At 39.1% G+C, this 72,089-nt stretch overlaps 2 protein-coding genes across 5 annotated transcripts; both read left to right on the top strand.

Moving 5' to 3' along the window:
• Positions 1-21,182: 21,182 nt before the first annotated feature.
• Positions 21,183-54,661, top strand: LOC117400270 (desmoplakin-like). Of its 4 annotated transcripts, none has more exons than XM_059022549.1 (25): positions 21,183-21,492; positions 25,155-25,253; positions 27,809-27,902; positions 29,825-29,976; positions 32,879-33,029; positions 33,654-33,779; positions 33,884-33,937; positions 34,985-35,146; positions 35,566-35,670; positions 36,092-36,187; positions 36,588-36,713; positions 37,649-37,801; positions 38,147-38,301; positions 38,701-38,827; positions 39,022-39,214; positions 39,604-39,818; positions 40,131-40,309; positions 40,755-40,893; positions 41,081-41,274; positions 41,657-41,819; positions 42,024-42,107; positions 42,290-42,397; positions 42,638-42,736; positions 43,907-45,892; positions 50,852-54,661. In XM_059022549.1, exons 1-25 carry the CDS (start codon positions 21,299-21,301, stop codon positions 54,026-54,028), a joined length of 8,331 nt encoding a protein of 2,776 aa, XP_058878532.1. In that variant the 5' UTR covers positions 21,183-21,298; the 3' UTR covers positions 54,029-54,661. The 4 variants fall into 4 exon arrangements, with proteins under 4 accessions (XP_058878532.1, XP_058878533.1, XP_058878534.1 ...); XM_059022551.1 differs by having other exon boundaries at positions 21,184-21,492; positions 43,907-44,404; XM_059022550.1 differs by lacking the exon at positions 25,155-25,253.
• Positions 54,662-67,559: 12,898 nt separating this feature from the next.
• Positions 67,560-70,651, top strand: LOC131736898 (uncharacterized). The gene is made up of 2 exons (XM_059022548.1): positions 67,560-69,107; positions 69,877-70,651. The coding sequence occupies exon 1, from the start codon at positions 67,776-67,778 to the stop codon at positions 68,508-68,510; it is 735 nt and encodes a 244-aa protein (XP_058878531.1). The 5' UTR covers positions 67,560-67,775; the 3' UTR covers positions 68,511-69,107; positions 69,877-70,651.
• Positions 70,652-72,089: the final 1,438 nt, after the last annotated feature.

Genomic DNA, 72,089 nt, shown 5'->3' with positions numbered 1-72,089 from the left:
TACAATAACTCAACTGGAATAAAACGTAACTAAAACCCAGGGGACTAACTATCAATATTCCACATCCCTCCACCTCAGATTAAAACTGGTCTTGTTTTTATCTTACATTCACTTTCAACACTTACGTAGCTAGGAACAACTAAACTAACAGTCCAGTTTCTGTGGAGCTCTACGCACTCTTTGTGAACGGCGCAACTCTGGTGCCGGGGCTAATGTTGGTTCTGGCCCTGGATCTACTGCTGGCTCTGGGTCTACTGGAACCCCCTCTGTTGAAAACTCTAACTGCACTGGGTTAGGGCTGTAGTCATCTCCCAAAGGAACTTGGACATCCTCTGGTCTTTCAGATTGTGGAACGGTCGCTGCCTGATATTTCCTTAGGTGGTCTTGATGACGGCGAATCACTCTCCCATCCGTCAGTTCCACTTGGAATGACACTGGACCCACTTTCTCCAGTATGGTTCCTTGTGTCCACTTATCCTCCACTCCAAACATTCGAACATAAACAGTATCTCCTACATTCAATAAGCGAACTTTGGCGTGTTGATCATGTTGAAACTTCTGCTTAGCTTGCGGAGCTCTCACTCTCCCTCCCACTGCTGGTCTCAGCACATCAAAACACGATCGTGGTCTACGTCCCATCAGTAATTCTGCCGGCGATGACCCAGTTGTGGTTTGAGGTGTGATTCTGTAATGGAACAAAAACCTGGCCAACTTGGTTGGTGATGTTCTGACATGCTTAATGCTATTTTTCTTACAAAACTGCTGGAACTCTTCGCTAGTAAATGCTGTTCCATTATCTGTCACTAGCATCTCGGGCAGCCCATGCGTTGCAAATGTAACCCGCAGTTGACTTATGGTAGCTTGAGAAGTAGCAGAAGACATAACATGAACATCTATCCACTTGGAGTGGGCATCAATAAGGATCAAGAACATCTTCCCCATAAATGGACCTGCATAATCCACATGCAGGCGGGCCCACGGTCTGTCAGGCCACTCCCACGGGTGTAGCGGTGCCGGTGGCGGTGCATGGCGTGTGCTCTGGCAAATGGTGCATTCTCTAACCTTTTTCTCCAAGGCTTGGTCCATGCAAGGCCACCACACCATACTTCTTGCTAGGCTCTTCATGCGAGATATGCCCGGGTGTGCTTCATGAAGTTCAGCAATAACTTTCTCCTGGCTTTGCGGAGGTACAATGACTCTGTTTCCCCAAAGTAAACAATTGTCTTGGATACTTCTCCTCCTTCCTCCTAAAATACGGCCTCAGATCTTCCATCTCGGCTTCTGCTTGCCATCCACTTCTCACGTATGTCAGGACTCGCGACAATATAGGGTCTCTTCTGGTTCCTGACTGTATTTGCCCTAGGTTGACAGGGAAAGTGGAGAAGTTTTCCAGTAACAAAACCACATCCCCTGGTGTTTGCACATGTGAGGGTGTATCCTTCAGTGGCAAACGACTCAGTCCATCAGCATTACTGTGTGTCTCTCCACTCTTGTAGCGTATCTCATACTCATAACCAGCAAGCAATAACGCCCACCGTTGAATTCTCCCTGAAGCCATCGGTGGAATCAACTTGCTCTCGCTGAAAAGGCTCATCAAGGGCTTGTGGTCCGAGCAAATAGTGAAATGGTGTCCATACAGGTACTGATGGAACTTTTTTACCCCAAACACAATGGCGAGGGCTTCTTTATCCAGCTGAGAATAGTTTTTTTCAGCTGGAGCCAAAGTGCGGGATGCAAAACTTATTGGTCTTTCACTTCCATCAGGCAGGGTGTGCGATAACACTGTTCCCACCCCATAGGGTGATGCATCGCATGCCAGGAGCAATGGTTTCATGGAGTCGAAATGTACTAACAATTGTGATGTTAGCAAAAGCTTCTTTGCTGACTGGAAAGCTTTCTCCTGCTGTGGTTTCCAACACCATGGCACCTTCTTCTGTAGTAGATGATGCAATGGTGCCAACAGCGTTGATAAATTTGGCAGAAAACGATGGTAATAGTTTACCATCCCTAAAAATGACTTCAACTCTGTGGTATTCTTGGGCGTCGGAGCTTCCGCTATTGCCCGGACCTTCTCCTCTGCTGGGTGTATGCCCTCTGCGTCAATCTTATGACCTAAATACTGCACCTCTGGCGCTAGGAAAATGCACTTTTGTTTTTTTAGTCTCAATCCTGCATCAGCAAGCCGCTTCAAAACTTCTTCCAAAACTTGCATGTGTTTTGACGGGTCAGGACCTGTTATGAGGATGTCATCCAGATACACGAGAACGTGGGGCAAACCTGCTAGCAGGCTTTCCAGGATGCGTTGGAAAATACCTGGAGCTGATGACACCCCAAAAGGCAACCTGGTGTAGCGGAACAACCCCTTGTGCGTGTTGATGGTCAAAACTTCCTTAGAGCTGTCCTCCAGGAGCAGCTGCTGGTAGGCATGGCTCAGGTCCAGCTTTGTAAAGGCTTGCCCCCCTGTAATGTTGGAGAATAAATCTTCCACTCGTGGAATTGGATAAGCATCCAGTCTGGAGGCCTGGTTCACTGTCAGTTTATAATCGCCACAAATACGTATTGACCCATCTGGCTTCATAATTGGCACAATAGGAGCAGCCCACTTCGAAAACTGAACAGGTTCAATGATGCCTGCCTTTTGCAATCTCTGCAGTTCAGCACTGACTTTTTCTTTTAATGCATACGGTACTGTACAGGCTTTGAAGAATCTGGGCTTAATGTTTCCGTCCACTTCAATGACAGCCTTAGTTCCTCTCAAAGTTCCCAGTTCATCCCGAAACACAACTGCATATCTGTTTAAAATGTCTTGCACACTAGTAGTTCCCATATGATACAAGTTAGACCAATCCAGCTTGATGGCAGACTTACTGAGTGTGGGTAACTGTTTGCCATGCCACGTGCTTCTGTACGTGCTCTCACTGATAACTGTGAATGACGCCCCTGTATCAACTTCCATTTGCAATTCTTCCCCTTGCGCCTTCACAGTCACATAAATAGGCTCTACTTTCTCTGTTTTTGCTTGATGCATACTGTAAACAACTTCAGGTTTCGTCTTCATCTACCTCCCCTTCTAAGCTATGCGTAGCTTTAGGCATCTTGGGTTGCCAGCCCCCTCTGTTATTATTATTATTATTATTATTATTATTATTAATTATTTCTTAGCAGACGCCCTTATCCAGGGCGACTTACAATCGTAAGCAAAAACATTTCAAGCGTTACAATACAAGTAAATCATTTTCTGCCTGTGGTCTTCAGATAGCTCTTTACTTTTTCCCATATTTACTTATTGGTAATGACAGCAATCATTCTATGCCTAACCCTTATATACATTCTAAGAATATTCACCTACAATGCAGCATTTAGAACTACAATTAGGTTCTGCATTATCATATTGAAATTTCTAGCACCTTGTAGATAATTATTATTATTATTATTATTATTATTTATTTCTTAGCAGACGCCTTTATCCAGGGCGACTTACAATCGTAAGCAAATACATTTCAAGTGTTACAATACAAGTAATACAATAAGAGCAAGAAATACAATAACTTTTGTTCAGGCAAAATACAAGTGTGACAAACCACAATTCAATAATATAGCAGATAATAGTGATAGTTACATCAGGATATGATTAAATAGTGATAGTTACATCAGGATATGATTAAATACAAAATACTACAGGTTAAACATTACAGTATTCTGAAGTACAGGATTAAATGCAGTAAAATAGGGGGCAGATAAGAGCAAAATAAAGCACATTTACATGAAGGGTGATAGTGTCCCAGGATACAAACAGAGGAGTTCTACAGGTGCTGTTTGAAGAGGTGAGTCTTAAGGAGGCGCTGGAATGTGGTCAGGGACTGGGCAGTCCTGACATCTGTAGGAAGGTCATTCCACCACTGAGGAGCAAGGGTGGAGAAGGAGCGGGCTCTGGAGGCAGGGGAGCGTAGCGGAGGTAGAGCTAGTCTTCTAGTGCAGGCGGAGCGGACCGGTTGAGTTGGGGTGTAGGGAGAGATGAGGGTCTGGAGGTAGCTGGGTGCAGTCTGGTCAAGGCATCTGTAGGCTAGTACAAGATAATACTATCATAACATCAAAGAGTTTGAATACTTTTTTTTCCTCATCCACAAAGGCTAAACTTTTACTACAAAAGATTTTTCCTAAAATTCTTTGCTTTCGAGAATTTTCAAGAAATTATACAGTACATTCCATTGGGGTATGTAAACATTTGACTACGACTGTGTGTATATGTGTGTGTGTGTGTGTGTGTGTGTGTGTACTGTATAAATATAGTTTGAGAAAAAGGAAAACTGCTGTGTACCAAAATGATCAATAAGTGAAAAGAAAAAAAAAGAGAAAAGAATATTTCAGGTACTTAAAAATGTAGAATAATTGATTACAAATTAATTATCAGGATGTTTCGGACTACAAGTCCTTCATCGGCTGAATACAAAAAACAGTGCTTTAAGAAGTTGACAAAAAACAAACAAGTATATATATATATATTAGGGATGCACCAAATCCAAGTTTTTGAGATTTGGCCGAATACTGAATCCATCTCAAAAGATTTGGCCGAATACTGAATACACAAAAACTGTTGAATAAAAAACTGGCAGCTACTAACAAGGGATGTTTTGAGGCTTTTAGTTCACAGTATTTTTATTACCGAATGGAAATATATCCCTGAATAAGATTTCAGTTTGAAACTTACACAATTTACCGCTAGCCCCCTCCCCCCACAACAGAAACATCAAAATACCGTTTACCTTTACAAGAAAGGAGAGCTGCATCTTTGCCATAACCCACTATTTTCTTTAATAACGTTTCAACCTGTTTACCTGATCTGAGAGTAGGGTTGCCAACAGGCTCCAGAATCTCGGGACACTTTAAGGCAGGTCAGGTTTTGTAACTCACCTCTCTAAACTGCAATGTATTCAGTAAAGTGAGTGTGAATTGTGCAAACTGTCGTTAAATTAATTGAATTGCTTTACTTAATTGTTACCAAAAGCACACACATGCCCACTCCCCACTCACCTCTTTCAAGCTGCTACTCCTGCTCTACTTTCCTTCATCTCCTCCCTTCTCAACATCTCTCTCCTTTCTGGTCTCTTTCCCTCTGCCTTCAAACAAGTCTCTATCACCCCCCTCCTCAAAAAACCTACCCTCGACCCCACCTCCCTCCAGAGCTACCGTCCTGTCTCCCTCCTACTCATACTCACATATCCCCCCCCTTGTGCCAAGCACAACATGGCCTAAATGGCCACCTCCCCCCTCAGTCTCAGTCCCGGAAGAGGGGGAAGCACAGTGTCCATGGGGGTGGCCATGGTGGGACGTCCGGCACCACCCAATTCTTCGTTGCCGGCAGCTCCCTCTTCCGGGGCTCCGGCCACACTCTATCTTGCCGCGAAAGTGCCGCTGGGGGAGCTGGTCTCCTGACCTCCCTCCCCCTCTTCATGGCCAGCAACTCCCCTCCGTGGGGCTCCGGCCATAGTGTAGCGACCCCAGGCGAAGCAGGATCCCTGGCAACCCCAGGCGAAGCAGGATTCCCGAAGACCCCAAGCGACGGCAGCAGCAGCGGACCCTCGGGAGGCGACGGCAGCAGCAGCGGACCCTCGGGAGGCGACGGCAGCAGCAGCAGCGGACCCTCGGGAGGCGATGGCAGCAGCAGCAGCGGACCCTCGGGAGGCGACGGCAGCAGCAGCGGACCCTCGGGAGTCGGAGACGGGAACGGCGGCCTGGCTCCCTCTGGTGGCGGAGGCGGGAACGGCGGCCCGGCTCCCTCTGGTGGCGGAGGCGGGAACGGCGGCCCGGCTCCCTCTGGTGGCGGAGGCGGGAACGGCGGCCCGGCTCCCTCTGGTGGCGGAGGCGGGAACGGCGGCCCGGCTCCCTCTGGTGGCGGAGGCGGGAACAACGGCTCGTCTCCCTCTGGTGGCGGAGGCGGGAACAACGGCTCGTCTCCCTCTGCTGGCGGAGGCGGGAACAACGGCTCGTCTCCCTCTAGTGGCGGAGGCGGGAACGGCAACTCGTCTCCCTCTAGTGGCGGAGGCGGGAACGGCAACTCGTCTCCCTCTGCTGGCGGAGGCGGGAACGGCAACTCGTCTCCCTCTGCTGGCGGAGGCGGGAACGGCAACTCGTCTCCCTCTGCTGGCAGAGACGGAAACAACAGCTCGTCTCCCTCTGCTGGCGGAGGCGGGAACGGCAACTCGTCTCCCTCTGCTGGCGGAGGCGGGAACGGCAACTAGTCTCCCGCTGCTGGCGGAGGCGGGAACAGCAACTCGTCTCCCTCTGCTGGCGGAGGCGGGAACGGCAACTCGTCTCCCTCTGCTGGCGGAGGCGGGAACGGCAACTCGTCTCCCTCTGCTGGCGGAGACGGAAACGGCAACTCGTCTCCCTCTGCTGGCGGAGGCGGAAACAGCAGCTCATCTCCCTCTGCTGGCGGAGGCGGAAACGGCAGCTCGTCTCCCTCTGCTGGCGGAGGCGGGAACGGCAACTCGTCTCCCTCTGCTGGCGGAGGCGGGAACGGCAACTAGTCTCCCTCTGCTGGCAGAGGCGGGAACAGCAGCTCGTCTCCCTCTGCTGGCGGAGGCGGGAACAGCAGCTCGTCCCCTTCTGGCTCTCGGGACGGCAGCTCGTCCCCTTCTGGCTCTCGGGACGGCAGCTCCTCCCCTTCTGGCTCTCGGGACGGCAGCTCCTCCCCTTCTGGCTCTCGGGACGGCAGCTCCTCCCCTTCTGGCTCTCGGGACAGCGGCTCATCCCTCTCTGACTCTCGGGACGGCGGCTCCTCCCCTTCTGGCTCTCGGGACGGCAGCTCGTCCCCTTCTGGCTCTCGGGACGGCAGCTCCTCCCCTTCTGGCTCTCGGGACGGCAGCTCCTCCCCTTCTGGCTCTCGGGACGGCAGCTCCTCCCCTTCTGGCTCTCGGGACGGCGGCAGCAGGGGAACCAGCAGGCATGCTCCTTCTGCTGGTGATGGTGATGGAGGCAAAACCAGCAGGAACTCTCCCTCTGCTGGTGGACACCTGGACCGTGGACGTTGGGCCTTCCCCCTCTTGGGCTCTGGACGCACCGACTTCCCCCTCTTGGGCTCTGGACGCACCGACTCCCCCCTCTTGGGCTCTGGACGCACTGACTCCCCCCTCTTGGGCTCTGGACGCACCGACTCCCCCCTCTTGGGCGCAGGACGTTCGGGCTCCTCCCACTCAGGCGCAGGACGTTCGGGCTCCTCCCACTCAGGCGCAGGACGTTCGGGCTCCTCCCACTCAGGCGCAGGACGTTCGGGCTCCTCCCACTCCAGGTCTGTGTCCAGTAACACCTCCAGGCAGTGGTGCTCCTCATGCCCGTACTGCATGCACTGGGTGCACCACTCCTATTCCTCCCATGTCTTCCTTCCTCTCTGACTCCTTCTTCTCCCCTCTGTTTGCGTGGGGCAGATGGCCACTGTGTGCCCATATGCCCCACAGCCAGTGCACAACTCTGCCGCAAGACTTTTTAAAAACAACTCCCCGTCGTCATCTGCCTCCTCCTGGGCCAGGGCGTAGGGGCGCTCTAATCACAGTACAGAAACTGCCCTGGTAAGAGTAACCAATGGTTTATTGATGAGTGCAGATTCAAATGCTATATCCACTCTGGTTCTCACTGCTGCTTTTGATACAGTGGATCACTCCATTTTAATTGACTGTCTTAAGGGATGGGTGGGCTTGACGGGTAATGTACTAAACTGGTTTAGATCTTACTTTTCAAACAGACAATTTTTTGTTTTGCTGGGGCAGTCAGTGTCAGGTTTAGCAAGTATTACCTGTGGTGTTCCTCGTGATTTTATTCTTGGTCTAATATTATTCTGTTTATACATGCTACCTCTAGGCCAGATTATTCGTAAACATGCTATAAATTTCCACTGCTACGCTGATGATACACAGTCATATATCTCTGTGAAACCTGGTGACATTATCACTACATCAGTCTTACTGGAGTGTATTATTGACATCAAAATTTGGAAAGATTACAAAGGTGTCTTTTTATCATCTAAGACATATTGTCAAAATGTGATCATTTCTGTCATTCTCCCATGCTGAGAAAGTAATCCATGCCTTTATTTCTTCTAGACTGGATACTGTAACACCCTGCTTGCTGGGCTTACTGGCCAAGCCTCATCAAGGCTGCAGCTTGTGCAGAATTCAGCTGCAAGGGTTCTCACCGGATCAAAAAAGAGAGCACATGTAACTCCTGTGCTGGCATCTCTGCACTGGCTTCTCTGCACTCCAAGGGTAAGGCTTAGGAAGAAAGGAGAGGTTGCTTTTTGTGTTCGGGCTCCGTAACTGTGGAACTCTCTGCCCGATCATGTCAGAAGTTCGCCCACAGTGACTACTTTTAAATCAAGGCTTAAGACTCATCTTTATTATTTAGCCTTCTAATTTTATTTTGACATGGTTATTTGAACTGTTTATGTAATTCTTTTTTTTTTTTAATGTATTTTTTATTTTTATGAGTTTTTTGTCTTTTATAATATCGGTCTTTGTAATTGTGCACTGCCTTAAACCCTGCGATATGAAAGATGCTCTATAAATAAAGTATTATTATTATTATTATTATTATTATTATTATTATTATTATTAATAATAATAATAATAATAATAATAATAATAATAATAATAATAATAAACGGTTACATGGAATTCAGGGATAAATGACAAATTAGACATTTGGCTCATACCCACATTGTCATAACTAAGACCATTTCTTCTTGAGGCTGGGACTGAAACTGTTTGGATTCAAATTCTCACAGTCAGGTCTGACTTGGCGTGAAAGCAGTCACACCTCTGGGAGGGGCACCCCATGGTTTGGCAGCTGTAGTATGGGTGTGGTGACTTAATTATAGCTCTCGCCCTTAAAAGTGTCACTCTGGCTCTTGCTGGTGCCGATTTGAACAAGCCCCTTCAGAACAACCTGCCAGGTTTTGAATTGATCATGCCAAGACTAGCTTTTCAACAGAAAACTGTGCATGATTGTTCTTTAAAGCTGTTTGAATTCTTACGTGCCACAGCTTGCAATGACACTTAAGTGTTAACATTACTAATAGGTTACAAAGATATATGAAATCTGTATTTTGTTTAAACTGAAAACTTTAGAAAGTGCGGGTACTGTACTTCAAGCAGTCAGACATGAGGATTTATAATATGTTATATTATACTAACTCTGACTTTCAGTATTATCTTTAATAATTCAGGCTATGTTATGCATTCCATAGAGCTATATGGGTACAAGAAGATCCTCACGCTAGTTGATAGTGGGTACATAATGTCAGCTTATTCTTAAACAAACCATGTTAAAAGATAAGATGTGAGTGTGGTGGAAAGAATTTGTGTCTATTAAGATGTTGAAAAGTCTTCTTGTACTTAGGGTATCGTGTTGTTCATCTGATTGGTCCAAATTCCTTTTTCTTTTTAATTTCTAATTATTTTTTTTAAATAAGTAACCAGATAATAATGATTATATGTAATATATGTAATATAAAGAAAAGGTGGGGAAAGCAGTAAGAAATTGTAGAAAAACAAAGGGGTGTATTAGGTAATGGTGATAACACTGATGAAGTCTTAGTTTTATTAGTATTACTAGAAGAAAAGAAAATTAGTAAAATTTGACAAATACTTTGACTAATGTTTTCGAGTCTTTATTAATATCCTCAATGAAAAATAATTTTATAAGGTGTCTTTTAGTGTTATTTCTGTACGTATTCTACAATTTATGGATATGCTTTTACCCCAGAATTTATGATTGAGTGTGAAAGGTACGGAAGCATTACAGTATGTACAAAAATGCAAGCTTCTATATTTCAAACCTGAAGAGAATAACTTAAGCATTTTTGGAAAATGTAAAATCTGCCATGGTGTGGAGAAGTTTAGTGTGTAGTAGCGGTTAGGGCTCTGGACTCTTGACCGGAGGGTCGTGGGTTCAATCCCAGGTGGGAGACACTGCTGTTGTACCCTTGAGCAAGATACTTTACCTAGATTGCTCCAGTAAAAACCCAACTGTATAAATGGCTAATTGTATGTAACAATAATGTGATATCTTGTAACAATTGTAAGTTGCCCTGGATAAGGGTGTCTGCTAAGAAATAAATAAATAAATAATAGTTTTTTCAGTATGTCTTTTAAAAAAATATATCCAGTTTAAGTTCAAACTGTACAGAAATAAATACATATGTTAAGGATGCTGTTAGCACCACACAGAACACTTTTGTTGCACAATTATCATTTCTTGTGTTCAGACTGCAAATGATCTCAGACCAGTTTACCAGAGTACGGTTCTGACAAGAACGTTCTCACATCTTGTGGTGGGGTGCCCCACCCCTGTGCGTATTATATATGTATATGTATGTGTACTTTAACCACTGGACCACACTGCCTCCTATTAGTCTAGCATCCTTGCTAAATGAACACCAGAGATATACTGTTTTATAATGCACTTGATATTAGCAGTAAGTAAAAGTGCTTAGGTTAGCAATAGATTATACATATCTAATTTACTACCGATGTTAACCTCGTTATACCAGTGTAGTATTCAGTAAAGTTGCTTTCAGCCGCTTAACAACAACTACTGTTTTTGATACAGGTAAAGAGATGGCTTTAGGAAAGAAAAGGGCATGTGTTTTCTACAGCTACTATAAACATTTGTTTATGGAAATAGTATACTTCACACTGAAACTCAGTGCCTACTTATCTCCCATCAACTCTGTTTTGCCATTTATGGCCTGTTGTTTTAGACTATTTAAACATTTCACTGACAAATAGTTTTAATTTATGACTATCTATCCATACAATTACATTACATATCTGTTATATACAATTACCCATTTATACAGTTGGGTTTTTACTGGAGCAAGCTAGGTAAAGTACCTTGCTCAAGGGTACAGCAGCAGTGTCCCCCACCTGGGATTGAACCCACGACCCTCCGGTCAAGAGTCCAGAGCCCTAACCACTACTCCACTATGCCTGTTGCCACATTATGTTACACGTCTGAATTGCACAGTTTATTCTTATTGTTATCTAGCTTTTTGTTAACAATGGAGGCCCTTATCAGCCCCCTTTTTATGATTCAGCCCTATTGTTTTGTTTCCCCTATCTATTCATTGAATTACACTTAATTATACGGCCTGTTCTGTACATCAGCCAGTTTTTAGTTCCTGCAGCATGATCTGACCATGTTTATGTCACAGGCTATCACTAAGTTTTGCAGCCCTGGTCCTTATTTACCACAAACTGTCCTGGTTTTGTTTCAACAATTTCTTTAGACTAAAGCAAACAGAATGGATGACAATAAATTACAGAAATACTGTGGTAAATGACTGCATCTATCAATACGCACAAAAACATCCCTTCTTAATAAAATTACAGCACCCTGAGTTACAATTAAATTAGTATTAAATTAAAACTGTACTCAAGATACATTTCCTTCAAATTGACCCTGCATTTTATTCTTCTAGATCCTAGATAATTTCTTCATATTAATAAACATTGGCACTATCAGTGAAACTGTGCCTCAACAGATTCCCTTGTGCGTAAGTATTGCTGGTCAGGTAATCCCTGTATACGGCATGGCTTGCTTCATCCCTGTCAAGACTCTACTCCCTTTTTAGTGTTTAGTTTTTTTGTGGTATAGTCAAATCTGTGTGATTAATAAATGTTAATAAGTTTAATAAGATCTGATTTTCAAGAAAACTATTATTATTATTATTATGATTATTATTATTATTATTATTATTATTATTATTATTATTATTATTATTATTATATTTTTTCAAATAAGACTTTAAATAACAAATACATATTCCTGGAAAACAAACAACAAACAAAAAGAGATATACGGAGATGCAGCGGAGGCGGTCGTACGTATATACATACATATGTCACACTTTATATTTTTACATATATCTGGAAAACGTATCTATTTGTGATGAAACTTGGTATGAACATTAGTTAGCATAAGTTATTGATAGTATTATAGTCAGAGGATATACAGTTGTAGTCAAAAGTTTACATATCCCAAGGGAAATGTATAATTTCTAGAAATTTGTCGAAAACAAAGAATTTTAGGAAAAATCTTTTGTAGCAAAAGTTTTGCTTTTGTGGATGAGGAAAAAAAGTTACAAGAAATAGATGTCTACAATTATTTAAGCATTTTTTTTTTGCAAAACTCCAAAAATGGCAATTCAGAAGTATTCATACCCTTTGATGCTATGATAGTATTGTCTACAAGGTGCTAGAAATTTCAATATGATAATGAAGAACCTGATTCTAGAAAAGTCTAGAAAATGCTGGATTGTAGGTGAACAGTCTTAGAGAGTATAAAAGAGTTAGGCATAGGATGACTGCTGTCATTACCAATAAGTCAATTTGGGAAAAAGTAAAGAGAAGGATACAAGAAGATTTCCAGGCATTTGTGTATCCCAATTTCAACTATTGTTTCTATTATCAAGAAGTACAAGATAGTACTCTCACAACTTTCCCTCAGTCTGGAAGACAGAAGTTTCCTTCTCCAAGAACAAGTAGAAGAATTGTGAGGAAGGTTAATAACAATCCGAGTTTGATTGCCATAGTGAAGCCAGTGAATTGGCTTTAAGTGGGACTGGAGTTTCCATTTCAACCATAGTTCGAGTATTGCATGGTGAAGGTCTCAATGGTCGCAGGCCACAGAAACAATGGCTTAAAGTTTGCACATCTGCATTTAAATGATGGATATGAGTTCTGGTCAAAGGTTTTGTGGAGTGATGAAAAAAAAAATCAAGCTATTTGGTCATGCTGATAGTTATTACGTAATGGAGAAAGTCGGTGAGGCGTACAAAGAAAAGAACACCATACATGTTAACTTTAGTGGAGTTCAGGGAGCGTGAGCCAGGGCTTTGCCCCTTCTTAATTTCACCTGCCTATCATTATTGACTAATTTCACCTGTCTATCATCATTGACTCCCTATTTAAACCCAGTCACAGCTCAGCTCTTTCTCTTGTGTTTTGCTTTTTTACATATGCTGTGACCCGTTCTCCCTCCCTGCTGGATCTCCTCAAAATATCGCATTAATTTCTCTATCTGATCATTTCTTAGATGGAAGCTCAGTACCGTCTACTTCTAACGCAGACCTCTACCCAGCAACCAGACCTGCTGCCCCAGCACTACGGAGATGAAAATGCCCTCGCCAGCAGGCTCAGCCTCTGGAGCAGCTATTTATAAGGATTGGCCACTCGCCAAACTCTGCACGACAACAACCCTGCACGACAACAATATCAACATCCCGGCTAGAAGTGAGCGCATGGCGATGTTCAATAATAATTGTTCTTTTGTATCTGCTACACCCACGTTGCCTCCTTGCAAGCGCACTTCGCCTTGTCAGCAATAGACACTTGTTTAGAAGGCATAGACAATCGCTCCAGCACCATTGCAGTTCCTCCTTCAACCTCTCGTGCCAATCTCCGCCCCCTCCTTCATTTACATCTTCTGTTTCAGCGACTCCATTGCTCACCCCAGCCCAGGCAGTTCCAGCCCCGCCCCCATCTATCGGCATTCCAGAGTACAACCTGGTTACAGCATCTGCTTCAGGCTTCCAATCAGCAGCCGCCATCCGATGTCATGCCCTCTACCCGTTGATCCGGAGGCAAGTAATAGAAGATAGCCAAGTTCCACACACGCTCCGCGGTCACAGTCACACATACACTCTGCACCGCCCCGCAGTCACAGACACACATACGCTCTGCACCGCCCCGCGGTCACAGACACACATACGCTCTGCACCGCCCCACGGTCACAGACACACATACGCTCTGCACCGCCCCGCGGTCACAGACACACATACGCTCTGCACCGCCCTGCAGTCACAGACACACATACCCTCTGCACCGCCCCGCGGTCACAGACACACATACGCTCTGCACCGCCCTGCAGTCACAGACACACATACCCTCTGCACCGCCCCGCGGTCACAGACACACATACACTCTGCACCGCCCCGCGGTCACAGACACACATACACTCTGCACCGCCTCGCGGTCACAGACACACATACGCTCTGCACCGCCCCGCGGTCACAGACACACATACTCTCTGCACCGCCCCGCAGTCACAGACACACATACGCTCTGCACCGCCCTGCAGTCACAGACACACATACGCTCTGCACTGCCCCGCGGTCACAGACACACATACGCTCTGCACCGCCCCACGGTCACAGACACACATACGCGCTGCACCGCCCCGCGGTCACAGACACACATACGCTCTGCACCGCCCCGCGGTCACAGACACACATACGCTCTGCACCGCCCCGCGGTCACAGACACACATACGCTCTGCACCGCCCCGCGGTCACAGACACACATACGCTCTGCACTGCCCCGCGGTCACAGACACACATACGCTCTGCACTGCCTTGTGGTCACAGACACACATACCCTCTGCACCGCCCCGCGGTCACAGACACACATACGCTCTGCACCGCCCCGCGGTCACAGACACACATACTCTCTGCACCGCCCCGCGGTCACAGATACATATACGCTCTGCACTGCCCCAGACTCACCCCACTTTAAAAGCTTTGGTTGGCCCCTTTGTAATCTCCCTCTGTCCCATTCGTATACAAAAATCTTCATTCTGCTTCCTCCAAACCCAGAGGTCGAGATGGACAAAGAGATGGACAAAGAATTCATGGATGACCCCTTCCCAGCTCCATTCCCCATCTTCAGGATTAGCCACATCGGAAAATATTGACCTGCAAAATATCGGGAAAAACACCTAATCATCGATCTTTCCACCACGAGAGGTAGATCCACTCCAGTGGCAGCAGCAGGCCACAGCGCCTAGCTCGCAAAAGCGGATATTTTAGACACTTTTAAATCATGCCCATTCATCCCTCCCACCACCACCTGTACGGATTGTTCAAGCAATCTTCAATCTACGATCAATGTTTTCTTCAGTAGGCGTCTCACTCTCAAGATAAACCATCGGCCCAACTAGAATTCCTCAGAATCACCCGGGACACTGTCAAATCCGAAGCCAGCCTCATCCTACAATCCTGGAACACATTCGTCAGCTCATTAACAACTTCCAAGTATCAAAACCAATCTCTAAACGCAACCTGTTATCTCCCCTCTATTCGCAATTCACATTATTCCCAAGGCAGAACATTTATATCGTGCCTTCTCGCTCTCGCCTCAACTGCAAAAATCTGGATTCTCACGTAAAAATATCTTTCAGAAGCAAGAACCCTCCTCCACAGCTTCCAATGCTACAGCTTTCCTCCAATGTGTGTGAGAATGTGAGTTCACCTTTTCCATTCTAAGCAGACATGATAGTAGCAAACCGCTGATCGATCCTGTATTAAGTAACACATCTTCCCACCTGGTTCTCTTCCCACCTCTCTGCGCTCATAACCAGAGCAGGTCTTTCTCCTCTATTCTACACCACACACTCCTTTAGGATTGGCGCAGCCTCTTCAGCAGCCAGAGCCTGTATCAGCCATCACCTCATCAAGACCATGGGGTGGTGGTCCTCTTCAGCAGTCAACTCCTACATCCGATCGCTGCCATCCAATATCACTGCAGCTCACCAGTCTATAGCTAGTATGCCCGGAGTGGGGGCACCCTCTCTGCCAGAACCACCAGAGGTTTTCCCCTAATAGAAGGGTTTTTTTCCTCTCCGCCGAGTGGATGGTCGACACATAGCTTGTTCCACTAACCATCTATTTTTAGTTATTTTGTTTGTCATTGTTTGTCTCTTCTTGCTTTTATGTCATACATTGGCACACGGTCTTTGTTTGTCTTCACAGGTGCAGGTTCAGCGGGGAGCCGGTGGTCCATCTCTTGGGGGGGATAGTGAGTCTCACTTCCCCGACCTGGAGTTCCAGTAACTCAGCAGGTTCTTCATGTGGTCAGAGGGGACCACCAGCCACACTCTTTTTGCAGCTCATGAGCTATATCTTGCCTCACGAAAGAAGGCTCTGTCTTACTTCCTCCTTTACCCTCTTGGGACGTGGCCCTCTTACTCTTAGTGCTCGAGTCCCATAACTAACAATTATTTGTGTTCTTTCAGATTATCTTTTCTTCCTTACGTCAAGGCTTCGTATGAGCCGTTCCAGCCTCTGAGGGTCGAACTCGGTCGCTAACTGGGACCCAATCAAAATCTAATTCAGCATGGTTAAAGAAGAATAAAATCAAGGTTCTGGAATGGCCTAGTCAAAGTCCCGATCTAAATCTGATTGAGAATCTTTGGTATGAGATGAAGAAGGCTGTGCACAAGAGAAGTCCTCGGAATTTGAATGAACTGGAACAATTTTGCATTGAAGAATGATCAAAAATCACTAAAGAATCATGCCAAAAGCTCATTGACAAATATCCTAATCATTTAAAAGAGGTTATTATTGCTAAAGGCGCCTCAACTAGCTATTAATTTCATTTTCTTTGAGTCCAGAGCCCTAACTACTACTCCACACTGCTGCCCAAATTAAGCTCAATACTACACTAAGTGTTTTACTTTTTAAGCAGTTCAACTGTATTTTACTTAAGAAAATAAATTATACTTGGTATTGACAAATAACAAGTGCTTACAGACAGTTTTGCTGTTCACAAATAGGGGAAAAAAAGCATTAAAAAAGCATTCAAAATCCTAAAAGGTATAGACAATGTCGACCCAGGGGACTTTTTTGACCTGAAAAAAGAAACAAGGACCAGGGGTCACAAATGGAGATTAGATAAAGGGGCATTCAGAATAGAAAATAAGAGGCACTTTTTTGCACAGAGAATTGTGAGGGTATGGAACCAACTCCCCAGTAATTTTGTTGAAGCTGACACCCTGGGATCCTTCAAGAAGCTGCTTGATGAGATTCTGGGATCAATAAGCTACTAACAACCAAACGAGCAAGATGGGCTGAATGGCCTCCTCTCGTTTGTAAACTTTCTTATGTTCTTATGTTCTTAAAAGACTAATAAGGACTGCAAGCAATACAGCAATCAGCCTGTCTGGTATGATTCCAGGCCAGGGAGTTGTTTTATCAGCCCCACGCCCAAAGCTTAATCACTACCTCTACTTTGTGTTTAACTGCATTGTTGCGTGAAACTGAATGATTATCGTCTACAATATACCATTCTGGGAAAACAAAGGAAAAGTCCAGCATGCACATTTTCTAGGAATAATTTCATTTGATATACAGTGAATCATGTGACTCCTCCCTGAAAGCCCCTCCCTGACCAACTTAATAACTTAATTTCAAATCAGATTTAAAATGAAGCAGCCACCCATGATAAGTGGAGGTTCAAATGGCCTTCAGTCAAAATTCTTTAACTGAAAACAAAAATCCTGAATTTAAGACGTTGTGTTTATCAGCAAGATAATTCCCTCTTTGCTGTCTAATGCACTTTTTTCTATAAGTATAAAATAAGTATATTTTAATTATTTTAGAGTCCATTCCCTCTCAAATGAAAAGGAGAATGAATCAAACAGCATATGGAACCGTATTAAAAAGTGTGATAGAGCAAAACAATTATTTTCTATACACTTTCATATCAACATACACATACGTATATATGAATACATTGATATATTGTAACTACATGTATAATCACTTTGTTTGTCTTTTTTGAAAGATCCTGAGAGTGTGCATGCTATAGTCCAGGGTACAAATGTAATTTACATGGTATTTTTGTAATTAATTATGTGTATCGGTGCCATGCTACAAGTTGATCCAGATGTAATTTTATACTTTTTTTTTTTTTTTGGCAATGTTTGAAATCACTTTGAGAAGTTTTGAGTTCTGTTGATCCAATATTTAGTAATTTGTGTGTTTCTCTATATCAGTTTTGGCTGCAAAATTGTAGCTTCCTCATTGCCTTCAAATCATGCAACATAATTGCCTTTCAACATGGCTGATCCCACCTAGTCAATGTCAGGGTGTGTTCAGGTCATGTTTGAATACATCGTTCACACCCAACTTACTTAACCAAAATCAAGTAAATATATAGGCCTACAATACAGTAATGGTTTACTTTCGATCACTATACATTATTTATGCAGTTTAGATAAATTAAGTTAATGTTAAGTTATTAACTAACAATACTGCAGTTGCAGTGACCATGAACTTACCTGTTATCATGTTATCTGTCAGTTACTGAGAAGGATGACAACTGAAAAGTCAAAATGCCTCCCACACTCTTTGTACATGACATTCAAGGAATAGAAATGGTCTCTGACTGATAAATAACATTGTAAACCTGAACATTGTTCCCTTGGCTAAAAACAGGTAATTGTCCCCCTGGCTGAATATATGAATTCAATGTCAGGATCATGACTGAATGCATGGGTATAGTGAGTGGTGATTATGGACTATTTGGCTGCTGGTCCCGTCTGTTTAAAAGGAGAAGAAGAAGCCACCGCCCTCTGACAGAGGAACTGATCTGGCGATGCTAGGTCAGCAGGGTGGACCATGAGAAAGCCACACCCTTCCCCCCCCCCCAACAAGGGGACTGTCTGCATTAAGGTGGAAGTTGGGGAGGTGGAGGGTAGGATTACAAATGGATTGCAACGGCTTTGCCCAGGTGAGTTTACCTGAGATTTATATAACATATGAGGAAGTGACCTAATGAGACAGCAATTATTCAATGATCCTAATGAGAGGGCAATCATTGAATAATCCCTACCCCGAATTTCAGCCTAAGCTCCTAATACACTTTTTGTTCCTGTTGAAATTTCTCATACTTTAAAAGATTTCATTTAAATATGTAATATACAATTGTCATATTTGTTAGTGGATCACTTATGCTGACCTTTTCCCTGATCTCTGTAATTTACATTCTGTATAAAAACGTTGTTTTAGTTCAAATTATTTCTGCAGTGTAAAAATAACAAGAGCCGTGAAATGATAAAAAGGATCCAACATTTCAAAAAAGAAATTAACAGGAATAGAAAGGTATTTAGATTAGTCTACTTTTTTTTGCAACTTTGGTACCATTCAGTGGAGCAAACATTGGAAATGGGGGCTGAAACCTCCAGACAGAAGGCTACCATTTTAAACTGTGACATTCTAGCACATTCAACAAATGCCACAATAGTCATACTGTAAAGCATTCCCAAGAATGAGAATGAGGGACAGGTTTTTCTAACTAGCTGCATTTTTAAATCTCTACTGCCAGTATGAGAAGGTAAATTTTGCACGAACTTAGATAAAATTAGATTTTTTTAAAATTGGTGTTGCATGGTAGAGTGGTATGGTACACCTGATGAGGTGTGACTAAAGCTTAAAGCTGTTTCATATGACATGTTTATTGTCAGGGCAAGCCATGAATTGTAATTATAGGGCGAGAAAAAGGTTTCCAGATCTCCAGGCCAAAAGCAATGCATCTGTCAAAACATGCACAGCTTTTCTTAACATCTCCTTTGCGGCAATGGTGATCCAATATATATATTTTAACTGTATATGAAATTAAAGTGTCAGGAAGTACTGTTATATCTGTTTTTTTTATTTTTATTTTATTTATTTCTGCTTAGGAATTTAAAGGGTATAGCAGCAAGACTATTTAAAATCAACATTTCTTCAGTATTACATGTACCATGTAAGGTTCAATAAAATACATACAGTACATGAAAACAAAAAATAAAACCTGTTTCATAAAGTTATAAATAACTAGTGAAATGGTCTGAATTGTCTAAGTTTCAAATTGTATGTTTTTTTTAAAAAAAAATTGTACCCCTTCTGTCTGGAGGTTTCAGCTCAAGTACCCATTTCCAATTTTTACTCCACTGAATGGTACCAAAGTTGCAAAAAAAGGGTGAACAATCTGATTAACAAATTCAATTATGGTATTTAATATGTAATTTATGTTGGTTTAGGAGAGAATACCAACAGTAATTCTTAAAACTTTTAACCTATTAGATAGTTTCTAATTAATCGTAAAATATTATCTTGTCTTTTTAAATGGATACTGAAGTATCTTCATTCTTGTGAAACATTAGGTCTTAATGCTTTATAGCTGAACACGCATAAAATAAAAGCTTCACTTTTCTGTCAATAGGCTTTTTCTAATGAAGATACTGTACATTGTGTTTCTAATGAAGATACTGTACATTGTGTTTCTAATGAAGATACTGTACATTGTGTTTCTAATGAAGATACTGTACATTGTGTTTCTAATGAAGATACTGTACATTGTGTTTCTAATGAAGATACTGTACATTGTGTTTTCTGATAACTCATTGCATTTGATAAAGTTTTACTAAAGGTGTTGTCAAGTGTTTATATGATATCAGGAGGTGGTGGAAATCATTAACTTAAATGACAGAATTGAAGTCACATTCATATGATACAATTCACTCCTCATATTTCTAACACACCAGTAATAAATAACATGTGTTTCTTTTACCAACACATGGCTTGTTTGAGATTTCACCATTCTTTACTGGATGAGAGAACCTAGCAGGCAATAAATAGACTATTGGATATTTTGATCGTATATCTAACCACACTCTGGAATACATCAACAGAGTTGGTAACACTTAAAAATAAGTGATTATTTCATGGGTATTAAGGGAAACGTTATGAAGTCATGAAAAGTAGGCCTATGTCATGAACTCATGCTCGTGACTTGAATTCAATAGGAGTAGGAAATCATGTGTAGTTACATTGGAATTACAGAGACTTATTTTAAACTGTTACCCAGAATGTTGTATCAGGAACTATGCATTTCAATTTTTATATCTCGTTACCACATTTTTTTAGTCTGGCGTTTCAACAGTCATTAGTACTTATAGTAGTAACATGTTAGTGCTTTTCATGTTTTTTTTTTTTTGTTTTTTTTTACTTTTTAAACGTATTTGTACTCTGATGTGCAGCACTCTGGGTTGATTTTTTATGCATTTGTCCGCATCATTTATTGTACAGGATACATTTGTATCCACCCCTATCGAACGAAAAAAAAAATCGTTTGCATAAATTAACCGAATTTCACCTGTTTCCATCACAATGGTCGTGCTTTTTCCATAAGCATTAGTTTTAGCGCGTAAAAAAAACATAGTAGTATTGTTCTGAGCTCATACAATTAGAACAGAAACTGCGTTTACTCACGGCAAACAAGATGACAGATAGGAGGAAACTCAACCCCCAAATTAGTTGTGCAAAACCGACTGGGCGTTTAAAAATACAAGGTGTGGCTTATTTATACTGCCAAAGGTTGTTTCTAAAGTTGCCAGTCGCTGTGAGCATTAAGACAGTGAAGGTGCCATTTGCTGTGTTGGTTCATTTTCGTAGAGTTTTTTTCTGTTGTATGGGGAGGTCAAAATGAATGCATATGGCTCTGAGACCAAGCTCAATTTAATGGGAAGAAGAACTAATTCAAGGCCTGACATAAACACGTACACTTTCTCCCAAAGGAGCGAGGGACCCATCAGAGGCAATGGACATCAGCAGGAGTATTCAATGGACTATTCAACGGGAAGGGAGTTTTACAAGGGTGGTCCACAAGTCGCCGTAAGGTCTGTATTTTTTAACATACCTTTTAAAAGAAGACGTATTTTTTTTAATGTATTTATTTCTATATGTTTTACAATAGCTAGGACTAAACTGCAGTACCGGTCTTGTGTAATACTCTGTATCCCATACAATTCTGCAATCCCTGCTTATTGTACTACATGCAATCAGGTGGTCTGGCGATTCGTCTTCCGCACTTTTGCCACGGTTTGTTTTGTTGGAATCGCGAAGTTAACACTTTTTTCTAATGTTAAGGTTAGGTTAATGGTGAGGGTTAGTCTATATTTGTTATGTTAAAGGTGAAGGTTAGTCTATATTTGTAATGTTAAGGGTTAGGGTTAATCTATATTTGCATTATTACGGTACAGTGTTTTTTACTAATAAAAAAAACGCTCGATTGCATATAGTACAATGAGCAGGGGATGCAGAATTTTACACAACACCGGTAATAAAACTGTAGATAAAAAAACTGTTTATCAGACAGGCATAATTATTTAGGTCAACTTTCTACTGCATCACTTGTTGCGCACGTACTTTTGAGCACCAGAGTGGCTAGAGCCTGCTAACTTATTAGGCTTTCTTAGTACAAATTCTAGTACTGTCAGTAGTTTGATATGATGATCCAAGAACTATAAATGGCTATGTTTTATTGGCCTTAAGTTTGGAGAAAGGAAAATGGGTAGTTAAATATTTATTTTTTACACGTAAATATGTAGCCGTAACCTTGTGTGTGCAGATTGAATCGATGAGTGGATTACAAGTCTTTCACAATGCGATTATTACATACAGTATTTGGTTGTATTTCAAAACAGTATAATAAAAGTAATAGCTGTTGCATTTATTTAAATAATAATAATAATAATAATAATAATAATAATAATAATAATAATTGCATTTATTTCAATATGTTTTATGTTCTAATCAGGAAGTGCAATCTGAAGTCAGTTTCTCTGTTAGTTGATCTGCTGTACAAAATGTGTGTTTGGATTCTTTTGTCATGACCTGTTTTTATTAAACTACATTAAACACGAACAAAGAAAGCAGGCAACTTGTTACATGCTCTCCGTTTAATTACATTTTGTTTAGAGGTATAATGTCAGTTATAATTACAGAAATGCACAAAGAAATCACAAAGTAGAACAATTGTAGGTTGCAGGAACGGATTTAATGAATGTAGAAGTTGGTCTAGTGTTTTTGTAAAAGCGTTTTTTTATTGCTTTTGATGGTTCAGGTTCAGAATTTGTTAAAATAAAAGGCAATTAGCTATTTAGTTTCATTACTCTATAAAAACCGAGCCAGTGACCCCAGGCTTGTTTGCACGTTGATATGCAAAAACTAATTTGAGAGAATTAGTTGTCATGTTCAAAGTTTATTTTCATGCATTTTAATTAATTAGTTTACTAATATATATAATATATATAATCTTCAGAATATGACCATTTATCGTACAGGATACATTTGTATCAACCTCTATGAAACGGAAAAAAATCAATCGCATAAATGAACCGTATTTCACCTGTTTAGTCACAATTGTCGTGCTTTTTTTTCATATGCATGAGTTTTAGCCCATTAAAAAAAGTTTAATGGTAACATAGCGTCATTGTTCTAAGCTCAAACCGTTAGCAGACAGACAGACTGTGGGTTTATTCACGGCAAACAAGATGAGAGATAGCAGGAAACCCAACCCCCAACTGTATTTAAATACATTTAAAAATACAAGGTGTGGCCAGGGCCATAACCAGAGCTGACATTCTACCGAGATCAAACTTGGGTTTCAAGCAGTAACTGGCAGTATTTATATGACTACTTGGTATTTGCTATTCAACCTCCAAATCTTTGTTACACGACAAACCAACAAAGAACATTAAGGAGTCTTTACTACTTTACCAGAATCTTTACATGAGCATCAGCATTTATGATGCAAAAAAACAACCTAAGACACCACCTAGGTGTCCTCATAGCTAGTTACGGACATGGGTTCGCTTATTTATACGGCAAAAGACAGTTTCTAAAGTCGCCAGTCACTGTACTCATTCAACCTGCCATTTGCTGTGTTGGTTCATTTTCATTGACTTTTCGCCTATATAACTTGTATGAGGAAGTCAAAATTAATGCATATGGCTCCAAGACCAGGCTCAATTCAATGGGAAGAAGAATTAATTCCAGGCCTGATATAATAGGAGGCTGTGCGGTCCTGTGGATAAATAAAAGGGCTTGTAACCAGGAGGTCCCCTTTTCAAATCCAACCTCAGCCACTGACTCATTGTGTGACCCTGAGCAAGTCACTTAACCTCCTTGTGCTCCGTCTTTCGGGTGAGACGTAGTTGTAAGTGACTCTGCAGCTGATGCATAGTTCACACACCCTAGTCTCTGTAAGTCGCCTTGGATAAAGGCGTCTGCTAAATAAACAAATAATAATAATAATAATAATAATAACTTGGGTACCTATTTAGCAAATATGTGCGCAACCGTTTCTGCTCATGCAAAAATGACAGTATTAGCAAACCGCCGCAGCAGTGCACGACAAAGTGATTTAGAAGTCGGGTCTCATGCGTGGGCTAACACACGTTAAATAGTGAATCATGTGCCCAGCCAATCAAAGCACAGTGGGGGAAGTAAGGTTACAACCAATAAGGATTCAACATTCTCTTTAAGAGCACCTGTTCATCTGCGATAGCAAACAAAGGACATTTTTAAACCAAAAAAAAAGGAAGGAGACAAAAGCGCAAAGAAATTAAAAATGTCCAGCAGCCCAAGTGAGGAGGATGACCAAGCCCCTCAGGCAAGGCTACAAAATAAAATAAAAATTAATCTGTAAGGCTTTGTCTGACCTACCTGGCACTTGCAGCATTTTCAACCTCCACCACTGGGGCTTCAAGTTCAGCATCTGCTTCCCTCAAACCCTGTAATCTGTCCTCTGTAAGTTAAACATCTCATCCATTATGAAGAGCTATGTTATGTAAAACACAACAAGAACACCAGGAAACCCATACCTCCCAAGAAAATCCTGCTTTGTATTTTGTTGCAGCTCATGAGAGACAGGAATGGATGAATTTTCTTGCAAACAGTGTGCTCTCTGCATGTCTCCTTCCAGGTCAGCCTGAAGCAGTTGGCAGATGTCAATGATTGTTTGTCTGTTGAGGCAAAATTGGTGCATACATTGTGTGTCAGACAGGCTCAGAAAAGACAGATGACTTCTAAATATTTGGCAATGTCTCCTCCTCCTCCTCTCTTTGTCTGGCCACGCAGAAATCCACTGCACACTCCATATTTCTTTTATTTCTCTTTTTCTTTCTGTCTTTTCGTTGCCTGCTTCCCTGGTAGTATCAGCAGTATTTATAGTCAACCATGTCATTTGTACACAGTTTAGACCTGGTTTTCACATGTCAATTGGATTGCAAACGCTATCACTGTTGATGGTTTGCTAAACCGCTACATTTGTATGTAAATGAGGACCATTCCCCTAAAGTTCAGCACATGTCCAGCGCTAACGTTGACTTACCGGGTTGGCACTAAAACACGGTTGCTAAATCACATAGGTGGGCAAAGTCTGTTTGCCCACACGTGCGCCTGATTCTGGTGCGCTAACTGTCCGCAAAAGTGTTTTGCGATTGCCTTAGGGGTTTGCGAACATTGCTAAATAGGTTCCTTACTCTTTCTCCCAAAGGAGCGAGGGACCCAGCAGAGGCAATGACTATCAGCACGAATATTCAGTGGAATCAACGGGAAGGGAGTTGTACAAGGGTGGTCAACAATTCACTGCAAGGTCTGTATTTAAAAAAAAAAAAAATGTAGGTAATATATCAGCAGTGAAAAAAAACTATCAGACATGCAAATGGTTAGTTAAATATTTATTTTTACACGTAAATATGTAGCCTTGTGTGTGCAGATTAAATCAATGAGTGGATTACAAGTTTTTCACAATGCGATTATTACATACAGTATTTGGTTGTATTTCAAAACAGTATAATAATAATAATAATAATAGTTATTGCATTTATTTAAATATGTTTTATGTTCTAATCAGGAAGTGCAATCTGAAGTCAGTTTCTCTGCTAGTTGATCTGCTGTACAAAATGTGCGTTTGGATTCTTTTGTCATGACCTGTATTTATTAAACTACGTTAAACACGAATAAAGAAAGCACGCAACTTGTTACATGCTCTCCGTTTAATTACATTTTGTTTAGAGGTATAAATGACTAAAAACATGTAAAAAAAAAAAAAAGACCAAAGAAAATGTAAAATTTAAAATGTAAAATTAAAAAGGTCCTTTTTAGGAATAGAATGCACATCATTTATAATTTTCCAGGATAATATGTTGCATATCAATTGATCATAACCTGGCAACATATTTTTCCGGTATGTAAACAGCTTACCAATGGGTAAAGCTGTATACAATATTTGCAGCTAATTTAGTATGTCCTACTTATTTATTTTTGGTTATTTATTTGAACCTTATAAAGTGTCCTGAGAATTATTGTTGAGCTGAGATTCTGTGCCAAAAACAATAGGTAGTCAGCATTTCTCCCATAGCATTCAAATATCATGACAAATATTTTTGTAAAAACTGAATCTCACACTGTGATACAGTCACCACTGCTTAGAACGGGCATGTTTGTGTTAACGTGATTCACTGGCATTAAGGTATAAACACCCACATAATAACCTGACGTTCAAAATGTCCCCCAATCACCAGTACAGTAATCAAAACACACAAGCGTGTATGCAGTTAAACATCTTTAAGACACTCATTACACTAATAAAAAAAGATGTATTAAAACCTATGAATGTAATAAAGTACACCAATCCGTCACGTATCCAAATGCGGTGGGACCAGAGTAAGGGTGGATATGTAAAAAGGCAGTTAAATGAATCCTGTTTTAAATACCATTATACAAAGCTGTAACAATTACTGTACTTTATTATTATTATTATTATTATTATTATTATTATTATTATTATTATTATTATTATTATCATTATTATTGTTTTGAGATTCAGCTTTTATTAGGGAGCTCCCCTAAATCCCTTGTTTAGAAAGATACAGGGTATTAACGCTTGTGTCAGAGTAGCTGTCTGCCGTGTGGATGACAGGCAGGAGACCGAAACCCAGGTTGAAGTTGATACTCCCCGCAGGTGAACAGGATTTATGTACATATTGTAGTGCTGAGCTGCGGGGTTTCCAGGATATAATGAGACAGACAACAGTTGCGGTTCAAAGCCGTAGGAAACAGCTGTCTTTATTATGTTTTTAGCTTTTAGTGAACAATGGCTTTCATTCCTCTCCTCTCACTCACACAAGCACCAAAACACACAGACAACGCTAACAGATCTGAACAAGAATAACACAGTTTACAAACACACATTATTTGCAGAGTACTCCAGTCCCTTTCCCCAGTCCATAATCAGGTCCATTCCCAAGCTTTTTGAAGCAACGTTGCATTGTTTGCTGACTGACAGAGTTCCAAGCATGCTTTAGCAAGCGCACAGCATCTAACAGAGACATTTTATTTACACTGAATTTTCGTGCTGATGCACATCGCTTTTCTCTTTCCAGCCATGTTTGCTTGCTGTTGCACTCAGTACTATTTTTTCAAACTGTAAATAAACATGACACTGCATACAGAGATTAAATAGCTAAGGTACAGTACAGAGGTAATCACTCAGTAACAAGGTGCAAACAGCTGATTGATTGATCTGTCAAGCTTTTTTACTACAGTAACGTGCCTTTTTTATTGAAATCTATGTGAATGGCAAGATAATGAGGTGCAAACAGGTGATTGGTGGATTAGTAAGAGCGAGTACTACAGTAATAAGCAGTGTGTTTGTTATTTAAGTCTATGTGAATGACACATAACGAGATCCAAACAGCTGAGTTTGCCGAAAATATATATGGCGGGCAAAACCCGGTATATTATTATTATTATTATTATTTATTTCTTAGCAGAAGCCCTTATCCAGGGCGACTTACAATTGTTACAAGATATCACATTATTTTTACATACAATTACATTATTTTTTTACACATTATTTCTACATACAATTACCCATTTATACAGTTGGGTTATTACTGGAACAATCTAGGTAAAGTACCTTGCTCAAGGGTACAGCAGCAATGTCCCCAACCTGGGATTGAACCCACGACCCTCCGCTCAAGAGTCCAGAGCCCTAACCACTACTCCACACTGCTGCCCCAGTTATTAAACATTGAAATCAATGGGAACAGAAAACGATTTGTCCGATATAAACAGCTGCCTGAAATAACCCTGTACGGTGTAAGTGGTGGACACTGTACTGAATGTCTTGTTTTGTTTCTCCAGCCAAGGAGATTTCCTACAACGCCAGTCCAAAATACAGGACCTGATGAGGCTATGCAGTGAAAACCTAAATAGAGCAGAGATTTGTATACAGTCGGTAAGTGCAGTGCTCCCTCTAAAAATAAATGATCAACAGCTTGTTCTGTATGTGCCCTTTTTCTGAAATGTCATGTTTTACTTAGACATTTATAAATCATGTTATCATCATTAGCCAATCTGAGTATACTGTGCACAAGACGACTTAGTGTTCCGTGTGCATGTTCATTGTCAAAACACTATTAACTAAAAAGTAGTTAATTAAAGACTGGAGTAAATATGCTTATATCAGGATAGAGTCTGTGTGCGAATGAGAACACACCCCTTTTCAACCACTGAATTTAAATATTACGAAAAGCTATAGGGTTAAGGGTTATCCATACAAACATAAAACATGTTGCACATTTTTAACATCAAACATAATTGTACAATTTTTTACGAAGATATGCTTTTAATATCAAAACATAAATCAGCCATCAGATGTTTCTTATTTTTTGGATAATTGCAGCTATAAAATTCTTGCACTCAACCAACTATATTGTCAGCTATCAATATTGACATAAGTTTTGCAGAAAAAAAACTACCCTGTAAATAAGTTGATATTTGTATTGCAATATGCTGTTCTCCCTTTCTTAGTTATGTTGTTGATGTTATAGAATTTTGAGTTTAAACCCCGGGCTTTAAAAACAGAGAACCAGTTTGCTTTGTACTGTGTCAAACTGTACACAGAAATATAATTCATGTAGTGAATGCAATGTCTTATTAATGAAGACTATATGATTCCTGATTACTAAATACAAACACAGATGAGCCGTTTCTTCAGGAGGCAAAATGTATGCTTTATGACATGGCAAACAATGGCAATATGCTATCACATGTGACACATAAGCAATAAGATGCGACACGGAGGGCTATTACATCTAAACAGTCCATAATGTCTTGTAATGCCCGATGTTGAGGGTCTTATTGCTTTTATACTTCAATGTTACAGCACAATTATATTTATTTTAACTGTTTTTTGTTTTCGTATCCTTCCACATAAGCATTCTAAAATGAACATTCTACAAAATACAGTCCTCCATTATAATGACGTTGCCTATGAACATCTCTACAAAGTTAATGTACAAAACAGCGTCTTTTTGTCATTGTTACTGCTTTTTACATTTTTGTCCTACTGGCCTGCAAGTATACCAGATATTTGTATCACTCACCTTGGTTGGATCTAGTCCGGTTTGTGGATAAAGATAGAAAGCTGGTGGATTCTTCTGACATTTCAGTATATATTTCTCCAGTGACTTGATGGGGCAGTTTGGATCATTGGGGCCCTCATACATTTAATGATCATATTTTGATATGTGGTAAATCAACAGGCGTTTTACAGTGGGGGTGTTTTTAGAGCCTCATATTGTTAAGTCCACACATTGCTATTTTAACAAAACAATGCAGCACGTTTGAATTATTATATTATCTTATTATAATCAGTTTATGTTTTTAACTATTGAAACTCAAAGTTAGTTCACTGTGTACAGTAAATCCAACTTTAAGTTGGGATAAAACGGATTCATAAAATCCTTTTAGATTATTTTTCTGTTTTTAAATCTACAAATACATTTGACCACCCTGCTAGTAGAAATAGGTTTTTCAGTTTGTCCGACATCTCCATGGTGCTTCTATTATTTTCTGGGAAGTTTTGACTTACCCATTCTTCAATTAACATGTTGTTAAAAAGTTTGACATTTACTTTAAACAACATTGTGTTACAAATAAAACTGGTGGAGTGAAATGGTTTGATTTGTTTTTGTGATGCAGTTACAAACATTCTATTATATCCCTCTAGCTCAGCCAATCGGAGTGCAGGAAATATTTCCATTAAAGCATACATTTTGAAAACATGAGTTATCACATAACATAACATGTATATGAATATACAGTACATACAAATATTAATTTATCATTTCTAACTTCTAAATGTTTTCATTTTAGGATAAGAGGTATATTGATGCTGGACAGCCCCCAAAGTACAGTAAGGAAGCCGACAACTGCATTGAAGAGGCAAATGATCTGATAGGACGAATTGACATGAGTATAATAGAGATGATGCAGATGGGTCAGCCTACAGAAGCACTGCAGAACGGGTAAACAATAGTCTTCTTTTTAGAAATCCTGAAATACTTCATTGCTCTTTACACTTTCAACCCGTGTTACTTATTTGACTAATTGTCTCAGCTACAGTACCATACTAAACATTATTGTACAAAAGGACTACAGAGAACATGCACGCTTAGAAAAACATATTCTATATTGAAGTCCAAAGGATTTCTTGAATAAATGAGTTTTCCGTGTTTGTTGTAAAATTTAAACTTATAGAAATGTTGAAGTCAGATGTTACCTTCAATGAACATATCATATTTTCATCCATCCACCCATTATCATTAACCGCTTACTCCTTTATAGGGTCGCGGTGAGCCGGAGCCTAACCCGGCATACATACCATATTTTTGGCGGTTTATTACATTTTGATTTCTAAAGATTTTATTTAAATATGTGATGTGAAAAAATAATTTCACAAAACGGTGGTGGCTTTCTCATCACAACATTTTTTATTTTTTTTTACTTTTGCTCAGCTCTTTTGTTCTATGCTATGAAAAATGATCTAGCTGTGCATCTCCACCTTAAAGAGAGCAAGGAGATATTTCATCATATTTGATTTTCTACATAAAAATAAACAAAATACTATTTTGATATTTTGAAATTGTGAGAATTCTCCAAAGCAATAGAAAAATGATATACAAAATAGCGGTATCTTTTCCTGTAATATTCACATTTTAATAATTAATAAACAAAAAGCCAACAATTTATAATCCACTACATTTTTACTATGCCGTACCATTGTTTGTCTTTGTTTAATTTGAGTTATTAATTGGCCAGTTTTTTTTTTTTAAACCGAGTACTGTTTGTCGAAAGCATGTACAAATGCACCAAACAAACTTAAAGTCTCTTTTAATCAGACATACAAACTAAATTTGTAATTAGCAAAATCTTAAGTAGGTGTTTTAACTACATAATAATAGAAAAAAAGAACGCGGTGGATCTACAGGGTGGTGAAAGTCACATGACCACTTCGCCCCGTTGCTGTGGGGAACAACATTCACCGCGCAACAATAAAGCTGGAGGAACCAAAGAACGAACAAGATTTATAAGACTACTGCTGTACAATAGGGCATAGAGAGAACAGTAAAGGCCTGTTGCTTTAACAGCCTAAAATGACCACTGTTTGTCACAAGGAAGGCTTTGACAAAACTTTAAAAAAAAAAAAAACCCTGCAGAATGCAGCATTTTCTCAGGCATAAATCTTCATGGATGACATTTTAATTTCAGTAAGAAATAGTTTCAGAGCAGAAGTTTAAAGAGACCAAATCTGAAATAGACTAACCTGTAGATTGGACAGCATCTTACGATCACATTGTGTCTAATTAGCAACAACAACTATGATATTATTATTATTATTATTATTATTATTATTATTATTATTATTATTATTATACATTTTCCTATAAACATTATTGCAGTCTCATTATACACGGTGATGGCGCATGATAAGACTGCCCGTGTATAATAAGGTTGATAATAAAACTGCTAATCAAATTTTTTTTAAATAAACTATACCACATGAATACAGCAAACCAACATCAATACCAAAACAAACAACAATGACCAGCAGATTTGTCCACAGAAGACAGGCAGAGATTTGTGGAAGAGCAGAATAACACAAGGACATTTAGTAAGAAATGACCTGAGCCACATGCCCTCTGTGGGATGTTAGACAGTGTAGACTGACAGCCCTCAGAAAGAAGAGGCTCTTGAATGATGAGGAAGTCATACAACTCCAAGTGAATTTTCTGCTCCGATTCTTAGTAATAATACGTGTAGTTTTCAAAAAAGTTATTCTTCAATTGTTTAAAATAAACACTGCTAGTTCTACAGTTTGTCTTTTTTGTTGCCATGTAGTATAGCAAATAATATATACCAAAACCAACGCTCTTGTGATTTTTGTCACCATAAACCCTTACTATGCACAGCTAGGTGTACATTATTCCTTATTATAATAATAATAATAATAATAATAATAATAATAATACACAAACATCCAAAATCACAAAATAAACTGTTTATTATTATTTGTTTATTTAGCAGACGCCTTTATCCAAGGCAACTTACAGAGACTAGGGTGTGTGAACTATGCATCTGCTGCAGAGTCACTTACAATTACGTCTCACCCGAAAGACGGAGCACAAGGAGATTAAGTGACTTGCTCAGGGTCACACAGTGAGTCAGTGGCTGAGGTGGAATTTGAACCAGGGACCTGGTTACAAGCCCGTTTCTTTAACCACTGGACCACACAGCCTCCTATAAAAAGAAATTACTGTAACACTAACATTCCTAACAGCTTCAAAGCTATGTTGAACTGTGCACACGCTGCAGTCCATACCCACATTCAACGTGTGTATTTGTATTTCATTATATCCTCATGTAACTATCACTGACACTGTTACTGAATCGTATTTTGTCATACTTGTACTTGCTAGAACCAAAGTCATTGTATTTATCTTGCTCTTAATTGTATTCATACTTGTACTGTGATTCTTGAAATGTATTTTTGTTTACGACTGTAAGTCGCCCTGGACAAGGGCGTCTGCTAAGAAATAAATAAATAAATAAATAATAATATACTGTACTATTCATAACATTTTGATACTATAATGCTGTAAACCATTATTTTATTTACAGATCAAGAATAACAGTACAACAGAGTATGGGTCACAGAAATGCACTTTTAAATTCCTGTACTTTTTGAATACTTGCAGAATATGCATTCTGTGTCAGTTTTCAGTCGTTATGAAGGCTTATGCACAGGATGACATCTGTACACAGATGTATTTTGACACTATTTGATCGATTTTTAAAAATATATATTTATAACTGCCCACCAAGGCCTCCTAAAAGTATGAGGTGAAATGTGTCTTTTCTGCTTTTTAGGTCTATTCAGTTGAAAGAACAATTACGTGCCACACATTATGCCTTCAATAGTATCCGAAAAACTTATACCATTCCAAGAAAGAGTACTGGATCATGGGCAGACAGTTCGGCAAGCTTCCAAGATGCTATGGCCTGGATAGCACAACAGAAGGTAATTATATATATATATATATATATATATATATATATATATATATATATATATATATATATATATATATATTATTTTATTCTTTCAATCAAAAGCATACACATATTTGGGCTGGGTGGGTTACAGCAAACAAAATTATTTAACCTCTGATGGTGATCTGCTTTTGCACAATACTGATAGCTGTATTATGAAAAAAAAATATTGATGCTAGGAAACATTTTATATTTATGATAAACTCGGTTGGTTTCAATTTGTATGTGACCCAAGGTATGATAAAACTGCATATTGATCTCTGTTAAGGAAACACTACTCTTGCATAAGACTCTGGTAAAACCGAGGGAAGCTTGCCAAGCTGTAATTATAGGTGTGTTCCTACCTTTTGTACACCTTTTAAGCTGCAGGGTATAAAATGCATAAAATAGCAATTTAGTGGAAAATGAGTAATGCGTGACATTTACTGTTAAAACTGGATACAATTATTTTGGTGTGTTGTAAAACATAGTATTTTTTTCAAAAGGTCATGCTGTAATAGGTTAATAGGTCAATAAAAACAATAGGTCGATCTTGAATATTTTTTATGCTGTTGAAACAAATAATTAACTACTTTTTTTTTTTTTCTCACAGCGCCTAATAGAAACTTCACCATTTGGGGAAGACTCCTCAGCTATCGAACAACAGATTTACACCCAGAAGAAATTTCATAGTACACTTGAACGGGCTCCTGAAATACAAAGGGCCAGAGCAGATGCGGTGCGTTTCAATAAATAAAGTATCAATCGCATCAAAAAGTTCACACTTCAACTGTATTTCTTTATAATAATAATCTGGTCTTCACCTCCCTATTTTTTCTCCAGATGGGTAACAAAGCTGCTTTGAATGCTCTGGATCTAGAATTTGACTCCATGATGGTAAGAGAAGGATTTTTTTGGTTTGTTTTACTGTTTTTGACTTATTTACATTTTCTATATAAGTTAATTGACCATTTTTCTGTTTTTGACATGTCAATTAATAACTCATAGGGATCATGTGTCTTTATGTGCACACTACCATAAGAGAAGTGCGCTTTTTTATAGATACATTGCCATTGTTACCCAGAATCATTTGTTTCACATTATGGAGCTGCACATGAATGTATTAAGTGTATCTTGAAGTGATCTGTCCTGTCCACTTGTCAAGCATATTTATAAAGATATAATATTTAACATTAATACCTCAATATCCTAGGCAACACCCCCACTATGTTGGTAATATACAAACATTAGTTAATATTAGTTTCTTAATATACAGGATGACACATTCATTTTGTGATTAATATTCAAATATAAATATAGGGTTTTAGTCCTTACGAAATTTAATATTTCTTATGAAATTATTTTCACCATTCCATTATTCTATGTTTTCAAATATATCAAAAGAATTATGAACATAATACAAAATAAATATGAGGCTAAGTTATAAAAATATGCTTTTCAGTTTCAATATCAAGAGATGTTAACCAGTCAAATAACTAAGTCAATAAACCAACATTCAAAGTTCAAATATATATGTTTAAGGATCTCAAATCAATCATAAATGATTACCATAGTATTCATAACAGGCAAAAAGAAACTCAACATATAAAAATGATTACGTTTATTAAGGCTCTCAAAAGTAATAAGAATATAAAAGAAATCATGGTACCAGAATTATAAGTGTAGACACAAGCAAAAATAAAACATAAAAAAAAAATCTTGTGGTCTCTTGTGGAAACTTGGTAACTGTATAGATTACTAGAATGTGAGGCTATATGGAGGAATTGGTCCTCTGTCCAATACATTTCTACCCTCCAGAGGGAGGTTCTAGGGTGTAGTTGTAGAGGTGCACAGACCTTCATTCTCAGTGTTATTCATCTAGGTTGAAATCACAGCTACCTGAAGCTTTTGTACTCATGGTGTGTGTTTCTTCCTTCCTCTCAGAAAATGTCCAATGATAGAACTGATCAGCTTAGGCAACTGCAGAACATCATTGAGGAAATATCTAAAGAGATCATGTGGGTGAATGAGCGAGAAGAAGAGGAGCTGGTTTATGACTGGAGCAACAAGAACACTGCTATTGCCAAGAAGCAGGAGGATTACTCAGTAAGCAAACCCTTGGAATATTGTATGCAGTTCCAGGGGTGGCATGCTTATAGGTTGCAGGGCCCAAAAGAAAAAAAAAGGATGATTTCTGTAAAGTGTGGATATAGGCCTATACCTACCCAAGAATCAATTAGATACATTTCAGTTTATGTTGCTCAGTATCTGTGTGTAAAAATGTTATTCTTCATTAAATTGGTGATTTTGTGACAACATTTTGTTATTAAGGCCTTTAACACAACAACCGACAGTATTGCCATTGCACTTTTTGCACCCCATCTCCGCACCAAAACATTTGATAGAGACCACATGGTTTGGGCTGCAAATTTTGTACACCAAGCATCTGTCATGAGACCAGCCCCTGTAAAGTAATACATTTTCCTATATTCCCATTGTAATTACATTTGATTCTGTTTTTCCAGAAACTGATGAGCTTGTTAGAGGAGAAGGAAAAACAGCTGAACAAACTTAAACAAAAAGTCGATGTCATGCTCAAAAATAACCACCCTGCTTCTGACAAGATTGAGGTGAGTCGAGGGAACAACCAACATATATTGTATCTGTAGCTATAAGGTATTAAAGCCACACTTTTAGCTGACATGTTCTACCTAAAAGTATTTATTGTACTTTAATGGAAAGGTACCTTTACTTTTCAAATTAGGTGCAAAATCTCTGTTTTATAAATACTGTGCATTTTCATTTACTCGTAACCACTGGAACACAATTTCTTCCAATAATTACTACTTGCTATTGCTCTATTTTTACTTCAGGTTTCCTCCAAGCCATTAACTGTCAATATCTGCACAAGTGCTGTTTTCTGAATTTGAATTTGTTTGACTGGACTAGAGACACCTGTATTGGCAGAGTGATTACATTAAAGATTCTTAAACCTGACAAATTTTAATCAGGGACAGTGAGATTAATTCAGATGCATTGTTGTTTCTTAAGGCATACATGGACACCCTGCAGACACAGTGGAGTTGGATTCTTCAGATCACAAAGTGCATTGATGTTCACCTAAAGGAAAATGCTGCCTACTTCCAGGTAAATCTGTCTGTTTCTTTGCATTACATACAAACACATTGGGGTCTACTGTAATGATCTAAATGCTGCTGCCCTAATCCTCGGAAACCTCTATCGCAAACATCTTTCACCATATTTTTATTCTATTAAGTATTGCTATTAATGGCTCCCATAAATCAACTCTGTGGGAAAACACCAAAGAGATTAATGGAAACTTAAGGGCAGCAGTATTAAGATCTGTTTAGATCATAGAAATACCCCATTCACTGATTTTTGAGCTAATGACTGAATCACTCAGGAGTCACTAAAAGTTGATTTGAAAAGTACATTGAATGATATAATTACATTTGAATCATGAAACTTACTTGTAACTCCATTTCATACGTTAACTCTTTTTCCTTTGTTTCATTGCATTCTTTAGTTCTTTGACGAAGCTCAGGCGATTGAAAGTCACCTCAAGAAACAGCAGGAAACTATTAGGAAGACCTTCCAGTGTGACAAGAACATGTCACTGCCTCGCATACAGGATTTAATTAAGGAGTTGGAGGTATTCCTTTTATTGCACAAAAAACAAACACTGTTGTTTTGTTTTGAGGGAGAAGATTACAAAAAAAGATTAATAAAACATTACTATTACTGATTATAATTTTTTGTTGGGGGGTTGGGGGGAGTTAAGGCTGGTCGAGCTTTACCCTGCGGTTCACCTGTGTCGTAAGATGCTAGTTTAGAGGGGAACATTTGATACAAGGGACACATTATTCTCTTTCAACAGACCAAATATGAAAGAGCAGAATAAGCTTAGACATGTATTGATGTTTAGGTGTTTAACAGCCCCCTTGTGGTTAAAACTGAAAGTAATAACAAATAAATAATCAGGATTTGTCATCTCTTGAGAGTTGCAACCTCATTTTGTACTTCTCTTTGTTTCTTGTATTAAAAGAATGCAGCAGTGTTCCATATGGCTTAAATTTAAGAGTGTAATAAACCTACCTTGAACAAAACAGGTTTACAAGCTTATACAATCTTATCAGTATCCTACCCTTGTAGGTGAGATAAGGTTAAAAGCTCTAAGCCCTCAAGCAAATCCTGGTTCTCTTGTGCAGCTGCTCAGAATGTTCACTTGTGGTAGTAGCTGATTCCCTACCAGTGTCTTTTACAGTATTTGTAGAACACAGTGTTAAGCATGTTTGAGGTGGGAAGGAAGGTTCTTCCTTTAACAGCTAAACAAACAATTCAGCAACGTTTGCTATCTGATAAAGGCACAGAAGCTGAAATGCAAAAGAATGTTGCAAACATACACCAAAGATGTATAGTTTAGTGCAAAATTAACATAATGGCGAGTCACTGTAGATTGAATTTCATGATATTATGTTTGTGTTCACAAATGCTTTTAGAATGAACTGGAATATATAAACCAGGGAGAAATAAATACGTGGCCAAAGGCGTTTGTTAGTGGTCCCTTTCCTATGTCTTACCCTGCAGAAAGAGAAAGAAAAAGTGTTGGAATACAGAAGGCAGGTCCGCAATCTGGTGAGCAAGTCCCAAAACATTGTGCAGCTGAGACCTCGTAACCCAGACTACAAAAGCAGCAGCCCTGTCATTCTGAAGGCCCTTTGTGACTTCAAACAGGACCAGGTTAGTAAAAGACATGAAGGACAAATGTCACAGTTTATATACCATAGTTTAAGGGTTGTATGTATGGTCCAGGACAGCTTTTTGGTATTATGTAGAAATTGAGACCTCTTGTGATAGATGCATGTTTTTCTTTTTACTCTTGTTTCCCAGGGAAACATTTAGATTCTCTCAACCATAGAACAGAATTGGGGATGTATCTCCAGTTTGGATAAGAGGGTCATTTGTATAAGAGGTTCTGCTCTAGATGGTAGAATGTATTGTTCATCTTTGACTTATGGCATTTAACTGTAACGAACACCTTGTATACAATATATCCATTTAGTAACCCTCGTTTTTTACTTCCAGAAAACCATCCGCAAAGGTGATGAAGGAATCTTGGTAGATAATTCACAGCGCAGCAAGTGGCAGGTGACTGGTCCTGGGGGACTGGATATGATGGTTCCTTCAGTTTGTCTCATTGTCCCTCCCCCCAATCCACTGTCTACTAGCATCGCTACCAAGTAAGTTAACTGCTGGACTTGGTATACTTCCCATTAATCTGCATCTCTGTACCACACAATAAGCCATTCTATTACTGATTGAATAATGGAAACATTTTAAGATACATTTATTAAAAAAAGACTAAATTCCCTTACCCTGATGTTATTGTTTTACCTTTGGTTTTTACTTGGTTTATAAATACTACTGTATTACCATTAGCATAATAATGTGTTTCATTTGCAAACATGATTTTTTTATATACCTTGGTATGCAGATTTAAGATTGCTCAGCAGACATCTATCAGCTACTGCCTAAAGGACTTATCATTAGAAAGTTAGATACATTTTGTAACACTTGAAATTACTCAGTGAGACCAGTCAGACTGAGAGCTTTTTTTTTTAATCCCTCCCCCTCCACAGGATTGATCAATACCACGAAGCCATTATGTCAATCTGTAACCAATTGTATATCAACATGAAGAGTCTGTTATCCTGGAAATACTGTATGATGGACATTGAGAAAATCCGCTCCTTGACAATCTCCACGGTAACAGTTCATCAACATATTTATTATGAAAAAAAACAAATCTGCTTCTCTACTATTAATTGTAGACGGCACTGTTGTCATTATTACAATACATATTCTTAAATTCGTTCATAATTAGGACTATGAATATCATAAAATGTTAAGTTAAAATATATTTTTTTGTCTAATTGATCACCCTGTGTTCTTGAATTCAGATCCAGACAATGCGTTCTGAAGATTATCAGCTGATTATCAAGAACCTGGATAATCACTACCAAGAGTTCCTGAGGGACAGCCGGGGCTCAGAGATGTTTGGTGATAATGATAAAAAGCAGATGCAGGATAGTTACAGTGGTGCAACAGACTACTACAGAAACTTGATTGTACGACTTCCTACTACGACTTCCGGTAAGCAAAGATTTTAGTTTCTGATTTATAGTGCAGCCATGAAAGATGTCTGTGGGTGGCTAGTTTGTTAAACAATGTAAATATGTGGTGGTTTTGTTTATTACTTATTACTTTTACTCTTGTAGGGAAGTACACCTCACTTTTTATTTAAAGGGTAAAAAAAGATAAACCAGGAAAGAAAAAATGTAGGACCAGAGATTACTTTAGCTTTTTGTTTGTTTAGAGAAAAAAAATAAACAAAACAAAACCACCAAGTCTCACACTTTGCGAAAACCTTCTGCAGATATTTTTTTTAATATTTTACATTAAAGCCGCCTTGTTTCTTGGGTCAAAAATTGGGTCAGATTCAAGGCATGCCATAAAATCTGATAAATGTTTTTTGGTTGCAGTAACAAGAACTGTTGTAGCTCCAAACAACTCTAATCCTGTGACATCCACGAATGTCTCGACCAGTCATAGTCCGGTCAGTCAGAGCCTTCTGTTGGACCTGCAGGAGCTTCGTGTGCGTCTGGAAAATAGCGAGTCTCGAATGACCCAGCACATTCACATCCCACTGGACGAAGACACAGTGAAGGACTGTTACAACAGGATAACCACTCTGGAGGTATGGCATTTCATGTCACACTGTTACAACTACACAACCTTTATCTCGTAATAGAGTAAAGCAGGGCTTTGTTAAGAAATAAATAAATATATTGTTTTAATTATTTCTCAAATGTAAAATATATGTTGAAGAAACATGAATAAACAGTATTTATGTGGTACGTTTACAATGTTTGGCTCTGTAACATTTTTTAATAGGAACTAACGTTGTTTTTGTTGTTTTTATGATTACGATTTTTATGGTAAGGTGTCTTCAGGAGTAAAACTGCCTTTTCCCCCATTCATTTAAACACTATCATGTCTTTTAAAACAGGGCATGCAAGGAGAATTTCACAAAATCCGAGATGATTTCATGAGAATAAGGGAGAGCAATTTAAAGCATCTTTCTGAGATTAAGGATCCTGACACCATAAACTTTCTGAATGGAGAGGTTGCTTTCATAAACAGAAAACTGACTAATCTAGATTCCTTTTCTGGATCCTATTTGGAAAGGTAAAGATGCAATGTTTTCTAATAAGCCGACACGAAGACATGCAAGACCATTAATCAAAGCATAAAGCAAGAGCTGTGCAAGAATGACATCAGGATGGAATTAATGTGCACCAATATAATGCATAGATGATGCAAGATTTCAATTTAGTAAGAAAATGATTGCCAGGATTATACACATTTTTTACAAAGTATTTTAGTGGCTACAGTATTTTGCATGGATATTGTACTTTAAAACCAAACAGGTACTTTAACACCAAATTAATATAATGAGTTTGTTGAAGCTGTTACACATTTATTGTATGGAATTATCTTCCTAAATGAAATGTTTTCTGGGTTGTTTTTTTAAACGTAAATGCAATAAAAGAATAAATGCAATGCTGAATGGATGTTTAGTAGATAACGAATTACTTGCACCTTAGTTACAATTTTATTCTGTTTATTACAGACTAAAGGCACTTAAGGCTCTATTTCAAAGTATGGCACAAGCTGAAGATACTATCAAAAAGTACGAGGCCAGGCTCACAGAAGAGGAAACCATTTCTCTGGATTTCTATAAAGTAGATGCCTACAGGGAATCATTAAAGGTAACCCAAACGCTGTATCTTGAGAAATCCCTATCAAAAGCATTAACCATATGAATAGGTGTAGTGTAACAGTTTGTACAATCATTGTAAAAAGGTATCATTTTGTATAAATCGACTCATGCATCATTAAAAAACAAAAAGAAGCTGAATAGTGTTCTAAACTTTATAAATATTTGAATTTTACCAGCAAATGAGAGCAGATGTGGATCAGAAAAGAGACCTCATCAAGAATATGGAAGATGAGCTACAGAAGGCTATGTCCCACAATGGACAGATTGATGAGTCTTTTCACAAGTGTGATACCGACCTTTCTAAGTACAAAGAGAAAGTGGGCCAGATGTCAGATCGTTGGCGTAGGATCCAGACACAGATTGACAACAGGTGGGTTTTAAAACATCTATAATTGCTCAATCAGTCATTTCAAATGTCATTATTGAGCTCACAATGAAATGTTGACAATAATGTCTACTGTGCATTTTCATTGTTTAAAATATTTGGTATTAATAATGATATTCTCTTCAAAATTAGCTGTCTTTAACTGATTTCAGTATTATATTAGTATAATCCTAACAACACAAGGCCTTTGATTTCCTTATTCCAAAAAAAACCAACAACCATATTTTACTTGTGTTTATTTTAGGCTATTGGCGCCCCAGTGGACAAAACCAGCTCCACAGCATTCAATGCAGTTGACTATAAAAAACAATTTGATTACCTATTTTGTTTTACCCGAAGCAGGTTGTTGAATAAATCTGTTTTTCAGATATGTGGACTTGGAGAGCCAGTTGAGACAACTTAAACACCACAGAGGAATAAGCGGGATGCTCAGTAAGTGGACTGATGATACCCGTCGTCGCCAGGATACCCTGGAGGCCACTAGATTTGATGAGCCGAAAGTCATCGTAGAACAGATGAATGAACAGAAGGTATGTTTGGTTTTACTGCAGTATAAGAAGATGGGGAAGTGAGACTTTATTTTTATAACTTGGTCCTGTGCACTGCTAATATCCTAAGGTAATTGTTACAGGTTCATTAATAACAACCCCCAAAATTCTTTTTTTTTCAGTCAATCTTGTATACTTTTCTTGTAAACGTTTACAGTATTCATGCTATTTGTTTATAACTGACAGGCTCTGCTCACCGAAATTAAAAGCAAGAGAGGCACAGTTGAAGAGGTTCAGAAGAATGCAGATTTAATTGCAAGCTCAATAAAGGTAAGAAATGTGTTTTTTTCAGCCATGCTAGAATGTTAAGTTTGCTTTTATGAACCCTTCAAAATGTACCTTTTACGTATTTGTCTGATTTTATTTTGCAGCATAATTTAATTTATTTCTCACTTGTGAATTATGATATCTGTTCCTGGCTTCAAAGTAAAATGTTCCATTTACTTACACAGGATTATGAGCTCCAATTAGCATCATACAGTGCAGGCTTGGACACACTTCTGAATATACCTATTAAGAAGACAATGGTGCGGTCACCCTCGTCTGTCATATTACAAGAGGTATTCAGTTGCATGTTATATTGAAATATTTACACATTGTGACAGCTTGACAAACTGTTTTGAAACAGAACGGTGGACTCATGGAAACATTTTATTCTGTATAATTTCTGAGGTAGTATTATATATATATTATATATATATAATATATATATATATTTTTTTTTTTTTTTTTCACAGCATTCAACCACTGTTTTCAACTTTCTATAGAAACTATTAAATTAGCTTGTTTGTTTTTTTTAGTCTGCAGATCAGCAAGCACGTTACATTGAACTCCTCACAAGGTCCAGTGACTACTATAAGTTCCTGGGTGAAATGCTTAAAAGCATGGAAGAGCTCAAGGTAAGTACAATAATAAAATAAAACGACATATATATTTCTAAATATAAAATAAAAATGTAACTCATGTCATAGCAAATTAATGATGCATTGCACATAGTTTTAATTTGTATTACTATAACCTTAGGACACCATGGTGAGACTATGATTATCATTATAGCAAACACATTAGTTTACTTTATTCTGCTTCCTGAACTTCAGAAACAATAAGCATTCATAAACGTTTTTTACCACCACTGTAGGTAGTACCTTTTTAGTTTACAATGAGGCAAGAATACTTCGTGGGGGGGGGGGGGGAAGCATTACTCAAGTTTTAGTATAAAACTGAGAATTGTGGGACCATGTCAGCTTTGAATAGGGTTTATGCCGCTTTTATTTTCACTAGCTTGTTGGCTATGCAATCCTCTACAAATAACTGCTATTGGGGGAGGCACTGCAGTTCTGTCTTCCCATGCAATAAACGGTTAAGATGGTTACAAAATAGTAATATTCAACAATCATGTAGTGTTATGTGCTATGCAATAATTACAATATAATATGTTAATAATGGTTAGAACTCCATTATATGTAGGTTTACATAAAACACCTATTAACCCTGCACTGCTACAGTCATTTTAATGATCTTATTTCCATATGTTTGTATAGAATAACACATGAAAAACTCTGCTAAAGGAACAAGATTGATTTATTTCACCCTCCAAACATTGAATCACTGTCCGATGAAATGTGCAAAATAGAAATGTCCTACCCCAATCCATAGTCTTGTGGAATACAAACCTGTTCCCTTCTAGGTGTGTCTCACCTCACCTTAGCATTGCAGGGTTAAAGGGGAAGTGCTTTTACCCATAAATTTGAGCACATCCATAACAGCCATCTTGACTAGAAATAATTTGATTTAAATCCCCTTTTGGTTTAACCCTTAACTGTTGTGGCTGCCATACAAAGGTATACATACATGTGTTTCATTTTGCTTTTATCGCAGTCTCATAATGCTCTGCACCTTAATTCTTTTATGTAATGCCTGTGCAATGCCTTGGCTTGAAAGGCCCACTAAAATAATTGTGTTGCTTTTGTACCTCATTTCACCCCAGCAGTTATGGGTTAATATTTGTATTTTGTATGTGAAATTGCAGAAGTAGATTTTACAGGAAACTTCCATTTTTAATTGTTCAGATGAAGAACACCAAAATTGACCTTTTGGAGGAGGAGCTGAGGCTTGCCAAAGATGCGAATCTTGACAACTCCAACAAGAATATGTTTCTGGATCAAAACCTTTCTAAATACCAGTCAGAGTGCAATGAGTACAGGGAAAAGCTGCTGTCCCTGGAGATTATCAAAAGGAAATATGAACTGGAGTGTGGCTCTGCCAAGCAGAACCTGGACAGCACTTACAACCAGATCAAGGGGCTGAATGAAAAGATAACAAGGCTCACTTTAGAGATTGATGAGGAAAGGAGAATGAGAAAACTCTCTGAAGAGAGGTATTCACATCACCATGAAGACTATGATCTCACCATAAAGAAAATGAAAAAGGAGCTGGATGATCTGAATTGGCAAAAGATAGACATTGAGACGACCATGAAGGACAGAGAGCGCGAGATCGAAAGGCTGAAAATCCAGCTTCAGGACGAGGCAGCACGGAAGCGTGAATTTGAAATTGAGATGTCAAAGGTAAGAAACCAACATAATCAAGAAATTATTAATCTTAAGAAATCCTATGATTCAGAGGTCCATGTTACAAAGACAACCATTCAACAAGTAACCATGCAAAAAAAAGAGGAATTGGAAGATTTTAAGCTGCAGCTTGAAAGAGCTCTAGCAGAAAAGAGGGACCTTGCAGAAGAAGTACAGAGATTAAAAAACTCAATCACAGAAACAGAGCTGCGCTGGAGGAAAACTGAAGAGGCTGTTAATCAGCAAAAAGCAAGTTCTTCAGAGGAATCTAGGAAGAGAAATGAGATAGAGCGAGAGATACATACAATTACCAAACTTCGGTCTGAAGAAAGCTTGAGGTATAAAGAATCCTTGCAGGATGCCTCAAAGGCTGTTCAAGATAAAGCCAAGGACATCGAAAGGCTCGAACAGTTGTTGAAAGAGGAATCAAGAAAAAGTAAAGAGTTAATTATAGAGATGCAGACAATTACCAAAAAGCAATCTGATGAAAGCTTGAGGTATAAGCAGTCCATGCAAGATACCTCAAAAGCAATTCAAGACAAGGTTAGAGAAATTGAGAGACTCAAACAGTTGTTAGAAGAGGAATCAAGAAAGAGGAAAGCCGTAGAGTGGGAAAATGATGAACTGAAACAATCTCAAATTGATCTGCAGAAAAAGAACACATATTCCACTGAAACAGTGCAAAAACTAAAGATATCAGAGCAAGAGCTGAATGTTATTAGGGTTAATCTGGACAAGGTATCCAGAGAGAAAAGCAGAGCAGAGCAAGATGCTGCTCAGTTTCAAAACAGCTTAAAAGAAATCCAATTTATAAAAGAAAAACTAGAGGATGAGCTTGCTGTGCATAGAAAAGCTGCATTGGAAGAGAGCTCCAAGCGAAAAAGGGTAGAAGAAGATCTAGAGCGTATGAGATGTGCATGCAGAGAACATACCAATACAATCAATCAGCTCAGACTGAAGATTGAAGAAGTCTCCATTGTAAAGCAAAGGAGTGAACAAAACCTAAAGGGTCAACAGGAGTCCTTGGATAAGACCCTGAAGGAAAAGCAACGCGCCATTGATGAACTTAACCTCCTGACAGCTGAACTGAAAGCCTTGCAGCGCAAGCTTCTCCTGGAGCAGGAGAATGTAAAAGAAGCCAATCAGAGAAATGAGCAATTGTACAGAACAATAGAAGAAAAGAGTAAGATTGTGAACGACAGCAAATCTGAAATAGACAGGCTGCAGTCCCTCACTCAGAACCTCACCAAAAAGCGTTTGAGGTTAGAAGAGGAGCTAAGAAACCTGCGACAAGAATTGGATGACATGAAAATGAATAAAGATAACTGTGATAGTGATAAAACTGCTCTGATTTCTGAGCTACAGCTTCAACTGCAGACGAGCAGCAAAAGAACACTTGAGCTCCAGGGGCTCGTTAATGAATTATCAAAGGAAAGGGAAAAGTTCAGACTGGAAATGGAAAAATATCAGAAACAAACTATGGAGGTATACTATTTTATATATATATATATATATATATATATATATGTATATATGTATATATATATATATTATTTATATATGTTATGTATGTGTTTTATCAATGAAAACACATACAATTTAAAGAACTGGCATCAGCTTGTCATCTTTTTTCAATAACACACTTTTAATTTTGCATGCATGTTCTTTGCTATAGCTTTCCTGTTTTTTGCATGCATGTTCCTTGAATACATCCACAATAATTGTGGGCTCCTTTCTGGGATGCACAGCATATATTGAGTTCTAAACAATACAAAAGTATGTGGATAATAAGCTATGAATCATTGGCAAACAAAGAAATTATTAATTTGGGTCATTCCGTGTGAAATCAATACTGGGTAATACCATAACTTATTTCACAAAGTCTTTTAATGTGTTACTGGTGTTTAGAAATGGATCCGTACTCCTTCATTGCCTCTGTGACCTTTAGTTCCTACGCCATAGATGTCACATTGTTTTAGCCAAAATGCAACATTCAATAGCTTTATATTAACAACTTAAAGGGCAAATGATTGGATAGAAAATAAGTTATCTTGATTAATATGTTCTTGTTCAGCATTCTACATTAACCATGGTCCAGCGCTGGTAGAGATCAAAGTTTGGCCTGTAGTTATGAAGCACCACAGGCTAATAAATATAGTATAGTGCACATGGCTTCCATTTCATGAATCCAGGAAAATGGGCCAGTGTGCCAAAAAGCTGAAAAAAAGTAATTTGCAAACCATTTTTAAAAACATAACTACGCCTCCTCCTCCCATAACAGCGTAATTGAACTAATCCTAACTTTCCCACCGCACATCATATTTGTTGTACATTCAGAATCTGAGACTACATACCAAAGTGCTGTGTTGGTAAGACTCGACATGGCAAATCATACTGAATTAAAATACAGAACTCAATGAGCAGCAACAGCACGTATCTCTTCCAATTAAAGCAACAGTAGCATAATGTTGTGCAAATAACCAAATAATAGTTTTTACTGTATTCAGAATAAAACACCTATCATATAGCAACCTAAATATTCTACATCTGTTTAATTGTAACACATAATAACATTTATAAAATAATCTGAATAGTGCAAATATTGTAACCTGTCCAAAGCAATGAAAATACACTCCAACATTACAATAGTTTAAGATTACTACCAATTACAACTTGCCATCAAGTACTGACCTCAGATGAATCTAAGTCAAGTTACTTTGGTTATTCAATAACCTGTAAATAATTCAAAACAAGGAACATACCTGGTTGTACTTTTAATGGTCAGTAGGAATGTTGATGTTACTCTATCCATTCATAGAAAGTCAATAGTAGATGTTTAAAAAAGAACTCCTTTCCAACTCCAAGTGTATTGCCTTTTCTTATTAGTCACTGCGTTATTCTGCTTAGCATTTAGTATGTCATTTATATTGATCATAATGTGAATTACCTTTCTAATTTCAATGTTATCCAAGTTTGGCTTGCTACTTTTAGCATTTGATATATACATTTATTTTATTTCATTTTACACATTTAAAGTTCACCGGCGCCATCCTCCCAGAAGCTGTTTCACGACTGGCTAGCAACAGCTGCAGAAGCTGCTGAGTGCAGTCATTACAGGGGAACTCAAGCCGGGATCTGTTAACATTAGCTGAAAACAAGGCAATACAATTGGCAACAATTTCAAACAGAATATGATTACTGTAGAATGCTGCTGTTACAAGCATTGCATAATTAATTAGGGTCCTTACATTTAATATGCAAATAACAACGGGTTTAAGACTGACAATACTTGTCAAGTGCCAGCATTAAAGTAGATAATATATAAGACTTTTTTTTTGTGTAGTCGAATATGTAATATACTATTGAATATTTATTTATTTATTTATTTATTTATTTTTTTCTTGTAGTTGTGTATTTGACTACACTGACCCATGCCTAATCAGGATTATTTTACAGTACACCTTCGCTATAACGGCCTTCATTATAACGAAGTGTCGGCTATAATGAACTTGGCCTCTGGAAAATAAAAAAATAATAATAATATTGTAACGTCTGTGAAGTGCAGGAATGCTTGGAGTAGGAGGGGTTGTGTTTCACATCAGTCGAACAGCCTATGGGCGACAGGCATGGACCACAAGCACTGATGATGATTGGCCGTGGAGTGGGACGAGGCAGGACTAACTGGGGCTAAAGACCAGTGACAGGGGGAGTGTTTATTGCTGTTGTGAAGCAGAGAGAGAAGCGAATAAACAGACAGAGTAGTTCCACTGTGAGATTCTTTTTAAAAATGAATTTGTTATAGCTACGCAGGTCGTGGCCCACAGCGACCTGTTAATTCTTAGTTAACAATGGGCAGATTGTCTTTGGTCATTTATTAGTGTAATAAATATCGAGTTTGGCCCTGAATCAACTGAAGGCTCATTCTTATAGCGTTAAGGATTTTTGTTACAATATACACACACTGTCGGCATTCCGGTCTGTATGTACGCGATGCCATGCAGTGAAGTTAGCTCTTGTCTTAATAAGAAGCGCACGCTGTGTAACTGCCTCCAAAACAAAAATCATCTTATGTTGCAACAAAGCTGGAAACTATGTTGATTGTTTGAAAAAAGGAGTAACGAAGGCATATCTCTCGTGAATATGGGTTGTCAAAAAGCACTCTTTTTTTGGCGTGTTCGGCAACAAAAAAACAAAAAAACTTGGAACTTTTCATGTCAAACTTTTCTGTAGGGTTGATTTGGAATATGTGACCGTATGGGAACAGCTCAGTTGCATGTTTGCTTGTGAAAAATGAGTATCATTTGTACACATACATTTTCAAATCTTAATAGTATTGTCATTCTCTGACGAGCACACAAATGGTGCGCATGTTAAATGGCTCAAGTAACGTATATTGAAATGCTTTGCTTCGCCACTTTTTCTTATTCTTTGGAGTTATTCTCTTTGGTTACCATACACCAGTTAGAAACGTACTGAAAATAAAAACCTCAGCACACTGACTCATTGTGTGACCCTGAGCAAGTCACTTAACCTCCTTGTGCTCCGTCTTTTGGGTGAGATGTAGTTGTAATTGACTGTGCAGCTGATGCATAGTTCACACACCCTAGTCTCTGTAAGTCGCCTTGGATAAAGGCGTCTGCTAAATAAACAAATAATAATAATAATAGTTTCAATGCATGCTCTGGTCAGCTGTGTGTATGAGAGTCCTCCAAATTAGACAAAGGTAATTGATTCTCAAATGGAATGGATCTGTCAGTGTTTTTCTATCGATGGAATGAAACTGTCAATTAACTAACTTAATTAGTTAAAATAACTGAGATATTTTATACCCCATACTAATTTGCTCCTTAACTGTTATAATTGGACTACAGAGTTCATTCTGGGCTAGGGTGACCAAACATCCCGGTTTTGCATCAATGGTCCCAGTGTCCCGTCATTTTTGTCAAAATCTTAAAGTCCCTGTTTTCAGCCACTTCCCGTTACATGGCACACTCTAAATATCTTTTGTCAAAATAACGTAAACATTTGCTTCCTATAGTTTATGGCACCTGCAGTGAAAACCAAATAAAATTTAAAAGGTACTGCGTTTTCATTTAGTTTCTAAGTTGCCGACAGTGGAAAAATCTTTTAACAGTGGGTTGATGGTAGGGAGTTCAAGGAGAAACTCTTATGTAAATCTACAAGTATGTGTAATACGGTAGCTGTTCAGTTCAGGTGGGATTTAGCCCAGACACTAGGCAGAGCAGCGAGAGGTTTCAAGCATCCGAATCCACCAGATTAAAACACATCAACAAAGTCGATAAATAGAGCCATCCTGACGCAGTAAGTTTAAACAAAAAAGAAAAATGCCCAATTGTAAACTTCTGTATTATTATTATTTATAATAATAATAAACTCAATATAATAGTAACACTACATATAACACAATATGGCAAGTTAAACTAATTAGCCACAAATTATACACCCGGGTGTATACTGAAATGAGCTAGCTCCTTAAAAAAAAAAAAAAAATAGATAAAACTAAGCGCGAGAAGATAGCTATTTAAATAACCATTAAATAGCCTATATTTAAATGGTTTAATTAGTCTTATCAGTTATTTAACAATGTGTCCTGGTTTTGAGCTTTGAAAATCTGGTCACCTTATTGTGGGCTCACCTTTCCAATTGCCAAAAAAAACCACCCATATCTCATTTCTAGAAAATTGTGGGTGAAAGAGACCTACAATACAGGGTGCTTTGTTTTCTCTAGGGACCTACTTGACAAACCAGTTTTATTCAAATGCAATTGCACCCTGGTGTAATGATTTCACACTTAATGACTCTTTTTAAACATAGCTACAACTTGGGTACATATATCTCATTCTTGTCTCTCTTTTCTTAGCAACTTTTAGATTAGTTTTCTAATCCTTTTATTCTCTCATGTCGTTCTAAATTTATTCAACGGTGGTTGTTCCTTCTGTTTGTTCTGTATTACATCTATAACTGATACAGTGGAAAGACATAGTTTGAGTTTCTCTTTTATTACCATCATTTAATTTGACCTTTTTTTTTTTTTTTTTTTACCTAATACCAATGTGAGTTCATACTGTCATCGTTGTATCAGTCATCTGTCTTCAAAGACAATCTTGCCACAATAACTTGAGTAAATTGTCACAAAAAATTTAATAAATAATAATAATAATAATTTGGTATAAAGTCACATATAACCAACATCCAGAACCTTGTATAAAAGCAATTTAATTGCTAGTTTCTACCAAAGCCTCTAACACTCGAGTGGCCATCTTTTTTTCATCTGGATTAATGCAAGTGCATAACTTCATCATGCATTTACAATAATCTAGCTTTGTTAACAAACAAAACATTATAAATCAACTACACACATTTTGGCCCAAAACCTATAAAGCTCATTTTGACTTAACTCTATTATTTTCTTTTTTCCCCTAGTCATCCAACATGATTCATGAAAAACAAACACACTACAATGAACTTTTACAAGAAAAAGAAATTCTTTTGGCAAAGATAAAAATGCTGGATCAGGATAAAACAAGACTGCAGAAATATGAAGATGAACTCAGTCGAGTCAAAGCAACACTCGATTCTGAATCCCGCCAGAAGCTGCGTCTGCAAGATGAACACAAGCAGCTTCAGAATGACTTCAGTTACTGGAAGAATCAATGTGAAATGAAAGAGGAACTTGTTAGAAAATATAATCTAGAGAAAGATAAGAATGAGAGGGATAGGTACTCCATGAAAAGTGAAATTGATAGGCTCCTAGCAGAGCTAAAAGTTATTGACGAAAGATACAAACATAGGCTTGAAGATGCAGAGAGAGAAAAGTCAGATTTGCAATCCCTGCGCTTAAAAATGCAAAAGGAAATCAGTACTCTTAGCCAAAAACCAGTTACTTGTAACTGCCAAACAGATTCTTCAAAACTTGTGTTCGATGGCATTCGCAGGAAGATTACAGCTAATCAGTTGTATGATTGTAAGATTATTAATAAGGCTACATTGGACATGTTACTTAAAGGCCAAAAAACAGTAGAAGAAGTCGCATTAGACATTCAACCAAGTCTAAAAGGTACAGGTGTGATAGCTGGCATTTTTGTTACACCTATAGAAAAGTTGTCATTCACTGATGCCAAGAACAAGAACCTTGTTCAACCAGAAAGTGCAGTGATGCTTCTGGAAGCACAGGCTGCCACAGGCCATATAATTGACCCAAAAGTAAATGAGAAACTTACCGTTGAGGCTGCATATGCAAGAGGTCTTGTAGATCGGGAAGATAAAGATAAACTTCTTACAGCCGAGTCAGCCGCTACTGGCTTTCATGATCCACACACAGGCAAGCTGATTTCAGTTGGACAAGCAAAGAAAAAAGAGATGATAAGCAGAAACACTGCGATTCGTTTGTTGGAAGCACAGGTTGCAGCGGGAGGTGTTATTGACCCAGTCAGTAGTGTCTTCCTACCAAAAGATGTTGCACTTGATCGTGGATTAATAGATAGTGATCTCTACAGAGCCCTCACTGATCCACACGCTGATACAAAGAGTTATATCGATCCAGCTACCAAGAAAAATATCAGTTACCCTGATTTGAAAGAAAAGTGTAGAGTTGAGCTTCATACAGGTTTACTTTTGTTGCCAGCACCGAAGAAATGCATTTCATTTAATGGGCTAAGAGAGCCTGTTACTTTAGATGAACTAGTAGATTCAGAAATTGTAAAACAAAATGTTGCTTCTGCTCTGGAACAAGGTAGAATTTCACAAGGGGAAGTTAACGAACAGGCAAGACCATACCTGCAAGGCACAAGTTCCATTGCAGGCATTTATGATGAACTAAATGACAGAACACTTGGCATCTACAATGCAATGCAAGAAGGCCTTCTTAAATACGGAACAAGCCTTGAACTTTTGGAAGCCCAAGCAGCAACAGGTTTTATGGTTGACCCAGTTAATAATAAGTTGCTGACAGTGGAAAGAGCTTATAACAGTGGATTGATTGGTAGGGAGTTCAAGGATAAACTCTTGTCTGCTGAGAAGGCTGTCACAGGGTACCAAGATCCATTAACAGGGGATATCATTTCCTTGTTTCAAGCCATGAAGAAGGGATTAATTGAAAAGGACCAAGGCATTCGTCTGTTAGAAGCTCAGATTGCAACCGGTGGAATCATTGATCCAAAAGCTAGTCATCGCTTAAAAGTCAATATTGCATACAAACGTGGTTATTTTGATGAAGAGATGAATAAAATTGTGTCAGACGCCAAAGTTTTCTGTGATCCAGACACTCAGGAGAATCTGACCTACTTGCAGCTAAAGGAAAGATGCATAATGGACAAGAAAACAGGGCTCTGCCTCCTGCCAATGAACAAGAAGAAGCAGATAACAACAACCCAGAAGAATACACTTCGGAAGCGCAGGGTGGTTATCGTTGATCCTGATACACAAAAGGAAATGACCGTTCGTGAAGCGTATCACAAGAATCTGATTGATTATGACACTTTCTTGGAGCTCTCTGGTCAAGAATGCGAGTGGGAAGAAATAACAATCACAGCATCTGATGGTACATCCAGAGTAGTTCTTGTTGACAGAAAAACAGGCATTCAGTATGACATTCAGGATTCATTAGATAAGGGTTTCATTGACAAAAAATCAATGGAGAAGTATCGATCTGGGAGTCTTACTCTCACTCAGTTTGCAGGTATGATCAGCAGCAAGTACGAGGGGGAGACCACTGCAAGTTCCAGTAGCACTGAACATGTAAGCCACAGCTCATCAGTGACATCAGCAACTTCACCAAGTGTCTCACGGGAACGTATCTCTAGTGCCTCGTTTACCCTTTCCAGACCTTCAGAACAGCTAGAGGAGATCAGCCCTATTGCAGCTATATTTGATACGGAAACATTAGAAAAAATAACTATCTCTGAAGCTATTCGACGAGCAATTGTTGATTCCATCACTGGGCAGCGTCTGTTGGAAGCTCAGGCCTGTACTGGAGGCATTATCAATCCTGCAAATGGGAAAAAGCTATCACTGCAAGAGGCAGAACGCCAGGGTATTATAGACCAAGATATGGCCCAAAGGTTGAAGCTTGCCGAGAAAGCATATCTCGGTTTTGAAGACGTCAAAAATAAGAAAAAAATGTCGCTCGCTGACGCGATAAAAGAGAAGTGGTTGCCATATGAATCTGGTCAGCACTTCCTTGAATTCCAGTATCTCACTGGAGGTCTTATTGAACCTGACGTTCCTGGAAGGAGATCTATGCAAGAAGTCATCAGAAAAGGCATGGTGGATGGAAGAACTGCACAAAAACTTCAAGATACCAGCAGTTACCCAAGAAACCTGACATGTCCAAAAACTAAGCTGAAGATCTCCTATAAGGATGCCATTGACCGTTCAATGGTGGAAGAGACAACTGGTTTGAGAATGCTAGAAGCTTCGCCTGTGTCTTCTAAAGGCATCAGCAGTCCCTACAATGTTTCAGCTCCTGGATCACGCTCAGGCTCCCGTGCCGGGTCACGCACTGGCTCAAGAAGTGGGTCCAGACGAGGAAGTGTTGATCTTTCACCCAGTTCATTTAGCTATTCTGCCTCGTCTTACAGCAGCAGCTATACTGGCAATTAGCATTCTTTCATATAACTGCATTTAGTGTTAAAGCATGTTTGGATTTTAAAAACAGATTACTTGCAGACATACTGATTTTTGTTTTTTCTTTGTGATATTCAAAATTGAAAACAATATAACAAATTGAGATCCTGCTTTTGGTGTCATTGGGAAATGTATTTTTAAAGTAATAGAATGTGCAAACAATGCAAATTATGTATGCTTATGTAGGTTCCACATATTCAGCATAGGATTTAGTCAAAATGGGAATGGGGTTTCATATTTTAGTGCAAAATTTACATCCTTTGGTATCAATTTATTATTAATACTTGCTTGGAAATAAAACTTTCTTATTGAATATTACTGTCTTTTTTTTCAAACCTTGCTATATATAGAAGGAACAAAATGTGGCCTTAATAGGGCCTTACTATTTGAGGGAACATAAGATTTCTTGTTAAGGTTTTTTTTTTTTTTAAATGTCTATTAACTGCTTAACACTTTTATTGAACATTTTAACCCATGTATGGTAGTCAGAGGTAATCTAACAAATTTGATAAGTTTAAGACTGCAGATGTTGGTCCTAATATTGAATAGATGTGTGGCCTTAATATTAATATTTCCTGGCAATAAATAAATTTGATCAGAAATGTTAAATTTGTATTCTTTTATGTCTGTCATGGTCACAAAAAATACATACATTCTCTGGACAGATCTAATGCTTACACCATATCTATAACTGCACACCCCAAATCCAAGTTACTAGAAACTTGACTACCACACAAAAAGTAACATTTTGCAATTTGTCATGCTGATGTAATGGGAACTGCGAGGGAGAAATAAGAAGCCTTAATTTAATAATATGTTCCTTTTTTATTCTTATTTCAAATACATATTTCATGGATTGAAACTTAAAGACTACTCCTGTCCCCAATCATGGAACTGCCCTCTAGATAAATTATTTAATTGGTTACCCCTGATGCTTCTCTTTTCTAACAGTACAGTCAAGAGCCATAGTTGCTGTGCTATAGTAAGTAATGGGGTTCCTAAAAATATAGTGTTATATGTCCCCATGTTTTGCTTTTTTATTAAAAAGATGTGGCGGCCAAATGAGGCAGGGCTGCACTTGCGAGGCTTCAACACAAACTTTGTAGAACCCCAGTTTAAGAAAGCTGTACGATATCAGCATCGAAACTCAGACCCCCTGTATTTTAATATTAATTAGGTTATTTGCATTTCGAAGGAACATTTTCTGGCTAAAAGAAAACTACATGGAAGCCCACACTACATGAAAGGTACTACCAAAACAGCTTGAGAAAATGGTAAAACTTCTTTTTCCTTTTCCATTGAAACCCAGCCAATAATTGCACCATTAGAAATGCAACATGATAAAACACTGCCGTTACTATTTGCAATGAAGTAAGCTCTGATGGTGTTTATAAACCTCTAACTTATCTCTATCCACATGCACTGACAACCCTCAAGTGATTACTTCCTTCCTACTGAAACTGAAAGGTATGGTACGATTCTCTCAGTCACTCTTTTTTCAGTTAAGAAAGCAAAGGTAAAAAAAGTGTTTCTTTTATAAAACTAAAACGCCATTGGTCATATAATTGAAATGGTTTTAAATCTCTTTTTTCACTTTTAAAGAGAGCAATGAAGTGTCCAGATTAATGCAAACATGTAAATGTGACATGCAGCTGGGTGGAGGAAAGGGAATTAATCCTTACCTTGTGCCAAAAGGTTGCATGAAGTTTATACAACAGGACGCAGGCTCAGGAAGTTTAGGAAGACAGTGTATCGGTGCCTGCAAATGCAGAAAACTACAACATGGATGTTTGAATGCTGATGACATTTATATTGTATAAAATAAGTATTTGGCAGAAATAGAAACAAAAATAAACTTTTGAGTAGACTGTGTTTCCAAGAGAAAATATTACTTGCTTATTATAATAGTAATTCCTGAGTACGATATTCATTTTTGTAAAGTATACAAAGTTATTACAGTATGTTATATGTGGGGTGTCTCATATTGTATAAAAGTGTCATCATGCAGTTTAGGCAGCCAGAACCACTCCCCTTCGAGTCACAAGATTCTCACCCAAACTGAGAGAGAACACACTTCCAGACACATCACACACCCCATATTCATTTATGAAGATATACTTCTAATTTCACCTTCTACAATAAAAAAAACAAACTACTAACAGTCCTTTAAGTAACCCCACCCCCACTAAGTGTATTTCGTTTTGTAAAAGCCAACTTGCTGATCTGTGCCAAACAGGACATCCCTGTATACATGTCCGTTGAACTAAATATCTAGTACTGTGTACATATAAGTAATAGAAAGAAATGATTCCAAAACTGTCGTCAGTCTTTATTAGAGAGCTTTGAAATCGAAATTGATTTAGTGCTCAAACCTAAGTGGACAGTGGTTCCCAAAAACCCCACAAAATTATGATCAATAAGAAACTACTTCCCTGATGATAATTACAGGGAACATATGTGCTTCGCTACATGAACTATCCCTGCTTTGTGTGGAGAAATAGAGAAGATTTTAGCTGTTTTAGTAAAAGCTCAAAGGCTCATGTGCAACTGTTGTGACACTTCTGTTTACTGCAGAATCTAACATGAAAGGGCTGCAATGTTCAAAATGCACACCCCACAGTCAATGCAGGTTTGTCAGTAACACACATCCCCCTCCACAGCTGTAATTTCAAAGTTTGAGCTAGCAGTATGACAAAAAAAGATGATGACCATGACGTATAGCAACAGTATGCACAGAATAGTGAATTGTGATATTTAAGACCTAGATATCATTAAGTATGCAAGTAAGGTGTTATCTTGTAAAAGATAACTGATTAACAGTATGTGGAACAACTTCTTCTACATTATGTTAACACCCGGTTTCACAATAGATGATCTGTTTTCCAGATATATGCAAAAATGTAGGTGTGAAATATAGATGTGCAAATGTACAGACAGACACCCCGATGTACCCCCGGAATCTAATAACTTAAGCTAAAGAATATGTGCATACAGCCATCTCCACTGTCCCCATTGCCAAGGATTTTATTTTATCCCCGTTGCAAGGGCCATGACTCCCTGTGCTTTTATGAAATGATTTTGAATTACTTTAATTTAACTTTAGAAAATCCAAATTATTATTTAATTTAAAGTTGCAACTAATGAAATGCATTGGAACTGGAAATGTCAAATATGAACAACTGATAGATAGGCATTAAGCAATATTTGGGATGTATTCTTGGAAAGAACATAAAAAATCGAGGATTCATGGGTGGCTTCTGGTAAAGTTCATAAAGTATATATAATCTAAGATCTCTACTAGCCATTATTTATTATAAAACTTTTCTTCTAGGGGTGATTGGAAATATGTTCTTCAACGTCACAAAAAGCAGCACATAATTTAAGTAGATTTAATGTATAATCTGTTTCAAAGAATGAATATGTTTTTAAATTAGCTAAAAGGCTGAATAAAATCTTTCCATCACACCGCTTTGGTGAGTTTCTCTTTAATAATAATAATAATAATAATAATAATAATAATAATAATAATAATAATAAACCTTTATAGTGCAATCCATGTACAATACAATTCAAAGCACTTTACATACAGAAAAAAAATACAAAAATACAATAAAACAGCAAGAAAAGAGTACAGTTATTAAAAACAGAAGTAACAATAAAACTTTAATTGAGATTTGAAGATTGCAATTGAAGGTGAATCTCTGATAAAAGGGGGTAAGGAGTTCCAGAGTGTGGGGGCATTAAAACAGAAAGCAGCCTCTTGGAATACATAAAACGCCAGCATTTGCAGATCTCAGAGTGCATTCAGGCTGATAAGGAATTAGCATATAATTTAGATATTGTGGAGATAGTCCATTCAGTGCTTTAAAAACTAGTAATAACATTTTAAAATCAATCAATAATGCACAGGAAGCCAATGCAATGATGCCAACACAGGCATTTCACGGGGTGGAACTAGGCCATCTGCTGTGATGATTTAAGACATGAAGTTAGTAACGTATAACATATAAAAGAGAGGTTCCGTCCTTCAAAGGCCCTACACATATAAAGAGGGGCTCCATCATTGAGGAAACCTGACAAACAGGAGGGGGGTCATCGTCTCTGAGATGACCCGACATACGAAAGAGGGGTCATCGTCTCTGAGATGACCCGACAAACGAAGAAGCTCGCAAACCAGAAAGAAAAACATTGATTAGTATTATTAACATGAAAAATGGTTCCGGCTCTTCAATGGCCCAACATATCCAGTAGGGGGGTTCCATCGCTGAGGAGACCCGACAAACAGGAGAGGGGTCACCGTCTTTAAGGAGACCTGACAAACAGGAGAGGGGTCACCGTCTCTGAGGAGACCCGACAAACAGGAGAGGGGTCACCATCTTTGAGGAGACCCGACAAACAGGAGAGGGGTCACCGTCTTTGAGGAGACCCGACAAACAGGAGAGGGGTCACCGTCTTTGAGGAGACCCGACAAACAGGAGAGGGGTCACCGTCTTTAAGGAGATCTGACAAACAGGAGAGGGGTCACCGTCTCTGAGGAGACCCGACAAACAGGAGGGGTTCCACCGCTTGGGGCCCTCCCATAAATAGAGGCATCAGTACCTGAAAGAAAAGACAAGAAATCATGCATGCTAAAGAAGGGGTTTGGCCGGGGGTCCCCTCTGACTCACGGAGAACCCTCCTCTATGAGGTAAATGAAGCGATGCTTAACAAAGGGTTGGAGAAAGTGGAATCACTAACCCCCCAAAGGATGGACCCCCGGCTCCCCGCTGAAGACGTTTATGAGAAGAAAAAAAGAGAACTGCAAATGCATATAGAAAAGAAGAAAACATTTAACACAAAAAGAAAGAAAAAACACTTAACGTGACACAGGGGTTAGTAACTGTATCCTACTGCCTATGTGAAGACCCTCTGCACAGTGGGAAGGAAAAAAAACTTTTTTATTTTTATTTTTTTATATATTTTTTAAAATTTTATTTAAAGGAGGAAACCTTTGGTGGCCCAGGCAAAAAGGTCGTCTCCACTCTGGACATACCAGCAATGGACAGATGGGCAGATGCTATTTCGGCTGGTGAAGAACGAATGTAAGCTTCGACTGCTGATGAAGTCCAGTGTCCCATATTTTTTATTAAATGCTGATTAATCTTTGCTCCTGCTGCTGAAGTGGCTGCCCCGAATCTGAATGAATGAGGAGTGTAGAATTGAGGGAAAAGTCCTGCTCTGGAAATCAAAGTGGAGAGCTGAGAAGAAAACCAATGCCTTAAAACGACAGACCCGCTTGCAATGATGAACAGGATCAGAAGGAGATTTGGGTTTATGTTCTGAAATGTACTTCAGCATAGAAGTATATGGGCATAGAGGAGAGTCAATTTTTGATAGTTGAATACATTGACCTTGCCGAAGCTGATCAGTTTTTGAAATGCGTAGAAAGAGAATAAAATGAGAATCTGGAATATGAATAAGGTCACTGCAGCGAATCCCCAAAGAAGGAAAACTGGAAATAGATGGCATTGTATATTCAGAGCATCTCAAAAAACCAAAAAATGCAAAAAGACATAATACTTCCATTGTCAGGTCATCGATTGGAGAGAAACAGCCTTTTCGGAGAATTGAAATCATGTTGCCAAGAATGTCAACAGAGATAGGCAGGCGAGTAGTAGATACAGCCGGAGAGCTCTTGAAAATTCATCTAAGTAGGAGACGAATGGCTCATATTGATAGTATGGTTGGAGAGGAAATAGACATCAAGCGAAATTGGTGTTGAATTCTTGACAAATATGATTAAATGTAACTGCTGCCAGATGCAGAAAATCCTTTGCATGAACTATAAAAGCCATGATCCAATTCTGGTTGAAAGAAGTAGGATTGATCCTGTTTAGAGAGCAGAAGGTTACATAACAAGCCCAACCTGTAGAGTAAGAAGATCTGGTAGAAGGGGCAAGTGCTGAAGCCATGTAATCTTTAGCTGAATTAAGTAGCATATTGATGGTTGAATTCAGTTGAAAATGAGCTGGTTGAACTGAGGAGTTGTGCTGGGGATGGCAGAGCTGTAGGAATCAAGCTGTGGAATTTGGATATCTGTAAACGAGAGAGAGCATCGCCTGCATTATTAAATATGCCCGGTAGATGGCGCGCTTGTATTAGAAAATTGTTGGATACTGAAATCCATACTAGCTGTCGCAGTAATTGCATGATGAGGGGAACTGGAACGTCCTTTATTTATAGTATGAACTGTAGCTAAATTATCGCAATAAAATAAGATCAATTTCTTAGACCAGAGGTGACCCCATAGCTGGGCTGCTGCAACTATTGGGTAAATCTCAAGAGGAGCTGTGGATTTTAGCTGAGGAGATAGATTTTCAATTTCCTGGGGCCATATACTGGAAAACCATTCATTTTTAAAAAGCCCTCCGAATCCAAGAGATGATGCGTGGTCCTGTGGTTAAAGAAAAAGGCTTGTAACCAGGAGGTCCCCAGTTCAAATCCCACCTCAGCCACTGACTCATTGTGTGACCCTGAGCAAGTCACTTACCCTCCTTGTGCTCCATCTTTCGGGTGAGACGTAATTGTAAGTGACTCTGCAGCTGATGCATAGTTCACACACCCTAGTCTCTGTAAGTCACCTTGGATGAAGGCGTCTGCTAAATAAACAAATAATAATAATAATAATGCGTCTGTAAACAAAGCCATGTCGTGCGGTGCTGAGATGAAATCGTCATAAAACATGGACAAGCCGTTCCAGTGCTGAATAAGAGCAGACCACATTTTAATATTTTTCCTAGCTTCTGTTGAAATATTTATGTAGGAATCCAAGTTTTTTGCTGTTGATGCGAGAGCAAGTAAGCGAGATATAAATGTTCTCCCTTGGGGAATAATGCGAATTGCAAAGTTGAAGTGACCCAGCAATGAAACCAGTGCGCGTTTTCTAATTGTTTTACTAATCTGAATAAGAAATCAAATGTGATTGAGTTTGGATTCAGGGAGGCTGGCTTCGAATTTTTCCTTGTCTAGCATGATTCCAAGAAATTCCAGAGAATGCAGGGGGCCGATTGTTTTTTCCTCTGAGAGCAGAACACCAACTTCTAAAAACAATCTCTTAAGATTAGCAATTGCTTCTGCTGGCGTAATTGTAGGAGGGGAGATCAACAAAAAATCATCAAGCAGGTGGAGCAGAAATGGAACGTGGTTGGCATTGAGAAGTATCCAGCATAATGCTTCTGACAGAGTGTCAAATATCTTCAGGCTGCTGCGGCAGCTGAAAGTTAATTGAGTGGCGAAGTAAAACTTTCCTTCCCAGCATATACCAAACAGGTGGCGGAGAGAAGGATGGATTGGCATTACTTTAAATGCATCAGATATATCTGCTTTCCCATACGGAAAGAACACATATTTTCAATATATTATAAATATAGTCATTGTATACTGTTTTATATGTTACCTATATGCAGCACATATCCGTATATTTATGTACATATATTCCTAATGTAAAAAAAAGCAAACTGTGAACATATATGTTTAAAAATATGATGTAACTTGATTTGTATGTGTGGCAAAGTGCCCCCCCCCGTGTATGTTATATGTTACGTGTTGTGTGTAAATGTTGGTGTATAGGCATTGGTACACGGGATATAAGCGGTCTGTGTTTCACGTGTGTGTAAATTGTATATTTGTAGTTAGGCACGGGGATGGCACATCACATCACGTGCAAGTAAAAAGTAATAGTATGTGAGCACGGGGAATTGCACTTTAATTAATTCACGTGCAGTTGTACCGAGATTCCAATTGAATGATTGACTAGCAATCGAATCTCGGTACAACTGCATAAAAGCTGCATGTTTTCACTCACTGGTGGCTAGGTGTTCGGTGAGTGGAGAACGGGATAGGAGACGGAGGTAGTAATTGTTAGTAAAATAAGTAGTAAAAGAAGCTCACCGTGTTTGTCTGTGTAGTTCGTTTTGTCTGTCTGTTTATTTTGGCGTGTAGTGCCGTGTCCTGTGTTTTTGGTTGTGTTTAAAACCTTTTATTTTCTGTTTATTAAATGCTGAGCGCAATCACGCGCTCAGCTTAAACCAAACTCCACATCTCTGTCGTTTGTGTTCCTGTTTCTGGTCTGACGCCACCCACTCCGGCCGTCTTTGTGACACGTGGTGTCAGAACCGGGATAACAGCGCCTCCAGGGCTCAGGCCAGAGCGGGAACCGCAGTTATTTTTTTGGGGGAAAAAAAAAAAAAAAAAAAAAAAAAAACCAAAAGAGAAGAAATGGGGAGAAGAGGCTGGAGAAGAGCACAGGAGGGCAAAGGGAGAAAGGTGGAAGCAGGGCTGTGGTGTTTTGACTGTGGCCAAACTAGCCACACCACCATACCCTGCTCCGTCCACAGGACCCTACAGGCAATGGCCCAAAGACTGGGATGGGGGGAGTGGTGCCCTGGCTGTGGGGCATATGGGCACACGTTGGCCCTATGCCCCATGCAGGATGAAGAAGAGGAGCCCTTGCTGCCACGTCCACAGCCCGAGTGGGAGGAGCCCGAACGTCCACAGCCCGAGTGGGAGGAGCCCGAACGTCCACAGCCCGAGTGGGAGGAGCCCGAACGTCCACAGCCCGAGTGGGAGGAGCCCGAACGTCCACAGCCCGAGTGGGAGGAGCCCGAACGTCCACAGCCCGAGTGGGAGGAGCCCGAACGTCCACAGCCCGAGTGGGAGGAGCCCGAACGTCCACGGCCCGAGTGGGAGGAGCCCGAGCGTCCACGGCCCGAGAGGGAGGAGTCGGTGCGTCCACGGCCCGAGAGGGAGGAGTCGGTGCGTCCACGGCCCGAGAGGGAGGAGTCGGTGCGCCCACGGCCCGGAGGGGAGGAGCCAGTGCGTCCTGTGTCCGGGAGGGAGGAGCTGAAGGCCCAAACCCCTATTTTTTTTTGGGAGGGACGAGGGCGTGAAGCTCAGGCTCCACAGCAGCCGCTGTTTTTGCTGCTGAAGGGAGCCCAGCGGAGACGCCCGCCACCAGCTCTACCCCCGCTGTCGGAGGAGCCGGCAGCGCCACCAGCCCTACCCCCGCTGTCGGAGGAGCCGGCAGCGCCACCACCACCACCCGAGGGAGAGGAGCAGGAGCTGCCTCTGCCTCCACCACCTGAGGGAGAGGAGCAGGAGCTGCCTCTGCCTCCACCACCACCCGAGGGAGAGGAGCAGGAGCTGCCTCTGCCTCCACCACCCGAGGGAGAGGAGCAGGAGCTGCCTCTGCCTCCACCACCCGAGGGAGAGGAGCAGGAGCTGCCTCTGCCTCCACCACCACCCGAGGGAGAGGAGCAGGAGCTGCCTCTGCCTCCACCACCACCCGAGGGAGAGGAGCAGGAGCTGCCTCTGCCTCCACCACCACCCGAGGGAGAGGAGCAGGAGCTGCCTCTGCCTCCACCACCCGAGGGAGAGGAGCAGGAGCTGCCTCTGCCTCCACCACCACCCGAGGGAGAGGAGCAGGAGCTGCCTCTGCCTCCACCACCACCCGAGGGAGAGGAGCAGGAGCTGCCTCTGCCTCCACCACCACCCGAGGGAGAGGAGCAGGAGCTGCCTCTGCCTCCACCACCACCCGAGGGAGAGGAGCAGGAGCTGCCTCTGCCTCCACCACCCGAGGGAGAGGAGCAGGAGCTGCCTCTGCCTCCACCTCCCGAGGGTCCGCTGCTGCTGCCGTCGCCTGAGGTCATCGAGGGTCCTGCTTCGCCTGGGGTCGCCGGGGCCTCTGCTTTGCCTCGGGTCGCTACACTGTGGCCGGAGCTCCATGAAGGGGAGCTGCCGGCCATAAAGAAAGAGGGGGAGGTCAGGAGACCAGCTCCCCCAGCTGCACTTTCGCGGCAGCAGATAGTGTGGCTGAAGCCCCGGAAGAGGGAGCTGCCAGCCACGAAGAATTGGGGGGTGCCAGACATTCCACCATGGCCACCCCCAGAAACAACTTGCTTCCCCCTCTTCCGGGACTTTGGGACTGAGGGGGGAGGTGGCCATTGAGGCCATGTGTGCGTTGCACAAGGGGGGGTATATGTGGCAAAGTGCCCCCCCCCCCCGTGTATGTTATATGTTACGTGTTGTGTGTAAATGTTGGTGTATAGGCATTGGTACACGGGATATAAGCGGTCTGTGTTTCACGTGTGTGTAAATTGTATATTTGTAGTTAGGCACGGGGATGGCACATCACATCACGTGCAAGTAAAAAGTAATAGTATGTGAGCACGGGGAATTGCACTTTAATTAATTCACGTGCAGTTGTACCGAGATTCCAATTGAATGATTGACTAGCAATCGAATCTCGGTACAACTGCATAAAAGCTGCATGTTTTCACTCACTGGTGGCTAGGTGTTCGGTGAGTGGAGAACGGGATAGGAGACGGAGGTAGTAATTGTTAGTAAAATAAGTAGTAAAAGAAGCTCACCGTGTTTGTCTGTGTAGTTCGTTTTGTCTGTCTGTTTATTTTGGCGTGTAGTGCCGTGTCCTGTGTTTTTGGTTGTGTTTAAAACCTTTTATTTTCTGTTTATTAAATGCTGAGCGCAATCACGCGCTCAGCTTAAACCAAACTCCACATCTCTGTCGTTTGTGTTCCTGTTTCTGGTCTGACGCCACCCACTCCGGCCGTCTTTGTGACAGTATGCCATAAATATATTCTACACATTTATTTACAAAAATGTGGGTTATTGCACTTATTCCAAATAAAAACAATGAAAATAAGAAAATTACAATATTTTTGATGTTTATTAAGAAAATAAAAGTATCAGTATTTTTATCACACACCACATTTTCATAACTCGTGTAAAATCACATCTGCTAATCTAAAAAGCATATATCAAATACATACAGGTTACATAAGATACAAGATACCTTAGTTACACAAGGCACAATTAAAGCTACCTTAACACCAACATAATTTAATGTTAACATTTTACTAAAGATCAATCCTCAATAACTATGAGATTTTCTATCAGTTGCTCCAATCCTTTGGGGCATATTTTCAACTTGTTTACTCCAGTCTTTAACTCCAATTACAAATGTCTGCTAATTTATCTAAACTAAAACCACCTAATATAATTTTGTTCAAATACGTTATTTGGTTTATTCTTTAATTTGTCAAATTTTAGACATGTTTACAGAGCAAGTACTTTTTCAAACCTGACTTTTTGTAACTCACATTTTCCTCTACACAAAAGAAGCCCTGCTGCTTTCACCACAGACTGCATCCCCCATTGCAATTGTTACATAACAGTAATCCTTGAGAATATAAAATGCTGCACATAATTTACTGCAACACATTGGCAAAAAAAAGAACATTCTATACCCCAACAAAAATAGTAACCCTGTCAGGTGTGGCAGAAATACCTGGGTTATGCATTGTGAACAGTTACTGTATTTTGGATTGTTACTGTTTCATTCATCTAGATGACAAAGATGGAAATAAGACTCTCACTGCACATCAGTTGGAGCCATTTTGTGTTTTATGAGCTGCAGACTCTTGTTTTTTCTGCTTCTTCAGTACAGTTTATACAAGGACCTGCAGTTAATAAAACCTAAAATGGACTAAACAGGTATGCATTAGGGGTCTTGTTTTATTATATCTCCAGTTTGAACATATTTTCATGAAATGACACAAATTGAAACAAGCAGAAACCTATCTGCACAGTTCAAAACGGTTTGGCTGTTTGCAAACAAAAGCAACAGTTTGGCCAGGTATATGTACAAAAACACATTTCTGCTGTATAACACAACTGTCCACTGCAACAAGATGGCCCAACTCAGGAGAAACTGGGAAAATGTGACTTAATCCTATGTTCAATGCATTATCAGAACACATTTTAAAATTCCTGTTCTGAAAGAACCTTCCTAATGCATAGCATTTTCTGCCACAGCCAAGATCCAAAATTACAAATGTTTCTATTGATAAAAAAGAAGAATCTTTCCATATAACAGTATAGCTGTTTCTCTTCTTTGCCTTTCTGTATAGTTTTGTGTGAACAATTTCTTTTCCAATAACAATTCTGTCATAATAAGTTGCAATTATTGTTGGATCCACTTCACTAACAAAGCTGTGCAGTGCAAGATAATGCTCCCTTTTAAGAACTCTCTGACAAGATCGTCCCAAAGCAGCTCCACCTTCAATTTCCTCAGCAAACTTAATCTTTCTGTTTGTGCCTATGAAGTAGTTGAGTAACTCCCCTTTAGGTGTCCCAGCCATTTCAGTAGCATGCAAAAGCAAAGCCTTTTCAATCAGAAATTTTATGCAGTGCGCTTGCAGTTTCAGAAGAAGAAAAAAAAACTGTAACTGATGGGATAGTAGTACTTTATACTTCGGTGGTCTATGCGATTACACCCTGTTGGTGTTATTAAGAACGCCAAGTACCAGAATGCAGAGCGGGACTGTTTTTTGTGCAGTCTGTTGGGGGGAAAAAAAACACGCAGAAAATTTAAAAACGGACGAGAAGGTGAAGGTAGTATGGCAGTGATGCATGCGTTGGTGAAGTGGGAAAGCGGGGTCGACAAAGACTCTTACAGCGTGATTCCAACTGCTTGGATTCGCAATTTTGATTTATTTAGCATTGCTGATGATGACGAAGAGACTACTCGAAGCTTCAGAGCAGAGTGGAGAGACACGAACAAACCTCCAAAAGGTGGATGGCCTGTCCATGAAGCGCAGATCATTATGACTGGTAAGTATGTTTTTTTTTGTTTGTTTTTTTTTAAAAAGGCTTTACACGGTATTTGAGATATATATATATATATATATATATATATATATATATATATATATATATATAAAATATCACAGTATATTTTAAATGAAGGTTTATTTTATTAATTTGTTGTACTTCGTTCATACTGTAACATGGTAGGTGGTGCTGAAGACGCTAAACTCGTCACACTTGACGACTGTGGCATTTGTAAGAACTATTTACTGTGTGCTGTGCTTTACAATAAAATCCCCAAACCCACAAAATAAATTAAACCAGATTTAATTTAACTTCGGTTTTGATTCAGTGTTGGCTGTCCATCTTAATTTGTATGGTCAAAACGCAGTATTTTTATGACAAATAAATATAATCCCCAAATATCTGGACATAATGCAGGGTTTTATTTATTTTATTTTTATTTTAGGAAAAGAAGGCGAACTAAGAAGAAAACTTAATGACCTAACGAAAATGTCCTCTCCTAAAAAGAGAGTACCTAAACCAAACAAAAAACTTCAAATTTCAGATGATAGTGACCTTGGTGAACCGCAGTTACCGGTGAGATGTAATGTACTTCAAATATTAAATAAATGTATTGCAGTATTTATTTATTTTTTTATCATTTTCATTTATATATATATAAGTAAGTTGGTTGTGTGGGTTCAGTTTATAAGATGTTTTTTTTAATTGTCTAGTTCATAAAATTAACATGCAATATTATATTTGAGTGTCTTCTTAGAGCTGTTTCTTGATGAAATGTGATTGCAAAGAAGTGTATATATATAAAAGTGTATAGGTAACCTGGCGTGGAGCAACCTCCACACCTCACCCTCTCTTAACTGGAGTCCCCCAAGGGTCAGTCTTGGGTCCTCTCCTGTTCTCTCTCTACACCCGCTCCCTGAGCCCCCTCATCGCATCCTATGGTTTCTCATACCATTTCTATGCTGATGATGCTCAGATTTTCCTCTCCTTCCCCACCTCTGACTCCACCATCTCCTCCCGTATCTCTACCTGTCTGTCTGCTATTTCCTCCTGGATGCACTCGCATCACCTCAAACTCAACCTCTCTAAATCTGACCTCCTTTTCTTTCCCTCCTCCTCCCCCTCCTCTGATCTCTCTATCTCTGTTCCTCTGGAATCTACCACACTCTCTCCCTCTTCCTCAGCTAAGAACCTTGGAGTCACCCTGGACCCCTGCCTCTCTTATTCCCAGCACATCTCCACTCTGGCACGCACTTGCCGATTCTTCCTGAGCAACATCCGAAGAATCCGACCCTTCCTCACCAACTATGCTACCCAGCTCCTGGTCCAGGCCCTGGTACTCTCCTACCTAGACTACTGCAACTCCCTCCTGGCTGGTCTCCCTGCGTCCGCCACCCGTCCGCTCCAGCTCATCCAGAACTCTGCTGCCCGCCTGGTGTTCTCTCTGCCTTGCTTCGCCCATGCTACTCCACTACTCCGCTCGCTCCACTGGCTCCCGATCACTGCTCGCATCCAGTTCAAGACTCTTGTACTAGCCTACAGATGCCTTGACCAGACTGCACCCAGCTACCTCCAGACGCTCATCTCTCCCTACACCCCCACTCGACCTCTCCGCTCCGCCTGCACTAGAAGACTAGCTCTACCTCCGCTACGCTCCCCTGCCTCCAGAGCCCGCTCCTTCTCCACCCTTGCTCCGCAGTGGTGGAATGACCTTCCTACAGATGTCAGGACTGCCCAGTCCCTGACCACATTCCTCCTTAAGACTCACCTCTTCAAAGAGCACCTGTAGAACTCCTCTGTTTGTATCCTGGGACACTATCACCCTTCATTTAAATGTGCTTTATTTTGCTCTTATCCGCCCCTATTTTACTGCATTTAATCCTGTACTTCAGAATACTGTAATCTGCCAAGTGTTTAACCTGTAGTACTTTGTATTTAATCATATCCTGATGTAACTATCACTATTTAATCATATCCTGATGTAACTATCACTATTATCTGCTGTATTATTGAATTGTGGTTTGTCACACTTATACTTTGCTTGAACAAAAGTTATTGTATTTCTTGCTCTTATTGTATTATTTGTATTGTAACACTTGAAATGTATTTGCTTACGATTGTAAGTCGCCCTGGATAAGGGCGTCTGCTAAGAAATAAATAAATAATAATAATTGTCTTTTAGGTGGAAATATTCCCAGGCACTGGAGTGTATATTGACTAACTGTCCAGGATCCTTGCAGAGAGGTGCAGCATGAATACATTATATGTAAGAACCCTGACGGTTGCTGTCTTTGACATTCCAACATTACTAAAGAGCAATCTTCGTGGTGGTGGCAGCAAGAGAGATCCAACTTCGGAGAAAAAGACACCTCTGGATTGCTTAAAGGTGGAAGCAAAATTTCAAAATTTCTAACTCTTCTTTTTAACTCTGTAGAACAAAAAGGGTTAGCATTTCTAATGTTCCTTTGGCCTTTGTTTTAGTTTCAGAGACTAGAGTTAATTTATTAATAAATAATAATACCTTACATGTAGCAGCCAGAAAGATCCCAAAGTGCTTTACAGACTCACTTCACCCACCACTCAAGTGCAGCACCCTCTGGGGTGCAGCCATTTTGTACCAGCAGATTACTACACAGCAGTTAAGGTGGAGTCATAAGAAATTTGTTAGACCTGATTGAGGAAAGCCTGACTTGGAATTTAGCCACCTCACTCTTTCAACAACACCTTGTAAATCACCTTGGATTAATGCTTTAGACATATGAATACATCATAATAATAATAATAATAATAAATAGTGCCATGGGATCTTTGACAATATAAACTTTCATGTCTCATGTAAATTTGACTTTTGAGCAAATACTTCACATTTCAGTACAGTTGTGCCACATCAATGCAATGCTTAAGCAAGGTATTAATGGAGAAAAGACTGCCTTTGCATAGCTGCTTCCCCAAGTACAGATTTTACTATGAACTGTAGTTCAAGTTTAAGAGCATACACCAAAACATTTAAATACACCCACACACACAAATGTTGTTGATTTACTGTGGCAATATGTAACTAATGAACCCTTCTCAAAGATATGTGGTGCGTTTTTTAAAAGATTTTTATATATCTATGTGCAAGTCGTTAAATCTTTGTGATCAATGTTTTTTAGGGGCTACCATGAAAAAGTTTCCGGGTACCCCAAAGCGTGTAATTGGTGGTGCAATTAACAGCAAGATAAATGAACTACGACACAGAATGAAACCAGAGTGAAGATTTGAAGGACCAGATCTGTATTTTTGTTTTGTTTTCAACAGGATTGGGGTCAATTCCAATTCCATTTTTAATTCCCTTTTCAATTCAATTCCAATAAAGCCTATTCTGTGAATGCAAAAAAGGAATTGTAATTTGGAATTGATTTGAAGGAGGAATTGGAATTGAAAAACAGGAATTGACCCCAACCATGGTTTTCAGTGAGTGTTGTACAAATTGATATGTCAGGGCTTCTGTAAAAACTTTTTTTTTTGTTTGTTTTTGAAGACAAGCAATCTTTTGGCTGTTATCCTTTTGGGTAGTGTTTAAAAAATAAGTTGTAATACTTTTGAATAGCACAGTATTTCAAAGTTATATTACAAAAACTGCATAGGACCATTGTGCTTCTTGTCTGTCCTGTCAACGTTCTTTAGGTGACCCCAATTTAATTGTAAATTGGGGGGGAATAAGAGTAAAGGTCTGAATTCTCAAAAACTGTTTTCTTTTAAAATTGTGATTTATTCTTCAAAAAAACTGTTTATCCTTTAAAAAGTTTGCCGAGTGATATAAGTCATATGTAATGTAATAGTAGTTCTAAACTAAGCATATTACATATGAGCTCATTACATAAAGTAATGTAAATGTTACTTATTTTTGAATAAGTGTTGAAAATAAACAAACATTTTGTGTATAAATCTTGTGTTATCTTTTCTATGGAGGAAAAATACCAGGAATTATATTTATATGAAGTGTCAGTGTAGCATTCTATTTTCTGGTTACAGTGTGGGGTATGTAAACCTTTGACGACAACTATATTTATAAATGTTGTGTGTATATTTTAATGTTTTCACGTTTTTCTTCATTGGTTCATGGATATGAAAATATGTAGATTTGTATAGAACATTCACAAAATGAAGGGGTATATTTCCATTATAAAAAACAGTACATGTAAAGTATAAAAAGTATACATGCATTTAACTTATAAAAAAATCATATTTAAACTATAAGAAACATATTTAAAGTATAAAAAGAGAATATTTAACTTACAAAAAAGCATATTTAAAGTATAAAACAATCATTAAAAATATATAAAAAAAAACATTTAAAATATGAAAAACATCTTGAATAACTTATAAAATAAATCATATTCAAAGTATAAGAAACACATATTTAAAGTATAAAATAGGCATATTTAAGTGTAAAAAAAGCATATTTAAAGTATAAAAAATAATTAAAAGTATATAAAAAAAACATTAAAGTTATATAAAAAAGCATATTTAAATGATTAAAAAAGCATATTTAAACTATAAAAACACATATTTGCAGTACAAATAACATATATGGGGAGCAATGTATGTTACATATACAAACACAAAATCCTTATATTGTACATACTACAAAAAGGGGCCAATTTTGTGCCAAAACCACATTTGGTTTATATATGAACATATATAAATACACATACAAAAGCAATATAAAAAAATAACAGGCATATAAGTTGAACATATATTGCTTTTAATATATGTAAAATATATGTTCTTTCCGTATTGTTTTGCTAGTCAGGAACCACGACCTGCTAATTTAATTGAGTGAATCTCGTCTGAAATAGTAATGGAATGAAGAGAAAATTGATCTTGAGGAATAAGCGAGTTGATACTGCTGATGCTTGAACCCCACGGTGCTGATAAATCAATAATAAGACGCTTTTTCCCTGACATTTTCCGAGTTGCTATGCCAATAGGATTAATTCTATAAACTGGAAAAGGAGGAGCTACAAAAGGGCCGACTATAAATCCTTTTTTAATTTATTTTTTGATGAGGAATTGAACTGACTCTGGATCTCGATTAGCAGAATGAAGATTTTTACTTTGAAATGAAGATGAAGGAATTTCAGTGAGACCGGTTGAAACCCCGTTTTTTAATCCGTCATTGGTGAAATTGATGTCAGGATGGTTTTTATAATTTGAATTATTCGAATGTTTATGGGAGTGGTGGCCACGAGCATCGGAGAAAGTCGCTTGTGATTTAAAGGGCAGATTGAGTTGGCATGAGCATCTCCACAAGTGCTGCACATGTGAATGAAATTACATTGCCTGTTTGAACAGAAACCGGTGTTGAAGTTATTGCAAATTT

This window comes from Acipenser ruthenus, chromosome 4 (genome assembly GCF_902713425.1).
Source record: "Acipenser ruthenus chromosome 4, fAciRut3.2 maternal haplotype, whole genome shotgun sequence".
Classification (NCBI taxonomy): domain Eukaryota; kingdom Metazoa; phylum Chordata; class Actinopteri; order Acipenseriformes; family Acipenseridae; genus Acipenser; species Acipenser ruthenus.
The sequence above is the reverse complement of the archived record's forward strand: the minus strand, read 5'-3'. Positions and strand labels throughout refer to the sequence as shown.

What these genes read in the sequence shown, in the direction of transcription:
- LOC117400270 (XM_059022549.1), top strand. Translation starts at nt 21,299, where the DNA reads ATGAATGCATATGGCTCTGAGACCAAGCTCAATTTAATGGGAAGAAGA. An exon ending in GTGACTTCAAACAGGACCAG is followed by an intron (nt 37,802 to 38,146) that starts GTTAGTAAAAGA and finishes TTTTACTTCCAG; the next exon opens with AAAACCATCCGCAAAGGTGA. An exon ending in TCTGGATCCTATTTGGAAAG is followed by an intron (nt 40,310 to 40,754) that starts GTAAAGATGCAA and finishes TGTTTATTACAG; the next exon opens with ACTAAAGGCACTTAAGGCTC.
- LOC131736898 (XM_059022548.1), top strand. Translation starts at nt 67,776, where the DNA reads ATGCACTCGCATCACCTCAAACTCAACCTCTCTAAATCTGACCTCCTT.